Genomic DNA, 72,089 nt, shown 5'->3' with positions numbered 1-72,089 from the left:
ACTTGTATGGACTGATGCTGAGTGAAGTGAGCAGAACCAGGAGAACGTTGTACACAGTAACAGCCACATTGTACAATGACTAACTTTGATAGACTTAGCCCTTCTCAGCAATGCAAGGATCTAAGACATCTCCAAAAGCCTCATGATGGAAAATGCTATCCACACCCAAAGAAAGAACTATGGAGTTTGAATGCAGATCAAAGCATACTATCTGCTCTTTTTTTTTTCTTCTGTTTTGTTTCTTGTTTCTTGTGGTTCCTCCTATTGGTTGTAATTCTTCTTTACAACATGACTAATGTGAAAATGGGAATGTATATGCAGAGCCTATATCAGATTGCACGCCATCTTGGGGAGGGAGGTGAGGATGGAGGAGGAGAAAATTTAAAACTTAAAAGCTTATGGAAGTGATTGTTGAAAACTAAAAATAGATTAATTAATTTTAAAAAAAGAAGAAGAGATCCTGGATCCAGCAGAGAAGAGCCTAAATTTGTAAAGGGCACGTGAACAGGTGCCAATTGGCACCTCTGTCACTACTTAGCTCTGAATTGTACATCCAGAACAAACTGAGGAGGGGAACTGTGCCTAAGCATGGTGTTCCAGGGAGAAGAGTGGGTAAGGGTCTTCAGGTGTGTTCTGATCAAGGTGCCAGTTCAGAAGCAAGTAGCACCTGTGTGGCTTGGACCCCAGGAATGAGTGGGGTCTCAGCTTCAGCTTCTAGCCCAGTATAAAGCCTGTGATAGAATAACAAGGGTGGGAATCCTAGACCAAAGGGAAGACTATAGCTCCATCACTGTACTAACAGAGCTTTCCAAATGGCTGATAGTGGCTGAGTTTAGAAGTAATCTACTGAAATTCCAAAAATTGCAGGTCCACCAGCCTATTGTTCAGACCCAAACTCAAGTCAGGAACTTGCAGAGCTCATATCAGGGAGACAATAATCAGACTCTGCCCTGGATCACACCACTTTGGGGACACCAAAAGTATGCAGGTTTCCAGTCTGACTTGGATCTTGGAATAACACAACATTGAGTACCCCAAGAAAGCACCAACAGGACCAGCCCAGAAATTCCCTCCAAAAGTGTGCATACCCCTAATGTAAAACCTAAAGTCAGGAAACAAGCTGGGAAAATGAGTAAACAAAAAAATAACCTCACCATAAAAAGCTACTTCATTGTGGTTACAGGGATGCTCAGAATATAGACCCTGAAAGAGAAAATGACTGAAAAATCTCAAAGAAAAAACACAATTTAAGTACAAAGTTAACTAGAATTCCTGGAAGAGACAAAGCAAGAGTTTTAAAAAAGAGTTTAGCAATGGTTTTTAATAAATGAAATGAGATTTAGAGGAAAAAATTAAGAAATGAGGGTTATGAATGAAAGAAGTAGAAAGAGAATTAACAGGTTAGCACAAGAGGTATAAACCCTTACCCAAGAAATAAACTCCTTGAAAATCAGAATGGACCAAATAGAAGCTAATGATTCCATGGGACAATAAGAAAGAAAACAAAGTCAAAAGAGTGGAAAAAAAATAGAAGGAAATCTAAGGTATATCATAACAAAAACTGTCCTGGAAAACAGACCAGGGAGAGGTAATTTAAGAACCACTAGACTACCTGAAAGTCTTGACCAAAAAAAAAACAAAAGAAAAGGAAGAAAAAAGAGCTCTGAAATCAGATTTCAATAAATCATGAAAGAAAATTATCTAGATAGATCATCATCATCTCTTTCTCTTCCTCTTCTTCTTCATCACCATCACTAGGTTTTATATAGCACTTTAAGGTTTGCAAATCTTATCTTATTTGGTCCTCATAATAATCCTGGGAGGTAGATGCTATTATTATTCCCATTTTACAGATGGGTAAACTAAGGCAGACGGCTGTCAAGTAAGTTGCCCAGCGTCATACAGCTAGAAAGCATCTGAAGCTTCATTTGAACTTAGGTGTTTCTGAGTCCAGGTCAGGCTCTCTATCCACTGTACTACATGGCTGCCTCTAGACCCAGAGAACTAAGTGGAAATAGAAAGAATCTACTGGTCACCTCCTGAAAGGAACTCCAAAATGAAAGGAAGATCACAGCCCAACTCCATAGATTCCAGGTCAAAAGAAAAAATACTGCAAGAAGCCAGAAAGAAAGATTTCAAATACTAAAGAGCTATAGTTAGGATCATATAGGATTTAGCAACTACTACTATACAGAAGCCAGAGCTTGGAATACAATATTCCAGAAGGCAAAGGCTACAAAGGCTTAGGGCCATAAATATCTTTCTCAGCAAAACTGAATATAATTCCATAGGGAAAAAATAGACCTTTAATAAAATAGAGGACTTCCAAGCATTCCCAATGAAAAGACCAGAGCTGAATAGAAAATATGAAGTAGAAACACAGAGGTCAAGAGAAATACAAAAAAGTAAACGTGAACAATCATAAGGGACCAAAAAAGACAAAATGTTTACATTCTAATATGAGATGATATGTATGTCTCATCAGAATCCCATCATCATCAGAGGGCATAGAGGGAATCTAAGATAGAAGGCCTGGGAGTGTTTCTACTATATGATTTTAAAGAATAGAAAGGGAGAGGAAGAGGAATACAGTAGAGAGGAAAAAAGAGAGGAAAGTTAGGGGAACTTATGTCACATAACTGGGGTGTGGATGGTAGGATTCTATAAAAACAAAGAAGAAGGGGTGGAGGGAACAGCTAACACATAATCTCATTCTCAACTGAACTGGTCAAAGAAAGAAAAAACAAACACACAATTGGGTACAGAAATACATCTCAATAGGAAAACAAGAGAAAAAGAGGAGAAAGCAGAATGAGAGGGAAGGTAGATTAAGGGAGGGATTAGTCCTGAGAAAAACCAACTTCTGTGGAGGCAAAGAATTGGAAGCTTGGGTGGGAGGATGCTCACGAATTGGGAAATGGCTGAATAAGATATATAGACATAGCTACACACATATATTTATGACAGTATGCATATGTATATGTGTGTGTATACATGTGTGTATATAGGTATGTGTACATATATGTATGCTGTGTGTATGTGTACACATACAGGTATGCTGTGTTTATATGCGCACATAGGTATGAACACTTGTACATGTACATTGTATTGTATATATCATATAATCACATATATCATGTACATATATGATATGATAGAATACTATTGTGCTGTAAGAAACAAAGAAGGGGATAGTTTCAGAAAAACCTGGGAATATTTGTATGAATTAATACCAAGTGGAATGAGCAGCAACAGGAGAACAATTTATATAATGGCAATAATATTATAAAGGCAAACAACTTTTAAAGACTTGGGAATTCTGATCAGTATAATGACCAACCACACAATTCCAGAGGACTAATGATGAAATTTGCTATCCACCTCCTGATAGAAAGGTAAAGGATTCAAGAGTATAGAATGAATGTTTTTACAGGGAGAGACATGGCCAATGCAGATATTTGTTTTGCTTAACTAGACATGTTTGTGAGAGGGGGTTATTTTCTTTCTTTTTCAATGGTGGTTGAGGGGAGGAGGAAGTGGAAGGGAGAGAAGGCAGATTTTTGCTGAATGCATTTTTTTTTTTTTAAGAAACAAAAGCATCCTCCATTACAGGGGTGAATGCCTTTGATAAGCCTATGTCTTCCTCTTTTAAAACCCAGTTGGCAATAACCAAAGGGTCAAAAACAGAATTATCTTAGTTGTATTTATCTTCTGATGATAAAATTCTCTGTACTTAGTTGGGCTGATCTTTGGAAAGCAAGCTCATTCTGTCACTGGACCTTTACCTAAATAAGTCTTTCTATCACAGCAGAACCTGCCATAGCTCAGACTTTAACCCAGCTGTGAGAATTTTCAGTCACCTTCATTCCATGCTGAAGCTTCAGAGTAAGACTTTATGGAGGCAATAATAATTAGTAACCAGATGGATAGTTGTTGTCCTTCATTCTCAAAGAGGACCATAATGATATCACTATATTGGAGTCAAGGTACAGTGTGTCTGACTGTGGCTGATCAGAGACCAATATGAGTTTGGAATGCTCTACCACAAGTCAGGCACAAATAGTCCATATGAACATTTGGGGTGGAGATGTCTCTAAATCTGTGCATCTAGTCTTTCTTTTGAGCTATTGCAATTCTGCTTCACTCATAGAACACAGTGCCTTCTTTAATGTATGTTTGCTTCAAAGACTATTTTACAGAGAACTCATGCAAGGAAGGTGCTCACATGGCGGTCACAAGGACACTCTCAAGGTCTTTCTGAAGAACTTTGTAATCAATCACATGATGCGGGAAATGCTGGCAAAAGTCCACCCAGCATGGCGTGCCCACATCAAAGTACCAACCAGATAATTCATAGTCAGCTAATCAAGAGATGCCAAAACTTCAAATGATCCTTCCAACAGAAGATGATGCTTTCGGGACTTTGTCACTCTTCCCTATGTGTGGTCACTCAATAGCAGAAAGAACAGCTATTAAATAGGAGCTCTTTACCCAAGAATGGAGAAGAGGAAGAAAGGCCCAAGGCAGGTTCAGCATCCATCCAACACTATCTTAGTGCTTAATATGACTGTTCCTATACCTGTGGTGGCGATGACTCCTCTTCATGGTCACTCCCAGGATGGCAAGCAGTATGATGGCAAAGCAAACAATCCCTACGATGATCACATGCTGATAGTTACTCAGCACATCAGTTCTGAAGGCACCTGTGAGCTTCAGTGCTTGAGGACAGACACAAACAATACAGAGAGCTGGTGTTAGACGCTTCTTAAGACTCTCTTCCTCAAGAATCATACTCTTTGCTTGCTGTGAGTTCAGACACTGGTATTTCCAAGGCAGTTCAGCAAATATTTAATGAGTAGCTAGGAACAGGGAGGTAGGCCAACTTCCACCCCAGATTACATTATTAGGACAGTAGTTCTTGACCAGTTTCGGACCTAAAGTCTAATCCTACTTACTCATCCCCAAAGTATGGGTTAGAAGTAGAAAGGAAGGGGGGGAGGGGCTTAATTTTCTACTACCACCAGCAACATCATCTTTTCTTAATGGCTTGCCAGGCTATTTATTCAAGCCTTCCCACAGACTTAGAATCTTGTGCTCTCCAACACTGGCCACTCTGTTCCTAACAGGACTGTGTCTAAATATTCTTAAATCTATGGCATTAAGATTTAAATCTGAAGACTGTGTTTCTTATCATGCTCATCCCTAACTTCTCCTTTCTTTAGTCACAATTTAATATTACTGGGTCTACAGACAGTGCTATTAACCAGCAAGAAGAAAGCTCTTGCTATATTCATAAGTGGTCATTTAGCCTCTGTTTGAAGACCTCTACAGAAAGGCAATCAGTGTCTCCCAAGGTAACTCATTCTACCTTAATAGCTCTAATTGTCAAAAGGTCAGTATAACAACCTAAATCTATTCATTTGCAATTTCTATCCATTCATCCCAACTCTGGCCTATAGGACCACACAAAAGGATTCTATAATCCCTCTTCCATGTGATTACCCTTTTCAAATACTTGCAAGACAGCTATCAAATTCCCCCCTAAATCTTCTCTTCTCCAGGCAAAATATTCCCATTTCTTGCAACAGATCCTCAAATGACACGATTTCAAGGTCTTTCACTATCCTAGTTGTGTGCCTCTAGGCACTCCCCAGCTTATCAATGTCCTTCCTAAAACGTGGTACCCAGAATGGAACCTAATATTTGAAATGTGGACTCACCAGGAAGAAGCAGGACTATTACCATTGCCTAGTCCTAGGTCCTAGACTGTAGGCTTCTCTCAATGCAGCCTGAAATCGCATTTGCTTTTTTGACTGCCATGTCACACTGTTGTCTCATATTGAGTTTGGCGTCCTCTAAAATCCCCCAAACTTCTTCAAACTGCTATCTAGTCATGTGTCTCTGCCATCTTATGCTTATGAAGTTGATCTTTCTTGGATAATACCTACAGTGCCCACCTCACAGGTTGGTTGTCAAGATTAAATGAGGTAACATATATAAGGTACTTTGCCAATTTTCAAATGCTACATAAATGTCAACCATTATTGTTAATGATAGTAAACACTCTCCAAGAGAGATCCTGCATTGTCCATCTTCCCCATATTTCCCCTGCCACCACCATCCATTGGGAAGACTCAATTTTCCCAACACAGTGGGCAAGGCATCAGTATGGCTGACTGACCAAATTTTGCCCCTTATCCCCAGGCCTCCTGCCCCTTAGGTTAAGCTCTCCCCATGACCAAACATTCACATACTTGTGAGCTTAGCTGGGACTACTCGCAGCATGGTTGTCTTCTTAAAAACAGCTGTCTCTTTGTGGACCTGGATCTCACAGGTGTAGACTCCTTGATCAGCCTCTCTCACATTCTGCAGCAAAATGGAGCCATCGTTTTCTGAGAGTTTCCCCACCAAGTGCACACGATCCTTGAAGTGCCCCACAGGCACACTGAGGTTGGCAAAGTAACATAGCACTAGGAGGTGATGCAGAGTCAGAGAAAGTCAAAAGATGAGCTGTGCCAAGTCTGGGGTTTTACGGGCACAGATGCCTGTTGCTGTCTGTGGATAATCAATCATTATCATCAGAAAACTTTTATTATACACCTAATGCATGGCTCTGTCCAGAATCTAGCACTGAAATAAACCTTTGCCCCTGCCCATCAGCTGCCTACAGTCTAAAACAGGGGTAGGGAACCTGCAGCCTTGAGGCCACATGTGGCCTTCTAGGTCCTCGGGTGCAGCCTTTGACTGAGTCCAAGTTTTACAGAACAAATTCTTTTATTAAGGGGATTTGTTCTGTGAAGTTTGGATTCAGTCAGAAGACTGTACTTGAGGACCTAGAGGGCCACATGTGACCTCAAGGCTGCAGATTCCCCACCCTGATCTAAGACAACATATGATATTTTCTGGTGAGGCAGGTACATAACCACTGCAGTGATAGCTTCTGCTCTAGAAGTCTAAAATGCCATTCTCTTTGCTAGAGGGTTTCCCCAAAATATCCCCACCCCACCTGGTGTCCTGTAATCCTACAGTCCTCTAGCAGTCAAGTTAGATCACTCTTCCTATTGGATGAGAAAGTAAGGCACAGAAAGAACATAAGGAATGAAACTCAGGACCCCTGAGTATCATGGAGCCAACCTAAACCCCATCCCTCTCCTGCTGAACTGTTTCCACAGAACCCTGGGTCCTCTGCACAAAGTGACCGTAGTGGTTATGTGAGAAAATGCCCATGCTATCACTCCAGAGGACTGATTGGGAATCAAACGTGACTCCCAGCTCTGGACGCAGAGCTGATGGTCTAGAGGGGCAAAACGACAAATGTGTTTTTGGACAAAGCCAATGTATGAATGTGTGTTACTTAACTGTGCTTATTTGTTATAAGGGAAGATTTTAAAATGTTTGTGGTTGAGGTGTACTGGGGGGAAGAGTGATAGTGATGCCAAAACAAAGAAAAGTGTCTCAATGAAGTATTTTTAAAAATAACCAGAAGAGAACAGAAAGTAGTCAGAGGAAGACACAGACAAGCAAAATCGCTCTGAAACTAGTACAATGAATTTATTATATATTTTTAAAAAAACAAGCCATACATAATAGAGATCAAAGGTTTCCTATACAATCTTAGAACCTCAGGATCATATATTTAGAGCTAGAAAGGAGCTATAAGGCCACTGAGTTCAACCCCTTCATTTTAGGGATGAGGAAACTGAGGTACAAAAAAGATTAAGTGACTTGCCCAGGCTCACACAGCAAATAAGTATCTGAGACAGGATTTGAATCCAGGTCTTCCAGACTCCAAATCTACTGCCCTATACCTATACCACAGAGTCTCTATTCTTTATATATTGAAATGTACATGTTTATTGATGTTTCTCAAATTAAGAATAACAAAAAAAGAAAATGCTTATGTTAATGAGCCATCTGGGAGGGGCCATTTTTCCTCCTAACCCAGCAGAAGGGTCTTCTAACAGAAGGAAGGCTGCATACACCAAGCCATAGGCCAGCCTTTCTCACCTTTACCCCTCACCCCAGGTCTGCAGGAGCCTGCGCACACATACACCACCCCAATGTCTGCCCTGACTAAGATCTACAAACTCACCCTTATATACCTCCCAACACACACACACACACACACACACACACACACACACACACACACACTCTCTCTCTCCTCTCTCTCTCTGTCTCACCACCCCCCGCCCGCCCTTCAAATGATCTCCATTCTTCTAAAAAGAAAATTCAAGGGAGAAGATGAAGACAAGACATCCTGCAGCCATGACCTCTACTTTGTGGTTTTCTTTCAAAATTTTGCATATGTCATAAGAATCCTGTGTCACAAATCTGGGCCCTAATGTAACTATCCCCAGAGTGGTCACTGACTTAACCAGGAACTTCTGCATTTGTGGGTTCTGTCAATAAATTTAAATCTCTAAAGTATCCCACAGGAGAAGGGAAGGGAAAAAAGATTTATTAAGTACCTCCTCGGAGCCAGGCACTATGCAAAGTGCTTTTCAAATATTATCTCACTTGATCTTCATGACTACCCTGGGAGGTAGGGGGTACCATTATACCCATTTTAGAGTTGAGGAAACTGAGATTAAATGACTTCCCAGGGTCATACCCTGAGGCCAAATTTAAACTCAGGCCGTCCTGACCCCAGGCCCTGTGCTCTAGCCACTGTACCACCTAGAAAGGCTATTCTATTTGTCAGACTACAATGACTTTCCCTTTCCACGCCATTCTAGAAATGTGGTGCACTGGTTTTATTTTCCACAAAGTTGTAAAATTGGAAGCCACTTTCCTAAGCAACTGAACTCTCTCCCTGTCCCCACTGCTGCATAACCCTCAGCTGGAGGAATCCCTATCAGGCACCACTTCTCCCTTCTCATTACCTCGGCTCCTTCGAGGAGAACATCCAGTCCACTTTAGTCACCTGTTTCTTCACATTGCTTGGTAAAACATAGCCCAGCAGGGCTGAGTCACCCACACGTGCCATCAGTTCAGGGGAAGAAACAACCATGTCATTTAGACCGCACATACAACCTAAAAAATTCAAGGGCAAGGAGAAAAAGTTTAAATGGACAACTTAATCAGGAGAAATAAAGGTTTGCCACCAAGTACAATATACCTCCCTCCTAAGAAGAGCTCTCTCATTCGAAACAAAAATGGAGCCAACAAGGTTAAGTGAAATACTTTCCAGTCAGTCAATAAACATTTGTTAAGCACCTACTATGTGCTAGATAGCATGATATGCACTGAGGATACAAAGAAAAGTAAACAGAGTGCTGGGCCTAGAGTCAGGAATCCTTTAATTCAAATCCAGCCTCAGACACTTACTAGCTGTGTAATGTGAGCAAATCACTTGTCTCTGTCCATTTCCTCAACTACAAAATAGGGATAGTAATAACACCTACCTTGCAGGGCTGTTGTGAGGATCAACTGAGGTAATTTTGGTAAAATGCTTAACCACAGTGAATGGCACATAGTAGGTACTATATAAATGCTAATTCCCTTTTCCTACCCCCCTTCTCTCAAGGAATTGATCTAATGGGAGAACATCAAAACCATCTGGTGTTGGTTAAAGAATAGAGAGATCAATGAAACAGCCTAGGCAAGGGAGATTCCAAAACAACAGAAATCATTAACCCTGCATTTGATAAAGGGGAAAACATAAAAAAACTCCCTATTTGATAATAAATGCTAGGAAAACTGGAAAGCAGTCTGGTAGAAATTAGGCTTAGACCAACATCTGCTTCTGCACAGACAAATTAATGCATCTACGATAAGAAGGAAAGTGGTCAAATGGGAAAAGATCTTTGTATCAAATTTCTCTGATAAAAGTTCGGTATCCAAGATACATAAACAATAAATATATGTAAGACTAACAGCCATTCCCCAATAGACAGTCAAAGGATATGAACAAACAGTTCTCAAAAGAAAAATTATATAACCACATGAAAAAAATGGTCCAAATCACTAATAATAAGAGAAATGCAAATCAAAACAATCCTAAAGTTTTACCTCACACCCCACATATTGGCAAAAATTTCCAAAAATGGTAACAGTCAATGCTGGAGGGGTTATGCAAAGAAAGACATACTCATACATCGTTGGTGGAGCTGAGTTTGAAATTATGCAAATAAAGTGACCAAAATATTTACACCCTTTGAACCAGAGACTCTATTACAGGGATTATTCTCCAAGGAAGCCAACAATAAAGGGGAAAAAAGTCCCCATATGCTCCAAAATATTTATAGCAGCATTTTTTGTGATAGCTAAGAATTACAAACAAAGTAGATGCCCATTGCCCATCAACTGGGAAACTGGGGAATAACCACCAAAAAACTGTGGTACATGAAGGTAATGGAATATTACTGTGCTGTGAGAAATGATGTGTGTGATGAATATAGAGAACCATTGAAAGATCTATATGAACTGATGCAGAGTGAAGGAAGCAGAGCCAAGAAAACAATATAGTAACTACAAAGTAAAAACAGTGGCTACATACAGCAGTGGATAGAACAAGTGCATACTAAAAAATCAAAAGTAAATTTAAAAAATTATAAAGATCAAATGGTACTCAAATGAAGAGATATGAGAGGACACACCAAAACTACCCTTTTGTGGTAGTGGGAGGTCTACAGATATCACACATTGCACACTTCAGGTTTTTTTTTTTTCAATTTTTCAGTCAATTATACTGACTTTTTTTTCCTCTCCAAAAAAATGCTATTTGACATATGAGATGGCTCTCTGGGATACATGGGATACTATGGTGATGTCAGAAACAAAAGATATCAATAAAAACATTTTTTTTGAATTATAAGGTCAAATAAGGAAAAAAATCTAATCGGGGAGAAAACAAGCAAATAACCAAGTACAAACAAGCTATGTACAGTATAAATAGAAAATGATCATCAGAATAAAGGCACTAGAATTAAATGGGATTAACAATTACTTCCTATAGAAAGTAGTCACCCAACCTGGGTTAAGTGAAAAGAAATGTGCCATAATATTTATGCAAGGACTGTGCTTGTGCTTCTCATACGCACTTATGTAATAATGGTATTAGATTTTACATGTTATTTATGTTAGTTATTTGTATTAGTTGTACAAATTTCATATTAGTTATGTATTTATATGTGTATGCTGTGGACTTACAAGCCTCATGAAAGCAGGTTACAGCTTCCAGCTACACATGATACATCCCCCAGCGCCTAGCACAATGCTCTACACACAGCAGGCATTTAAAAGAGACGTGATGGACTTGAATAAATCATAAAATGCCAACTGCCAGACTTACATAATAAATACCCCGTGCGTGTACTAAAAGAAAACAGGGGAAACCCAACTTTCTGATCACCTACTTGTGTGGCCACATCTAATAAACAGAAGTGGAAAATTACAATTCTTGCTCTTGGTCAAAAAACCACTGGTTCCTTAATCTAAAAAAGCCAAATCACGGGTTGTTGTTTTTTTTTTTTAACCTCTATTCTTTTAAAAAGTTATAAGACTTGCTGGCTGATTCTAGCTTCAGGACAGATCATAGGATTCCTTGCTATTTGGCCAAGCATACATGCTCTTCCCTGACTGGGCCTTTTGTTTACCCTCTTCTGCCCCGCCCCCCCCAGCCACTGACTTCCCAGTTGGTGGGCCCTTCCAACTGCCTGTTGTCTTCCCCCAGGTGCATCATAAGCTGCACAGAGTATTTCGAGGCCAATAACAGAGAACGCCATTAGACAAGTTGGTATTTCACATTTCACAGCCCAGCATCTCTACAAATGAATAAGGTCAGGGAAAAAATGCAAGGGAGGGAAAGGAGAGTAACACAGGCACAAAGCCATAGACTAGGTTATAACTAGATATAGATCCTGCTCAATTCAGCTTGAAGAAAAGCCAAACAAAGCCACATGAAAATAAACAAAATCAATATGCCAATCTTTTCATCCAGGATCTTCTCCCTGAGAAGAGATATTTAACTTCCTCCCCAGCAGTAGGGACCCCAACATCTAAACATGATAGAATGAATTCTTTTGAAAGGAATCAAATATCTCCAAAGAATACCAGCAGGGAAGGCTTTAAGCTAACCAGTTGATTAACATTTGGAATGAGTTTGAGAAGAAGAAGTACAAGAGTGGCTGCTTCTAAAACAAATATCTAAGAAGCTAATTTTTAATACTGCTTTACAATCGGTAGTCATAGTATCAAATTCAAATAGAAATAGAAGCCACTGAACTATGCGTAGGGATCCCTGTAGGCTACATAGTGGCTTAGTTTCAAAGTACTATTATCCATGTTTTATTGTACTTTTGCTTATTTTGCTAAACGTACTCCAATTACATTTTAATCTGGTTCAGTCCAAACTCAGGAGTGTTGTGGGTCACATGTGGTCCACAGACTGTATGACTGACACCTCTGATCAATAGCATTTTTTTTTCCTCCTATATTATGCTGTCTGTTCTGTAGAGCTCTCATTTCAGTTCTGGTATCATTTTTTAATTCTTTGCTTCATTTTTTCTAGGAATTCCAGCATAGCTTGTGGCACATATCTAAATTTCTTTCAGGCTATATTTGTAGATAATGTAGTTATTTTCTTCTTCTGGATTTATTTCCTGAGTGTCTCTCCCTCCATAACATCTCTTAATTTTTATTTTCTTCTGTTTACTCATTTCTGCAGCCTTTCTTCATGAACTGGGACTTTGAGCTGGCGTCAGGTTCTGTGTACCTCTTGATGGAATGGTGAGGCCTTCTTTGGTACTGTCTTGTATTATCTTGGTGTCTGGGTGATGGGCACTGTGGTAAAGGTGCCTAAGTGCCAGGGCAATCTACATGAAATGGTTTGATCCAAAGCATGCCCTGATAGCTGCCTTCCCCATCAGAGTCCAGCAAGCTTCTGAGCCCTGGTTTGGGGTCAAAGTAACATAGCTGCAGGCTCCATGTTTCTTGGGTTAGGCCCTGATCCAGGTCCCTAGCACAAAGTGCATCAGATTCCAAGTTTTCCAGGCTCACCTTTTGTCAGAAACTGCAAAATCTTCAGGCAACTTTATGGCTAGGCTGGGCTTTTCTGTCTGGATTGCTTCCTTAGATCCCAAAGGTTTCTGCCTGTCTCTTTGTACAGACCTGGGCTGGCAAAATGCACTAACTGTAGTTCTCCCTGCATTTCTTGATCAATCCTTGCTGTAGGAGTTGTGCAAGAGCTGGGCTTTGCTGCTCCCTCCCCTTTGGTCATCTTAAAGAGTGGCCTATCTAAAGCATTTAAGTGAAGATCTACCAAAGGTTAACAGCAGCAGGAGAAAAGCCAGAGATAAAACCTGAGACTGAAGGATGAACTTTTACAGAAAAATATTAGTAAGCAGCTGCAGAGAAAAAGATACTTCTCACCTTGGATGGGGGCTACTTCCCCAAAAGTAGGCTACGCAAGCCAGAATACTAGGCAGAATTTCTTAGAGTTGAGGCCACTGCTCCTCCATGCCCAGCCAAAATAGTTCAAAAGCCTCAGGTTTTCCCACAGGTCACACACAAGATCCCCCCTAGATCCATTTCCCTGACACACACATTCTCTAAGGCACAGCCTTTGTGTTTGAATATGGTTGTGCCTCACATCCACAGGTGAAGGCCTCTGCTGTGGGTGACATACTAAGTCAGATAATGGCCCAGTTTTCATAACTTCAGAAAGCAAGAGGCATTCATACACCTACGAAAACACATATATACACTTAAGACCCGGGCATCAAGGAGGGAGTATATGGAGCAAAAGCATTCTCTCTCCCTGCAAAGCCATGAAGCAAATAGAAAAAAAAGAATGAAAAAAGAAGAAAAGACTAAGACTAGTGGAACCCAAGGTCCCTCACCCACACCATCTCTAAAACCATTTTTAGAGATCAGATTTAAGAATCTAAACCTAGATTATTATTACTTTTTCCATCAACTTCAGTACCTTCTCTGACCTACACTTCTGAAAAAAAATTAGACTGCCACAGCTTAAAAACAATCCTTTAAAAACAATAATAATAATGCTGATATATGTATATATAGCGATTTAAGTTTACAAATCACTTTCTTCCAATAACCTTGAAGAATAAGTAACTTAAGAATTATTATTTCCATTTACAGATAAGAAAATTGAAGCTCAAAAAGGTTAAATAATTTATCCAAAGTCACATCAATAATAAGTATTAAGACAAGTATTCAAACTTAGGTCTGCTGACAGCAAGATCAGCAACTTTCCATGTATATATATCATGCCATCTCCCTGAATACTATAATGAAAATGTCATATAATGGGCTCCCAGAATATCCAATAGGAAGTAGGTTACTCTACTCTTCATGGAATAGAGACTGAAACATCATTCCAAAAAAGAATTGGTCCAATGTATTTTAGGACAAATTTCTCAACAAAATTGCAAAGAGCAAAATTGTTGGTTCCTTTTAAAACACAAAGAGAACTGAAAACAAAACTGGTTTTAGAAGAAATTGAATAAGATTTATAAGAAATGAAGCCTCACATTTATACCCTCTGTCTTTACTTACCCAGCAACATAGCTATCAATTTGAGTTCCAATGGATAAAACATTTTTCTGCCTTTTTTCAACCTTCAAAATAAAAACAAAGAAAAGTTTAAAGTCTACTTCAAGAGAATGGACAGCAATCAACTGTATATTGACATTGGGGTGACAATACTAAATGCAATCCAATGAAGCCTAACAATTTCACATTCAAAAGCACTGACTATATAGCCTTGAAATTCTCATCTGTCTTCTCAAATGAATTGGAAACTTTATTTAAGCATCATGAAAAAGTGAATGATAGAGTGCCAACTTTGGAGTCAAGAAGAATTGGGTTCAAGTTCCCCTTGGACACATGATTGTGTGCCCATGAACAAGCCATTTGGTCAAAGAAGAGTTGCCAATCTACAGGGACAGAAGAGTCGCCATTTTAGAAGCTCCCCACATTTATGATATTACAAGTCTAGGTCTTCCTCTACTCCCATCCCCACCTTACCAAAACCAAAGAAGAAGGGGTAGGGCATGCAAACAGAGCAGGAGATGGATATAGAAGGACAAAAGTCCTAATTCACTTAATTCCATCCATGTAACAGTGCAGCCACATGAGGTGGCTGGGACAATCTGTTACAAGAGACTGGTAATGGAAGAGAGGAAATTAGTCAGGGAACAGACAGAAGGTTGTCCAAATCAACAATGCAGTCCAAACTTCACCCTACCTACCAGCTCCTCTGGAAGGGCTCAGGTCCCAAGAGGATGATTCCTCTACACCATTCAACTTCACATGAGGCTATTGGTCTCAGTCAGATCTATTTTCTATTTCTCACAATGGAAGGGGAGGTCATCCTCTGCCAGCAGGAGAACACACCACATAAATAGGGTAAGATGAAAGGACATATGAAGATAGAGGAACTGTTGGTCATCTTTGCTCTGATAAGTCTGGCTCTCATATCATGTCTGGCTTTATTCATAACCCACATCTGAGCAAGAAAGGATCACCTGGAAGTTTGCAATTTCATTTTCTAATTCTTAACTCTACTGTCATCAGAAAAAAACCAGCAAACTATACCAGAAGGCCATACAAAAAGGGGTATCACGAAGTAGCAAAAAGAACTCTGGTCTCAAAGTCAGAAGACAAAAGGTTCTGGTCCTGGCTCTGCTACTTACTCCTTGGGGGACACTGTCTCTGACCTTCAGTTTCATCATGTAAAATAGGGAGGGGGGAGTAGTGGGAAGGAGACAAGTGCAGAATAATACCTGTCCTACCTTCCTTGTAGAGTTATTCTCCCAATTGAGATGATATAAGTTACAGCATCATTTACTACCACGTTGTAAACTACTACAAAGTACACTAGAATAGCAAAATAATAGAAGCAATGTGCCCAACAACTGGGGAGTGGTTGAATAAATAGTATAAGGATATAAGGCAACTAGGTAGTACATTGAATGGAGTGCCAGGCCTGGAGTCAGGAAGACCTGAGTTCAAATATGACCTCAGACACTTACTAGCTGTGTGACCCTAGGCAAATCACTTAACCCTGTTTGCCTCATTTTCCTCATCTGTAAAAATGAACTGGAGAAGGCAATGGCAGTATCTCTGCCAAGAAAATCCCAAATGGGATCAGAAAGAGTCAGACATGACTGAAACAACTGAACAACAACATGAGGATATAATGGAATAGTTCTGCACTTTAAAAATGATAAATATAAAGAATTCAAAGAAATCTATAAAGTCATAAAAAGTAATACAGAGTGAAGAAAGCAGAACCAAAAGAACAATTTATACAGAAACTTCTTTTGCTTTTGATCTGCACTTGTGAATTCAACTGTAGAGAATTCCCTAAACAGAAATTCCCATCAATAATGCAGAAGGGCAACTTGTCTGCCACTTTTTATTCTTAGAAAATTGTTTGGGATAATGAGAGGTTAAGTGATTTGTCAACAGTCACAGAGCTAACATGTATCAGAGGCACGACTTGAACCCAAGTCTGAGGCCAGCCCCTCTCTCCACTGCACCCAGTCTGCCTCAAATTGATTACAACTGTGGCAATAAAGACATTGCACACCAACAGAATCCATTTTAAATTCATCAGACAACTGTGTTACTACCTTGTGAAAGTTAACATGAACAGTTTTTGTTTAATAATCAATCAGTAACAGAAGTGTACAGCTATATGCACAATCATTTGTGCCCTCTTTTCTGTTTTCTGTAATTGTTTTCATTTGGTTTGCTTTTTTGTTCTTTTGTTACTATTTCTGTATTTCAATAATGCCGTCAAGGGAAGTTAAAAGAAAATTTATTAATAAAAATATTTCTAAAACAAATTACAAAATATTAAAAAATTATAATAATAGAGGTTCATTATGATAATGGCACAGAAGACAAGAGGAAGGTAGTTTATTTGCATGGGTGTCTTTAGATCAGATTCACAGGGATATCACCAACAGCATACAGCTGTTGATCATAAGCCAAAGTGGTCAGACTTGAGCTTGTAAATTTTAGGAAGAGGATGGCAGGGGTGGGGAAGTATGAATTACAGTGAACATCAGAATTTAAAAATGAAAGCAGTAGACATCTTATGACATAACTAGTGTTTGCACTGATTCAGATACACTAAGAGTCATGTTAAATTCCCCAAAATTCTAAGTATATACAGCAATAGCCTGACATAAGGGTGATCAATAATGTGGATGTCAGTTCAGCAATCAACTCTTGTACCATTCATCAGATATAATCTTAAACATCATATCTGTGGTATTTGAGCTAATGATGACTCATCTAGATACTAAAACTAAAATGAAACCATCGACATGGACACTTCTTACAACTCTAGCACTGTTTCAAAAGGAAACCAATAACAGAGATGGCCCTGAATCTAGCTGCCAATCCTACGTATTACTTATTCACACCCAAAACAAAAGAGGAAGCAGCCCTTTATCAGAATCCAATACACCTATTTTCAGAAAACTATGTCCTACTTTCTCTAAGGACTATAAGATAGTGTTGCTGATCTTCATCGATGGAGTAAGTTTTTACACCCAGAGTTTCCCTATGAAATCTGATTTTTTTTTTAAAGTGATTAACTTAAAAAGACAAAAACGCAGATTCAAAGGATCACATTGTTGAAAAGAACCTCACAGGCCATCTCATCCAACTCATACCTGAACAAGAGGCCTCCTACAATATACTCAAATGGTTATTGAGTCTTTGCTTAAGATCTCCAGTAAATGTGAATCTACTACTTCCCAAAGTGGCCCATTCTACCACCAGTACAAAGTTTCTCCTTACATTGACCCTAAATCAGTATCCTTCACTTCCACCCACTGGTTTCAGTGCTGCCCTCAGGGACCACACAGAACAACTCCAATTCATTGCTCTTCCATTCAATAGCCCTTGAAGAGAGCAATCTTGTCCCCCCAAGCCATCCTTTTTAACCAAGCTAAAATCTCCAGTTTTTGCAATTGATCTTCACACTGCCACTCCTCACCATTCTAATGACCCCCTTCCCTTCTTGACACACTTTGGATTGCTTATGCATTTCCTAAAATGTGTTGCTTAGAACTGAACGAAATATCCAAGATGTGACCTGGCCAGGGCAGAGAAAACACTCCTCTGGAACATTCTCTGTCTCTCTTCAAGTAGTCTAAAACCACATTGGTTTTCCTGACCACTTGATTAAACTGCCGACTCTTGCTGAGATTTTCAGATTTTTTTCAGATGAATGTCCTCTATTCAAGCTTCCCCCATCATGTACCTGTGAGGTTGATTTTTTTTTTTAATTTCAAGTATAAGATTTTATCATTAAATTTCATCTTATTAAGATTTGGCTCAATGTTGTAGCTTATCAAGATCTTTTCGATTCTTGACTTTGTTATCTAATTCTAGCTATCCAGCTATCCCTTCCAGATATGTCATTTACAAATATGATAAGCACGCCATCTGTGCTTTACTCAAGTCATTGATAAAAATATTATAAACAGCAAAGGTCTCCTGGTTGGGGCCACTCCACTGAAAATTCCCAAGTTGACATCAGGGCATTACTGCCTGCTTGTTAGATCTAGCATTTGGGCAGCTTCACAATTACCTAAACTGCCTGACCCACACCTCTCTATACCTTCCAGAAGGATAATATGAGATTTTATCAATTGCTTTGCAAGAAATCTAGGTAAACGCTACAGCATTCCTCTGATTACAGTGGTCAGATCATTTTTAACTACTGGCTCTTTCTCTGCTATCTATGAACATAGCCAGATCTCCCCCCACCCAAAATTCCTTCACCTAACCCTATAATCCCCTCAAGGCATTATCTTCTAAATCTGTCTCCTCATTTTCACAACTCAACTTCTAGAAAGAAGCTGTCTCACCTTAATATTGTCCACTTTCTCAGTTCTCAACCCTTTGCCACATGACTTTTGACCCCATCTCTCAATTCAAAGTGCTCTCTCCAAGGTTAGCCACAATTCAATTGCTAAATCCCACAGCCTTTTCTCAGTTCTCTCTCTTTGACTTCTCAGAAATTTCTAACACTTTCAACTTGCCCCTCATCCTGGATACTCTCTCTCACCCTTTGGCCTCTACGACACTGCTCTCCTCCACCCCCCCTTGGTTCTCCCTTCTACCTGTCTAAGCACTCCTCAATCTCTATGTTCCAGCTCCTATGTGGTGTGCATGTTTACACGATGCTGCCCTGGGCCCTCTTCTCCCTGAACTCTTACTTGGCAATCTCACCAGCTCCCAAGATTCAATTATCAGCTCTGTAGAACTAACTCACAAATCCACATATCCAGCCTTCCCCTCTCATGAGCTCCAGACCCATATCACCAACTACCCACTCCACATACAGCATCCCATAAGCACCTCAAACTCAAAGCATCCAACAAATGTCTTACTTACTCCCACTAAACCCACCCCTCTTCTAACTTTCCTCCTTCATCCCTATCCTTTTAGTCTCCCTGGTTTACACCCTACGCACCATCCTTAATTCTTCCCTCTTACTCACTCTCCCCTCTCCAATCTAACCTCCACCCAGCTGCCAGGTTGACATTCCTAACACACAGATCTGACCATGTCACAACCACCACCCCTAACTCCCCCATCCCCCTATCCTCAGCTCAAAAAGTTTCAGGGGCTCCTTACTGGTTCCAGGATTAAATACAAATTCCTCTTGTACAGCACTTAAAGCTGTTCCTAACTCATCTTTCTCAACTTACTTCTACTCAACTCCTCAGGTGCTCTATAATCTAGCTAGACTGGCTTTTTTGCTTTCTCTTAACTGATATAAAATGTGAGTCTCTCAGTATTAATTATCCTCCCAACACCATTTAATAAGTCTTCCTTCCAACCTTAAGATTCTATAGTTCAGTGATTCCATGACTATACAAAAAGAGTGTCAGCTCATGTAACCTCAGACACAAAAGTGCCTTATTAGCACAACCTAAGCTATATCAAGAGATAGCTAGATGACTCAGTCAATAGAGTGCTGGGCCTGGCAGTCAGGAAGATCTGAATTCAAATCTGGCCTCAGATACTCACTAGCTATATGACCCTGGGAAAGTCACTTAACCCTGGTTGCCTCAGTTTCTCATCTATAAAATGAGCTGGAGAAGGAAATGGCAAACTACTCCAGTATCTTTGCCAAGAAAACCCCAAATAGGGTCTCAAAAAGTTACACACTACTGAACAACAAGAAGCTATATCAGAGACAACCTTCCTCCCTCCCCCTAAGCTGGAAAGGAATATGAATGGTAACATAATTCATAACTTTCCTTCCTAATCTATCCCTTTGCAGTCTAGTCATGACTCCTCACTAGGATCACAGCTGTTCAAAGGGTGTGATAAGCACGGATTCAGTCAAACCCCAAATGCTCTGGGAGGCAAGGTGTTAGTGGCTTCTTGGTGTAAGATCCTGGCTGGTGTGGGGAGTAGCAGCAATAAAGGCATACAGTCTTCCCATAGCTTCAAGCATACCTGGGCAAAGCCCTACCTAAGGTAACAGACTCTTTTCACTGATTCATTTTTGGCCTCTTATTAAAAATTACTCTTTATTTCCCTTGTGTTACAAAGCAACTTATCATAAAACCTGGTTCAGATGGGCAAAATGAAACACAGAAAATCTAACTAACTTGGCCATGACTATCTGGTTCAGTCAGGTCATAACTAGCTAAGACACCTCACTCCCAATTCTCCAGCTAAAGCTAACACCATCTCATAGACACAGAGCCTTAAGACCCAACAGTGCAGTTAGTTTAAAAAAAAAAACACTTTAGAAACATCCTTCCTCTGAACCAGAAAAAGCTCAAATGAGATAACTATTTAGAAAATTAAAGGAAAATGCTTACCTAAGGTGATGAGCTACCAGGAGAGACACTATAGCTGTAAATCCTCAGATGCTATTGCACTGCCCCCAGCCTGACTCAAGTGTCCTAGAGGCACCAGAGCAAACCAGATGTGTTCATTTTGAGGCAGCTGAGGAGAAATACAGGAACCACTAGCATTAAGTTCTTGTTTTCGTCTTTGAGCCTACAGCATGAACCCAAAGTTCTTATTTTAAAAAAAAAAAGGTTTAGGGGTTGACTTACTGAGAGAGCCATGATCACATCTGTCTTGTGTTTATGTATGTCATCTCCCACACTAGATTGTGAGTTCTTTGAGGATAGTTAACATCTAATCTAATCTCAGAGCATTTACCATAGTGGCTTGAGCAAGGTAACCACTCAGTAAATATTTGTTGAATAAATGAATGAGGCCTACATAACAATCTTCCCGCTTAAAACAGAAGAAATCGTTTGTTCTATGATTTGAATCACAGTGGTCTGCTATATTTCCTTTCTTAAAATATTGTACAAATCCACAGGGCAGTCATTCAGCATGTGCTACCTTCCCCCTAAGAAACAGGCACCTCCCAAGGCTTACTACCCAGATCTGCAGACTTTCACGATGAAGTTCCTATGGGAACGTGTTGCTGTTGTTGTTCAGTCATTCTTAAGTCGTTTCAACTCTCCACAACCCCATTCGGGGTTTTCTAGGCAAAGACACTAGCGTAGTTTGCCATTTCCTTCTCTGCTCATTTTACAGATGAAGAAACTGAAGCAAACAGGGTTAAGTGACTTGCCCAGGCAACGTAAGATCATCATTTACAGAATACAGGCCCCAAAAGAGCTCCATCATTATATACCTTGAATGAACATCCTGGGTAAGTAAAAATTAATGCTAGCAGAAAAAGTCATGAGCCCAACCTCTTTTTTCCTCAAAGCGATGCATCAACTCAAAGTAAAATAGTCTGCTTCATCTACCTCTGCCAGGCAATTTGCGCATACTCTTTTGATGTAAGGCATGCTGCAGATGAAACCTTTGCCCTTCTCAAAATCCAGGCATTAAGTCCTTGCTGGGGTATAATTAACAGAAGACCTTAACTTTGAAAACCACCAGCCCCCAACTCTTTCGTGAATAATTCTGATCCTAAATACACAAAAGCAAACAAAGCACAGCCTGGAAAAGTGAAAAGGAGTTTATTGACCACATCACTGCACACATCTACAGTGTTTACAGACAGAGGGCCATAAGTGACATTTCCACATGCAAAACCACAGGGAGACTCAGCAAGAACGGCAGGACTTTGTGAACAGAACTTCCCCTTTCCAAGGAAAAGACAAACAATGAAATGACTCCTCTTTAATGTCGATGTGAAGGGAAAACGTTAGCCCACTGAGTGCTGTACTTGGAGTCAGGAAGACTTTGGTTCAAACCCCACCTCAGACACTTACAAGCTGTGTGACCCAGGGTAAATCATTTAACCTCTCTGTGCCTCAGTTTTTTCATCTGTAAAGAAAAGGGCTGGACTACACAACCTCCAAGGTCCCTTCCATCTCTAAATCTATCACATAAACATCCCTCTGGTCCTCTTGAAGCTCACCATTTGCAAATGATTAGATGATACATGAGGATGTTCAGGACAAGGGTTTCCACACCAATATTCAGGGAGTGGTTTTTGGTTTTGTTTTGTTTTTTGTTGTTGTTTAAAAAAACAGAAAATAAGACACAAGTAACTCACTCTCTTGAAGCCCTGGCGCTTATTCCCAGGGCTGGTAAAGAAAGAGCTGTTTCCCAAGTTACCTGATGCAATCAGATATACAGGAAACCTCAGGCCCTTTCCTCTAAAGCACATATTTAGTCACAAACTCAATGACTCTTGGTAATAGAAATTAAGAAAACAAAGATGGTAATATACCATGAAGCAGAGGCTATTTTAGAAAGATAACCCCTGCATAAAGCTTGCCAGTGGTAAATTCCCATTCTAGAAAAAGTTTCTCTCTGACTGCTCTGATAGGAATCCATGCAGCAGCATAAAGGAGACTAAAAATAGAACTTTAGGAGGTATAAAAACAGTATAGGATAACGATATCTTCTATTCATCCCTAAAGGAGGCAAGTATATACTTCTCAACAACTCTTAGAAGAGAGGGGCTATAGGACAGACTTCACAGGAGTAATGAAGAAATTGATAGCAGCTTTATACCCTGTGATATGCCCACAACCAGACAGAAAAGCCTCAATGATCAACTTACTCCTTACCATGAAGGCCTCTACTGTTCAGTCATTCTAAAAAGAGGGGCCTTGGTCCAAATCGTGATTAAGATTGTAAAATAATACCATTGAGCATTCACACAGGACTGTTCATCCAAGAATCACAAACATACCTCACTGAATTCATCCTCAGCCCTGCAAGGAGGGTATAAGATGACCCAATCAAAATGGGCTTTCATTTAAAAGGATATGGCTTTAACTGGGTCATCCTGAAGCATTATCCACCTTCTCAGGAAGCTGAGGTCTCACAAAATGCTTACATTACAGCTAGGAACACCTAAAAGTTCAGTATTTAAGAGTCAGAAAGAGTTTCATTGGATCGACCCTAAAATCAATTATCACATAGTCCAAGAAACTGTGAAGCTACAGGAACAGGCACAGTCACAGACAAAAAAGCAAACTGCTAGTCCAAACAGATAGTTTGGCTGGAAGGTTTGTGTGACCTTATTGGTAAGTGGCAACCTCAGTTAAGTTACCAGATTTTCTTATTTGTAAAACAATTTAACCAAGATGGGTTGGATAAACCAATGGGGCAGACCACAATGCTTCTGATCTCATTTTCTGCCAAAAAAAAAATACCCAAAAAAACAAAAAACCAACAACAACAAAAATTGATCTGGGCTAAAAATCTAAGAAGAGGATGAAAACAGTGGGCTTTAATGTCACATATTTTGTAGAGTGCCAGAACTTGGAAAACACCAGAAGTAACAAATCAATTATAGAAGAAAGGGCAAAAATGGAAACAGCTTTTTTGAATCAAAAAGAAGAGAAAACAACCTACCTCTGGATTGCTAAAATATACTACCAATTTTTCTTCATATGGCACACATATTTCTTAAAGTCTTATGGCAGATCTAAAATGTATTTTTCTATATGTGGAAAAAAATATAAAACCTACAGCATATAAAATATGTGCATTTCATTTGGCTTAATTGTCATGCACTAGAGAATTAAGACAGGACACAGAGCACAAAGAAGGAGGATGACAGAATGGGAAAGTCTGGGTTCTGTGCAGCTCTAGTCTGTACTCACTCCTAATTCACAAAATCTTCTGCAATGACATCTGAAACAATTAATAGTGTGCATATTTTGTGCATTTTGAAAATCATCAATTCTGAGAGGTTAGAAGACATTACCATTTAAAACAGAAGCTATAATAACCTACAATTTCACACTGGAAAACTTCCAAAGAGTTTTTTCAGCCTCCAGCCCTAAAAGTAAAGAGGTAAAACAGAGACTAGCTGAGCGTACAAGGAAATGTGACAATAAGATTTTACCCATAACAACCCCAGCCCAATTCTGGTCTAGCAAGCCAGAAGAAATTAATTCCATTGCCCCATTACTCTTTTCCTTGAACATAAATTGATAACATTTAACATGAAAAAATATAGTATTGAAACAAAGCAGAATTTGCCCAATCTTACATGATTACAGCATATACAATCCAAATGATCTTGAGATTATAATACACAATGGAATTTTACAGCTTCAGTAAAAGGAGAGAAATAAACAGTGATTACTGTTCAATTAGTAGTTCCAAAAACTGACCAAGCAAAACACTATCACAAATATTTTCACCTGACAGAAATAAAAAGATGCTACAGATGACATTCCTTTGAAAGAAACAATCCTCTGTAGTCAGTAAATAACAAATATTTATGATTCTCCCTCAAAGAATTGGAAGAACACATAGAGTACAACATAGATAGACAATATGTATCTTCCTATTCAGGAAAATAATTCCTCAGTTCAATCATAACTTACTAAACTAGAGTAACTAGGAGCTCTACTTTTTATGCATCTCTTCTATTAAGGTCTTAAAACATTTTATAAATATAAAAAGAACATTTCTTCAATAAATAAAAAGTTACTGGACAGTCTTGACTACTGAACTTCAGGTTCCTCCAACATGGCTTTCCATCACAGCAGTCCAAGTCAACTACAATCACACACAAAACTTCAACAAATAAAGGAACAGGACTTTTGTGCAGATCAAACAGATGATTCTTGAGTTCTGAAGCCAGGCAGTCTTTAAATTGTCATCAATATGCTTCTTCAAAGTCCGAATCCTAAATGGAGAAAAACCATGGATGTGGTATGTACTGAGGTACAACACAGAAGCCAAAAACCATGTAGCAAAGACAGTACTTCAACAAATTAAGGCAAAAACTCAAAAGTTTTTCCCAGAATATGACTTAGTCACTACCTCGCACAACTTCCATGTACGGAAATTACCATTAGGTAAATGGGAGCCAAATCTCTAAGCAACAGACACCTGCCATCTCTATTTCTGCCTCAACGGCTTTCCAGCCTAGAATGATGCTTTTGTATTTACAAAGGTTGTCCCAAAAGTCTTAGTGAAGTTTTATGTTTTAACAGCATAAAAAATTCTGGCAAGAGGAAAAGAACAGTGGGATTTAATGTCACATATACTGGGGAATGCCAGAACTTGTAAAACCCCAGAGGCAACAAATCAGGAACAACAGAAGGGGCAAAAAATGGAAAGAGTTTTTCTGAGTACCAAAACTGTGCTACAAAGAGCTACTGAAATATACTGAAACCTTTCTTCATATGGCACACATATTTCTTTATGTCTTCTGGCAGATCTAAAATGTATTTTTAGGTTTTAAGAGCTTAAAACTTAGTAAGACTTTTGGGACATCCTATACATTCAAACTCAAATTTATACTGCACATAATCAAGATTGTAGACAGATATTCATTTCATATTATCAAAATATTTTCATTCAAATGTGTCACCATCATAACCCTTCAACTGCAATGTCTTTGACCTTCATTTTATTTTTTTAATTTATTTTTTAATTAATTTATTTATTTTTAGTTTTTAACAATCACTTCCATAAGCTTTTGAGTTTTAAATTTTCTCCCCTTCCCTCCCCAAAATGGCGTGCAATCTGATATAGGCTCTACATATACATCCTATTAAACGTATTTTCACATTAATCATGTTGTAAAGAAGAATTAGAACCAATAGGAGGAACCACAAGAAAGAAGAAACAAAACAAAACGAAGAAAAAAAAGAGCAAATAGTATGCTTCGATATGCATTCAAACTCCACAGTTCTTTCTCCGGATGTGGATAGCATTTTCCATCATGAGGCTTTTGGAGATGTCTTAGATCCTTGCATTGCTGAGAAAGGGTTAAGTCTATCAATATTAGTCATCATAAAGCATGGCTGTTACTGTGTACAACGTTCTCCTGGTTCTGCTCACTTCACTCAGCATTAGTCCATACAAATCTTTCCAGGTTTTTCTGAAGTTTGCTTGTTCATCATTTCTAATAGTACAATAGCCATTACATTCATATACTACAACTTGTTCAGCCACTCCCCAACTGATGGGCATCCCCTCGATTTCCAATTCTTCGCCATCAAAGAAAGAGCTGCTATAAATATTTCTGTATATGTGGGTTGACATTCATTTCAGATATTATGCTTAGTTTAACAGGGAAAAGGAAGAGAAGAGTTAACTGAAAATTTTAAAGCATAGAGCACTACAGTGGGTACAGAGGTGGGGCAATAGAGTCAAATTCTGCTAAGTGCTGATCTGGTCATAAATTTGAGAAGGAAAAACTTCAAACCCTACACTAATAGGTACATGCCTTACTTAGAGCACAAATTTGGTTTCCTAATATCTCCATGTCAGAGAGCCAGATATCACTGCATAAAAAATACTGGAACAACCAAGCAAACCCATCATGAGTCACAAGTGCTAGGATGATAGAGACAGCAGCCTTTCCCTTGGGAGTTAAAAGACAAAGCACCAGCTTTCAAACCCCTGATGGGGAGCTCACGTGGTGAAAGTCTATCCATGCTACACAAGGTGCAGAGATAGAGCTTTCTGGACACAGACCCTGTAGATTTGTTCGTTTTGCTTGACCATGGGGGTTTTTTAATTTGTTTGTTTGTTTTTGTTTTTTTAATTTTCTTTCTCTTAGTTGGGTGGCAATAGTAATGCAAAAATAAATAAATAAATAGCCATTGAAACATTTTAAAAACTCTATCCAAGCTACCTAAATGATCACAAGATATCAAGTAACTGTGGGAGAAAAAGAGAAATCAAATGCAGCACCAAAGCCAGTAGAGAACCACATACCCTCCCTCAACATCCATCACCCTAAGCACGGCAAGTCAAAAGGACTAGGCAGCTATAGAGAATGGGGTTTAAACCAAGGTGTGCCGACACAGATGGGCCATCGGGGGGGAGAAATGTTCTCCTCTCCACATTTCCTCTGGCTATTAAGGCAGAAGAGAGAAAAGGCATGGTGATATAGATAGTCAATTGCATTTGGAGTCAGATTTTTTGGATTCCAAGGCCTAAATCATCTACCTAGTTAACTAGCCTTTTGATCCAGAACAAATCACTTAACCTTAATAAGAAGTCCCCTCATCTGTGAAACAGGAATACTGCTTGGACCATCCACTTCAACAGGCTGTTAAGAGGATTAAATAAAATGCTGGATAGAAAGCCATAGAAAGAATAAAGAGTTATCTAAATGTGAGTTACTCGTTTACAGAGAATGCTCCACAGAAGCACTACCAGCACCATTTTATGTCCACAGAACAGGGGTACAAGTTGAGGTGGGTAGGGTTGATATGGATTTCCTGAGGCCACAATTCTTTCAAAGACCCCTCTTGCATATCTCAGCTAATATCACAGCACAATGTTTCCTCAAAGAGCAGAAAAGTTAAATAGACAGTTAAGTGGAAGAAATTGCTTACCAGGCATTCAGCACAACGGGTACAAAGTCTTCTCATGCACCCTTCATCTTCTCCCTGGTCAGTGCTGTAAAACAAAGAAGTGAGCAGAATTAGTCAAAATGCCCATTACCAACCTTTGTAAACTCCCCAAAATAACAACAATAACTAATGTTGCTGTTCAGCTGTGTCCAACTCTGTGTAACCCTATTTGAGGTTTTCTTGGCAAAATTACTGGAGTGGTTTGCCATTTCCTTCTCCAGCTCATTTTACAGATGAGAAAACTGAGACAACCAGGGTTAAGTGACTTGCCAGGGTGACATAGCTAGTAAGTATCAGAGCCGGATTTGAACTCAGGTCTTCCTGACTCTAGGCTTGGCACTCTATCCATTGTACCACCCAGCTGCCCCAAATAACAATAATAGCTACCATTTATACAGCACTTTAAGGTTTGCAAAGTGCTTTGAAAACATTTTCATTTTATCTTCGCAACAACCCTGGGAGGTAGGTGCTATTATTATCCCCATTTTAAAGATGAGGAAACTAAGACAGAAAAAGGAAAGTTAACTTGCTCAGGGTCTCATAGCTGGTAAATTCCTGGAGTCACATTTGAACTCAGGTCTTCCTGACTCTGTGTCCAGGACTCTCTCCACCGTGCCACCTATGTGACTCAAGTAAAGGGCCATATCTGTTTACTTGGGTCTTCTACACTGTTCAGTAAAGCACAACACTTGTGTAAGAATATATTAAATGCCATCTGATTGTGATGATATAAATTCATTCTAATTACATTCTTATTGACCAAAAGCAGGACTTCTTCACCAGATCTAATGGTCTTTTCTCAATCTTCACCCTTCTTGACCTCTCTGTCGATCACCTTCTCCTCAATACTCTCTTCTCTCTCCACTGTTTGGTGATACTGCTCTCTCCTGGTTCTTCCCTCACCTATGTGACTGCTCCTTTTCCGAGTTCTCTGCTGAATCCTCATCGAGATCACACCCACTAACATAGGTGTCCTGCAAGGTTCTAGCCTAGGCCTTCTTTTCTTCTCTTTACATACTATTTGCCAATGATCTCATCAGTTCCCATGAACTCAGTTATCATCTCTATGCTGATGATTCTCAAATCTATCTATCCAGCCCTAGCCTCTCTCCTAACCTCTAGTCTAGAGTTTCCAGCTGCCTAGTGGACACCTCTAAGTAGATGTCTTAGACATCTTAAACTCAACATGTCCAACACTGTACTCATTATCTTGACCCCTATGCCCTCCCCTTTTCCAAACTGTCCTATCACTGTTGAGAAGACCACTATCCTCCCAGTCACCTAGCTTCACAACTGAGATGTCAGCCTCAACTCTTCAGTCTCTCCCACCCCCAAAAATCCAATCTGTTATCAAGCCTTGTTGATTTTACCTTTGTAGCATCCCTCATCATTACTTCTGACACTGCTACCACCCTGATACAGGCCCTTATCACCTCAAGCCTAGACTTTTGCAGCAGCCTTTTGGTTAGTTTTGTGCCTCAGGTCTCTCCCCATTTCAGTTCATTCTCCATTCATCTGTCAAAGTGACCTGCCTAAAGTGATGGTCTAGCCATGTCACCCCTCCCTAATCAATTGATTCCAGTGACTCCCTATCACCTCCAGGATCAAATTTTAAAAAATCCTCTGGTGTTCAAAGTCCTTTATAACCTGATCTCACCTTAAATTATAGTCTTCTTATACCTTACTCCACACCCCCCCCATCCTACCCCACACCACCACATAATCTTGGGTCTAGTGGAACTGGCCTCCTGGCTCTTCCTCCAACATGACACTCCATCTCTACACTCTGGTCACTGTTACTGGCTGTTTCCCATGTCTGTAATTCACTCCTTCCCCATCTGTGTTTCCTGGACTCCCCAGGTCTCTTACAGGATCCTGATCCTTTGCTGATCCCCCTTAATGCTAGAGCCTTCCCTCTACTGATTATCTCCAATTTAACCTGTATTTACCTTGTTTGTACACAGTTGTTTGCATGTTGTCTCGCCTTTCAGACTGTGAGCTCCTTGAGAGCAGAGACTATTGTTTGCCTTTCTTTGTATTCTCAGTGTTTAGCACAATGCCTGGCACCTGGTAGGCACATCATAGTGCTCACCAACTTGACTGAAATCTAAATCAGCTCTTCTGAGGCAGCTAGGTGATGCAATGGAGAGAACACTAGGCCTGGAGTAAGGAAAAGCTGAGTTTAAATTGAGCCTCACACCCTTATTAGCTGTGTGACCTTGGGGAAGACATTTAACCTCTGTTTGCCTCAGTTTCCTCAACTGAAAAATGAAAATAATAATAGCACCAATATCACAAGAGTTGTTGTGAGGATCAAATGAATTAATATTTATAATAAGTGTTCACAGTGCTGGGCACTACTGGTTAATAAACTTATTAAAACATTTTTATGCCAACTAGGTAGCCCAGTGGATAAAGTGCTGGGCCCAGAGTCAGGAAGACCTGAGGACATACCTAGACTCAGTTACTTCTTTGCAATGTGCCCCCCCCAAGTCACTTAATCTCTCTCTGCCTCAGTTCCCTTATCACTAAAATGAGGATAATAGCACCTACCTCGAAGGGTTGTTGAGAAGAGCAAATGAGATAATATTTGTAATATTATTTGAAAATAATATTAGTATAGTGCCTGTCACTTAATCAGTGCTTACTCCATTCCACTCTTTCATCTTTAGTAGTGCTTATAAGTTCAATCAACCAACTCTTTAATTAAGCATCTATTGGGTACTCAACACTGCTAGACATTTGAGATACAAATATAAAAGTGAGCCGATCCTTGCCCTTAGGAAGCTTACATTGTAGTAAAGGCACACAAGATGATGGGGAAGCAGTAACAAGTAGGGGCATCAGACAAGGCTTTTAGAAGGAGATGAAGGCTGAGGTAATCCTCAAAGAGAAGCAAGAGTTACAAGGAGTGGAACTGGGGACAGATTATTCCTAGTAGAGAAGAAAACCTGGGCAAAGGCACAAAAGAGAGCAGTGAAATGCCATGTACAGGAAACAGCTAGTAGGCCAGGTTGGCTGGACTCCCGAGTGACTGAGGGGGCCTCATGAGGAGGCTGCCACAATAACAGTCTAGTTGGGAGGTGATGAGGGCCTCAACTAGAATGGTTAGAGCATTAGCACAGAGAAGATGACAGATGGGAGGTGAGGAGGTGAACTGACAAGACCTTACAACTTATGGAAGGGGGCAGGAGAAGGGTGCTCAAGGGAAGTAAATGGAAAAAAAAGGGAGATCTTGAAAAAAAAAAGATTTTCTCTTCTCACTTTCTTTCTGTAACTATACATCAAACATATCAAGGGTTCCAAAAGGAAAAAAGTTAAACCAGGTGATTTTCCTGTTACTAAATTAATCATTTTAATCTGTTTTTTAAGTAGTTTGGGCTTTCTAATTTAGACTTTATAATCAATAGCTTGTCTTTTGTGCAATTTGGTTACCAGAACAAGGAACTCAGGAAAAAATTATTTCTAGCCACACTTTGTAAAAGAGTTCCCAACTCGAATAAATCAATTGATCAACATTCATTAAGCACCTACTGTGTGCCGAACGCTGAGAATATAAAAAGAAGCAAAAGACAGTCCTTTCCCTCAAGGAGCTTACAATCTAGCGAGGGAGACAGCATGCAAATAGATAAATGCAAAGCAAGCTATATAAAGGATAAATAGGAAATAATTAACAAAAGGTAGGCACTAGAATTAAAAGGGATTGGGAAGCCTTTCTGCAAAAGATGGGATTTTAGTTGAGACTTAAAGGAAGCTAGTACGGAAGTCAGCAAGCAGAGTGGAGGAGGGAGAGCATTCCCAGTATGAGGAACAGCCAGAGACAATGCCCAGAACCAAGAGATGGAGTGTCTTGTTTGTGAGACAGTCAGACAGTCACTGACAGTGGAATGAAGAGTATGTGTTGGGGAGTAAGATGTAAGAAGACTGGATAAAGAGGAGGGAGCAAGGTTATGAAGGGCTTTGAATGCCAAACAAAGCATTTTATATTTGATCCTGCAGGTGATAGGGAGCAATTGAAGTTTAATGAGTAGGGAGGGGAGGGTGACATGGTAGGACCTTCACTTCAGGAAACACCCTAACCACCTCAAACTCTGTTTTCTAAAAAATAAAACAAAACCAAACCAGGATACATAAACTTCATTTGTAACCATCCCCATGAAAGTCCTTTTCACAACTATCCTCAGCACCAGAATAAAAAGAAACTTTAAAATGAAGCTTCACAAGCATAAGTGAACCAGGTCTGGGAGAAAGAAAGAGATACTTAAGGCTTGGGTTATTGAATATCCCCCACCAAGCAGGATTAATAAAAGGAAATGAGTCTCAGCTCCAGCCAAACTTACTCATCTGAAACTTCAATGGATGATTTTTTGTAGCCAGACTTGTTCTTCTTCTTTAGCCCAGCAGACTTCCTCCCCATTCTCACCAAGAGCAAGGTGACCACCACAGCTGAAGGAATGAAGACCAGGATGGACAGCAGTGCAGCAGAAGAGAGCTGAATGGCAAAACCTGGGCAAAGGGAAGAGGAACAAGGGGAAAGGACCACAAGCCATTAAGTCTTTAAGAAAAGCTACCTGAATGCTATTCCCATTGGCTTTACCTAATTTGGAAGATAATGAAAAATGCTAAATAATACATTTTAACAGGGGGAAAACCATGTACTTTTATGTATCTCTTATTAAAGTAACATAAATTTTGGTTAATTAACTCTCTCTGGGACTCCGCAAAAATTGGATACTCTAATACCTATGTTACAGGGTTGCTGTAAGGAGCAAATGAGATAATGTATGCAAAGTAAGTTATACATTTTACAATAAGGGTCAGCTATTTGTATTAGCTCACTTGTTTTCAGTTTCAGTTAGTAAAATAAAGCAGTTGAACTAGATCGGGGTGGGGAACCTGCCACCTAGAGGCCACATGTGGCCCTCTAGGTCCTCAACTGCAGCCCTTTGACTGAGTCCAAACTTCACAGACCAAATCCCCTTAATAAAAGGATTTGTTCTGTAAAATTTGGACTCAGTCAAAGGCCGCACCCAAGGACCTAGAAGGCCCCATGTGGCCTCGAGGCCACAGGTTCCCCACCCCGAACCAGATGATCCAGTTCCAACTCTGAGGCAGAGCTCATTATTTCTGGCTGGCCTCAGCCTCCTGATCATGACACCTTTCTCCTGTGAGTTTTCTCTCCCTTTTAAAATGTAAGATTCACCAGGGCAGGGATTATCTTTTGTATTTCTATCCCCAGCACCTACCAAAATGTCTGGCACACAGCAAGCACTACTCAATGGTTTTGACTCACTCATAGAATGTTAAGGGGACACACACTGAAACTCTGTACCTGGTTCAAATTCACTCCAGCTCTAGAGAAGCCAATCAACAACAGCCTTCAGATCACAATATGATATGAAAACAAGTGGGAAGGACGGTCATATCAACACTCTGACTCAGAGAGCACTTTGAGGATTACAGAGCACCTTCCTCACAAAAACACTAATGTCAATTCTTCAACTACTCAGGTTCAAAATACAGAACTCTTTTTTTTCCCCCATATTACATAAATCCTAGCTGGCCACTAAGAAAGAAATGACTTCCACCCCCAGAGGAGGCATCCCCAGACTCCACCTCCCTTCATAAGCAAAGAACACTATCTGGCCAGAGAAGAACGCAAGAGGGAAGCCTGACTATCACCAGTAAGAGCTGACATTTATATAATTACCTAGAAGAGGCAGCCTAGTAAAGATAAAGTGCTCAGCTTGGAGTCACAAAGACATAACTCCAAATCTTGCCTCTGACATTCGTTAGCTGTGTGATTCTGGGCAAGGCAATTGGCCTAAGCTAATCTCAACGAGGACCTCAGTTAAATCTCTAGGACTTACTAAGTCATAGCTGGTTGCCATAGACTTTATTCCAACACAGATCTTTCTGGCATTTACATATTCACATGTTGCTTTAAAGCTTAAAGGTACTTTTCTCATAACTCTAGTAGGAGGTTGATGCTGGCCTTTCTACCACACCACAAAGAACATCATGCCATGCAGAATACAGCCAGTCTGTTCCACAAGTCTTACTTTCATTTCAATGTAAAAGGAGGGTGAGGTAGGATGGTAATGAATAGAGAGTTGGCCTCAATGTCGGAAAGAACTGAATGCCAATTCTGACTCTGCAGTACACAGAGTAGCTGTGTGAACCTGAGCAAATCAATTAACCTCTTAGAAAGGGCTACAAGCCAATCTCTAAGACTATAACTTGCAGAGTAGCTATAGATCTGCATTAATAGGAGTTACTCCAGAGAGCTCCCTACACAGATGAAATTATTTTGTTGCTGTTGTTCAGTCATTTTTCAGTTGTGTCTTACTCTTTGTGAGTTTTCTTGGCAAAGATACTGGAGCAGTCTGCCATTTCCTTCTCCAGCTCATTTTACAGATGAGGAAACTGAGGCAAATAGGATTAAGTGACTTGCCCAGAGTCACACAGCTAATAAGTGTATGAGGGCAAATTTGAACTCAGAAAGAGTCTTCCTGACTCTAGACCCAGTACTCTATCCACAGTACCACCTAGCTGCCCAATGAAATCATAGGTTTAGTCAAATAAATAAATAAACAAATAAACAAATAAAGCTGTTAAAAGAACTGAAAAAGTGATTCGGCTTACAAATTAAAAATGAGTTTGAACCAAAATTACCCAATTACTCAATGGACTTACAAAAAAGGCTTCTAACCACCCTGATCTAGAAAAGCAGGTGTGACTTCAGTGGAAATGGGAATGGAAGCTTTTTTCGACCCTCTTACCCCTTTCAGTGACTACCAGCTCCGTCATGGGAATATTGTGGTGGACATCTGGAGGATTCTTCACAGTGCAGCTGAATGTTCCATTGTCCCTCATGGTTGGGTTGCTTATGCTAATGGATGCATCTCCTTGGTACACATCCCCAACCCAAAAAATTCGGTCACGGAATGTGCCTGCTACAGTTGGGTACTGGAAAGACTGATAATGAAATATCTAAGAAAGGAAAAAGATGGGGAGAAAAGTCAATTTAGAAATTGCTAAGCAAATTAAAAAGAAAAAACACAGCATAGTTGCAACCTTCCCCCACCCCCAGCCCCCTTCATATGGGGATTTCTAAATGCTTTAAATGTTAACATTATCTTATTAGAGATGGGTAAAGAGAACGAAGAAAACTGACCACATCAAGTCAATAAAAGAATCAGGGAAAACATCGAAGAATTCTAAATCACTATCCCCTCAACAACTTTCCCTGAAATCCTAAAATAGACAATTTTTAAAATTTCCATTTCTCTCCTGTCAGAATTAACTAAATTAGTTAGTAGGTATAATAATATGTAACACTCCTTCCCAGTTATCTGACTTAGGAATTAATGTAAATGCCCAGTCAGGCACACAGCTGATGTTTAATAAATGCTTCCATAACTAAACCCTTATTACTTCATACTTAACAAACGGGAATATCACTACAGTGCACCTACTTATGTTGGGCTGGGCAAATATTACTCATACAATGACTGCACTCTTGTACAAGGTGCATATTTATTCTTCATTTGTTTATCTGATGGCAATTTGCCTTCCCACTCAAAAATCCCAGTCATCTTCAATTATCAAACTACCAAGAAGAAAGCAACTTCCTGGTGAGAATGCTCGGTCAAACAATACCCACGGAAATCAGGGACTCTTGCTGTGGCCAGTCTCCATAAAATTTTCAGCACAGTCTACTCTATGTTTCATCAGAATACTGAGACTTTGAAGTTCATATAACCACTGAGAGAGGTGACAGACAGAACTTCATACTTTGCTCAATAATCAGTCTGACTTAACCCTGACTAATAAAACATTACTGCTTCAGTCTTACTCATGTGATGCAGCCACCTCTTCTTTTTCAAATTATAAAAGCCCATTAATTCCAGCTTTACCAAACTCTCTTTTAAGAGCAGCACTACATGAGGTCTGCTGTTATTGGTTAAGATTTTCTGACCCCTGTTACCCAAGGGGTCAGAATTTATGACCAAACAAGCAATACAGAACATTACAGGATGTAAAATGGACAATTTTGATTACATTACATTAAAAAGGTTTTGCACAAACAAAACCAATGCCGCCAAGATTAGAAGGAAAGCAGGAAACTGGGGCGGGGGAAGAGGGGGGATTTTATAGCAAATTTCTCTGATAAAGGCCTCATTTCTCAAATATTTAGAGAACTGTCAAATGTATAAGAATATAAGTCATTCCCCAATTGATAAATGGTCAAAGGATATGAACGAGCAGTTTCAGATAAAAAAATCAAAGCTATCTATAATAATATGAAAAAAATGCTCTAAATTAGATTAGAGAAGTGTAAATTAAAACAACTCTGAGGTACTACCTTATACCAAACAGAATGGTTAAAATGACAGAAAAGAAAAATGACAAATGTTGGAGGGAATGTGGGAAAATTGGAACACTAATGGACTGTTCGTGGAATTGTGAAGTAATCCAACTAGTCTGGAGAACAATTTGGAACTATGCCCAACGGGCTATAAAACCATGCACACCCTTTGCTCTAGCAATACTACTACTAGGTCTCTTCCCCAAAGAGATCCAAAAAAAAGGAATAGACCCCGGATGTACAAAGATATTTATAGCAGCAATTTTTGTTGTGGCAAAGAACTGGAAATTGAGGGTAAGCCCATCAGTTGGGGAACAGCTGAATAAGTTGTGGTATATGATTGTGATGGTATACTACTGTGCTATAAGAAATGATAAGAAATGACAAATGGGAGCAGCTAGGTGGCGCAGTGGATAGAGCACCGACCCTGAAGTCAAGGGGACCTGAGTTCAAATCTGGCCTCAGACCAAACACTTGATGCTTACTAGCTGTGTGACCCTGGGCAAGTCACTTAACCCCAATTGCCTTAAAAAAAAAAAAAAAAAGACAAATGGCAAGCAAGAAATAACAAACAAGAAGTGTGAACAAAAAAAGAGATGACAAATATTACCTAACTTCCTTCACTGAACCTCTATTTTCCTTCCTACCTCTACCCCATGCAGCAGGCAGGCATAAACTCTTAAAGCTTATGGCTTTAAACTGAAGTAAGAGCAAAAGCCCTGACAGTAAAGAAAGGAGGATGAGCAAATCTGGGACATTTTTAAAAAGAACACTTTTACATACAGCTGCAAAATTAATATTCGCGCCTCTCATAGGCTAAGGATATTGCTGAAAGCACAAAGAGAAAGTTTTATGGCATTTACTATCTTCAACTGGACATTTACAATGGGATTCAAACATATGTAAACTACATACATATAACTAGAGTTCATTAAACAGCCCAAATTACAAGACAATCTGCTACTAACAGCACCTACCAAATTGAGGTATACATATGCTGCCACCATTCTCTTCAAAGGAGAATGTGTAAACCAATGTGGATGCTGTACACACTGGGAGAAAGTGCCAAGATCAGCCCAGAGGGCAAGGACCAGAGAGCACATTTAACAGAGTCGTACAAACAGATCGGGCCACATGAGACAACTAAAGCTAACAGAAAGGGTATAGCTTTCACAGACAGAAAATGGAACATCATTAGCTGGAGCTACAGAATGAATTATCTTCACGTTAGTTTATGTTTATATCCAACAGCCCAGATAGCACCCTTTAAGTATATTAAATCTGAAAGTGAAGTTATGAAATCATGAAATAAAAAGCAAGAAAAGGGAATCAATTTCCTATGAGTCTCTCATAACTTATTTACAAGACTCCTAAAGTTCAAGAAGGAAAATAAGGGGATTGGCATATCAAAAGGTAGCTTATGCCCTGAAATACATTAGGTGGCTATATTCTTACCGATATGCTCATTCCAAAAGGAGAAAGTTCAAGGTTGGTCTGTCTTGTTTAAACTCAGTTGGAAAGCCCCAAAGCAACTTACTGTCTCTGTGCGACTGCTGGTAGGCGATCGGTAAGTCCAGTCTATTGTGAGCTTGTCAGAGACAGGAGAAGAAGACCTGAAGGTGCATTTCAGCTTGATGTTTTCTCCAATATAACCTCGAACATGAGCATCTGCTTTAATCTCCAATGAAAGGACTGTGTAAACACCTAAATAAAGGAAGCCAAAATATTTGTAAACATATATAAACAGATATAAGTAAAGGCTCCTATTATGAATTCAATAAACAGGAAAAAAAATGTAACCTCGTTCTGCCACCTTAGGACCTTGTAAGCCTGGGCCTGTCACTTGATCTCTCTGTGCCTCAGTCTCCTTATCTGTAAAATGAAAAAGTTTGACTAAAAGAACTCCAAGTCACCTTCCAGCTCAAAGTCTATATTCTGATTATTAAGGCTCTTGATAAAAACATGGAGCAATGTATTTGTCCTCTCGTGGAATGCAGTGCGGGGTGATACTGTAACCCATAAGCATACTTTATCACCACTACAAGTTTGAACTAAAAAGGCAAAGCCTGGCTACTGACTAAAATATAGACCTGTAGCTAAATTGAGCAGAAACAAATGGATCCACAAAGTTCTGACTCAAAAGAGAATATCAGAATGGTGAAAATGGAAAATGGAGAAAATTAGAATGGTGTCAACTTTTAATGAAGAAAGGATTTTCATCTGAATATAATACAATTACATTCTCATATGAAAACTCTAGCCACCAACCTTTGCCACTACTGCCTTGAGAAAGAATCCACAAACTAAGAACAGAAAAATCTTTTCAAAATCTCACACACAGGGGCAGCTAGATGGTGCAGTGGATAAAGTATCGACCCTGAAGTCAAGAGGACCTGAGTTCAAATCTGGACTCAGACCAAACATTTGACACTTACTAGCTGTGTGACCCTGGGCAAGTCACTGAACCCCAACTGCCTAAAAAAAAAAAATCTCACACATAGAATTTATTCTGACTGTTCTTTATCAGAGAGCTAATAAGTCACAGTCATAAAAACAGTAACTCCGAATGGCATCCTAAAATGAAATGGATTCTTTATATCTTTTTAAACCATCTACAGGCTCACTCCTTCCAAGCTTACCTAATATTAAAGCATTTTACTTCTCCTCTCTCAAAAAAAAAAATTGGCACTGCCTTGTGACCTCTGACTTCAGAAGCAGCTAGGAGAGATCCATCTTCCACTAAAGAGCCATCTATTTATAATAGCAGATAAATCGTTCTTTATTCTTTCTGATTCCCATAGCCTGCCCTAGGCTATTCCCCATCTCTGCCTCCCTATGTTTTTCTTCCCATTTCTTCCTCCCACTCTCCCTCTGTTAACTCCTCACATACTGTGAACACAGTAGTAAGTCACACAAACCTAACTCTTTTCATTTAAATTTTATTAAATACAAAATTACACACTTGTATGCTTTTCTCTAGACAAGCCCATTTGTTCACATTCCTTTCTAAAGAAAGATAGCAAGTCTAGACTCTTGACTAATACAAATATGGCCAATGCCAAATACAACATTGTTGCATTTAAAGCATCACCCTACTTTGTATAGTCCTACGGGGGGAGGAAAGCAAATAATTGGCATGGGAATCTCCAATTCATCCTGCAGAATGCTAGTTTAATCTTCCTATAATCAATCAATTAATAAGCATTTATTAAACACTATGCTAAGCCCTGGGGATATAAAGAAAAAAGCAAAAAACAATCCCTGGTCTAAAAAGGGGGGCGGGGGTAACCCTTAGAAGGGACAAGGCCAGAAGCTAGTGTGGCCAAGAAAGACCTCCTAAAGAAGATGGTATTTGAGTTGCATCTTAGAGGAAGGCAGGGATTAGAAGAAGCAAAACAAGGAGGGTGAGCATTCCAGGGATAGTCAGTTCAAAAACACAGAGATGGGAAACGGGAACAGAACTGCAAGCAGCCAGCACGACTGCACAGTACATTACCTGGAAGGGGGTATTATGTAACAACTCTAGAAAGCTAGGAAAAGTTTTAAATGGCAGAGAAGTTTATATTTTATCCTAGAGGTAATAGGGAGCCACTGAAGTTTCCTTTGTCAGGGGAAGAGGGGAGCAAGCATAATCAGACCTGGATTTTAGGAAAATCACTTTGGCAGCTGGGAGGGAATTGACTGGGGTGAAGAGAGATTTGAGGCAGGGAGATTAAGCAGAAGGATGTGGCAATAAATCAGCTGAGGGATGAAAAGGTTCTGAAATAGGGAGGTGTATAGATGAGTGAGGAGACATACAGGAGACATGTTACGGAAACAGAAATGATAAGATCTGCCAACTCATTGAACTATATGAGGTGAGGGAGAATGAAGAGCCAAGGATGAGCCAAGGTTGATGGGTGACTAGAAGGAGGTGGTGCCCTCAACAGTAATAGAAAAGTTCAGAACAGGAGTGGGCAGGAAGATAACGAGTTCTATTCCAGTCATATTGAGTTTGAGATGACTACAGGACATCCAATTTGAAATGTCCAAGAGGCAGTTCATAATATAGGATTGAAGTTCAGGAAAAAAATTCATTAGTTATATAGATCTAGGAGTCATCTATATGGAGTTGATAACTGAACACATGGGAGCAGATAAGATCACCAAGGGAAAGATTAAAAGAAGACAGCCCAGGATGGAGCCCCAAGAATATATCCACAATTAGTGGGCAAAACTAGAATGAAGATCTAGCAAATGAGACCAAGAAAGAGCAGTGTCATGAAAACCCAGAGAGGAAAGAATATCAAGAAGGAGAAAGGTATCAACAGGGTCAAATGCTACAGAGTGGTCAAGAAAGGTGACAACTGACAAAGGCCATTCTATTTGGCACTTAAGAGGTCACCCATAACTTTGGAGAAGGCAGTTTCAGTTGAATGATGAGGTTGGAAATGTGAGGATTTAAAAGAGAGTACAGGGGAGCAGCTAGGTGGCACAGTGGATAGAGCACCGGCCCTGAAGTCAGGAGGTCCTGAGTTCAAATGCGGCCTCAGACCAAACACTTGACGCTTACTAGCTGTGTGACCCTGGGTAAGTCACTTAAAGAACGTGAAGGCACCAATTATAGACAATTTATTCTGCCACTGTCACCTTAAAAGACAACAGACATGGTATACAATTGTAATGGAATACCATCATGCTACAAGAAATGATGAGCATGATGACTTCAGGAAAACCAGGAATGACTTAAACAAACTGATCCAGACTGAAGTGAGCAGAACCACTGTACACAGTAATACATTATTGTACAATGAACAACTGTGACTGACTTAGCTATTCTCAGCAAGACAATGATCCAAGACAATTCCAAAGAACTCATGACAAAAAATGTTATCCACATCCAGAGAAAGAACTAACGAAGTCTGAATAAAGATAGAAGCACGCTACTTTTCACTTTATATTTTTCTTTAGGTCTGTCTTCTTTCACAATATGACTAATATGGAAATGCTTTGCATGACTGCATATTTATAATCCATATCAAATTGAGTACCGTGACAGGGAGAGGAGAAGTGAGGGAGAGAGGGAGAAAATTTGGAATTAAAAAAAATGTTTTTAATGAATGTTAAAAATTGTCTTTACATGTAACTGGGAAAAAATACTATTTTTTTAAAAAATAAAAGACAACAGATTTTTAAAATAGCCCTTCACCTCACACCCAGCATTTTGGAAAAGATAACAATAGTCACTGGTGAAGCAGTAGTTGAAAGACAGGAACTTTAATGAATTCTTGGTGGGGTTATGAATGGGCATAATCCTTCTGGAAAGCAATCTGGAATTATGCAAAGACAAATACCAAAAGGGTCCCTGTGATTCTATTGCTAGGCTTATATCCAAAGGAGGACAATGACAAAAAGAAAGGTCCTATACATACCAAAATATTTATAGTAGTACTTTCTTCGACAGTAAAGAACTGGAAACTAAATAGATACTTATTAATTGGGAAGATGAGTTAACAAATTGTGGTGCATGAATACAGTGAATTACTGTGCTGTAAGAAATAACGAACATGGCAAATACAAAGCACCAAAAGACTTACATAAACTAATGCAAAGTAAGCAGAACCAAGAAAATATACAAAATGACTCCAACAATGTAAATAGAAAGAGTAACAACAAAACAATTTAAATTGAATGCTCTGGAACAATGAGCAAACTTGACCCCAAAGAATAGATATGAGAAACCATCTTTCTTCAATCTATTGTGGAAGCAGAGACTATAGATGTGGCCTACTGCATATAACATCAGATTTATTTGACATGTTGTTTACTGTTCCAAGCTTTTTTTTTCCTTCTTCGTTTTTCTTACTTTATTATAAGAGATGCTTCTCTGGCATGGAGAAAAGGGAAGAACACAGTGGGAAATATAAATGATATAAAAACAAAAGAAAAATTAAAATATTTTATTTTAAATAAAATTTTATTTTTTAAAAAATTGATAATAGTAGGACAATACTCTTAAGTTAGGGAAAAGTCAAATGGGCTAATAACTGAACCAATCCTGTTTTCAAAAGGTGAAAAGGAAAAGCAAAAAAAGAGCAGTACTGTACCAAAGTCTACGACTTAGGACATTTAAAACAAAAAGAAAGGAGAAAAGCTCTAGAAGCCAACTATCAATTTTTGTTTGAAACGGATCTGTTGCTCCCGTGGCTCACATTGGTCCAATATCAGCTCTCCCTAACAACCCATCTACTCATTCACACACACCCTCCCCATCCCTTGTATTTTCATAAATCCTCCTCGGGAGTCCAATAATCTAGATTTCTAGCCATCAGTCAGTCAATAAACATTTCTCAAGTGCCTGCTACATTCCAGGCACTAAGATACAAAGAAAGGTAAAGGATAGTCCCTGTCCTGGATAAGCTCACAGTTTTAATGGAGACAACCAAAAAACAAACAAGCTATGTACAGGATAAATAGGAAATAATCAACAAAGGAAAGGCCCTGTGATTAAGGTGGAATTGGGAAAGGCTTCTTGTTGGAGGTAGGATTTTAGCTGAGACTTGAAGGAAGCCAGGGAAGTTAGAAGAGAGTATCAAGGAGAAGAAGTGGTCAACGGTATAGAAGGCTACAGAGAAATTTAAAAAGATGAGGATTGAGGAAAAGGCTATTGGATTTGACAATTAAGAAATCACTAGAAACTATGAAGAGAGAAGTTTTCATGGAATAATGATATCAGAAGCCAGACTGCAGAGAGTTAAGAAGACAGCAAGAGGAAAGGAAGTAGAGCCATCTATTATAGATAGCCTCCTCAAGTTTAGCCACACAAGGAGGAAAGACTGGCAATGATAGTGGGATGGAAGAATCAAGTGAGGGTTTTTTGAGGATGAAGGAGACATAGGCATGTTTGTAGATAGTAGGAAAGCAGCAGTCTAAAAGGAGAGATAGTCAATTTAAGCACCCACTATGTGCCAGGCACTGTGCTGATGGGGATACAAATATGGGAAAGAAAGAAAAAAAAACAGTGTCTGTCCTCAAAGAGCTTACAATCTAATAGAGGAAGACAACACATAAAAGGAGGAAAAGAAGGAGGAAAGAGTTGTCACCAGGAAAGGTACTCAATACAGATGCATGATGGAAAAGTCAGATAAGTCCCACAGTGCAGCCAGCCAGGTAAGAACTAAGACAATCTGATCTGGGCTCCCTACTTAAATGGAGGTTTGAGGAGTTCATGGTTCCACCCTCCAATCCAAGAGACAGAGGGTGGTAATGAGGTGGAGTACCAGGAATCTTGCAGGATGATGTGGTTTTCCCAATGAGCTTTCTGGGGCATGGTGGAAAAGTCAGAGAAGATTCAAGATAGCAAGAGAATAGGGATGACAGGATCAGTCATACATTCAGGGTGGTTTGCCTTGGTAAGAAGGGCCACCTCATCATATGAGGCAGGAGTGTAAGATATAGGGTAAGGAGGCATCTGGGGAATGTGAGATGAGGAGGGAGAAGGATCTCTCAATTAATGGCCTCAATTTTTTCAATAAAATATGAGACAAGAAAAAGATAGCAGAGGGAACCAGGGGAAGTTTGAAGTACAAATGAAGCCCACAGGTTGTGAATTGTCACTAAACAACCAGGTTCTCCTTTTTTCCAGCCGTTTCATTCATTCTGATATTAGTATATCTCTTCTGATGCACAACTAGCCTACTTAAACCCATAGTATCTTTCCACAACCCCTTTTGGTGATCCACAATTCAGCATATGATTTGTAAATTTGGATACATCAGTTGAAGTTAAAGAAACCTTGAAGTACTTGACGTGATTTTAGAAATCAGTTTGAAATTAACTATAATTTATTTGGCAACCATCATTTCCTTTCTTTATATCCACATTTGAACATAACCAAACACTGAGAAGCCTACATATACTAGACAACTAATGAATATTTGCTAAATTTAAATCTGTTGAACACTTTATGCATGAAAACGGAGACAGCATTTTCTTGGGAATTCAGAATTAAGGTAGGCTACCCCAAACACAGTATTGCAAAAGAGTTTAGTTGAAAAACTGGACACTTGTGATGACACAGGTAACTACCTGGGAGGGGTCAGGGAGTATACAGGAAAAATGAATATTAGTCATCAGATTAAAAACTCCACCTTAAACTTCTGAGACCTGGGAAACCATGATTTTGGATTAAGGGCCTCCTTTCAGAAATTTCCTTGAGGAGAAAAAATTTCCCTGCTGTTTAACTTACAGGAAACTAGTATTCACCTATGATCATTATTTTAACAAAAAGTATTTACTACAATTTGGATTGTCAGAGAATTGACATCTATCCTTCCAGGGATTAAATGTAACAGAAGTGGGGGGAAGGGGGAGTTAAGGGAAGGGGGAGTAAGGGGAGGGCTAAGGAAGAATGACAGTTGGGTATTTCATTCATTCCCTGGGTTAAAACAAAATTTTATATACTTTTAAACTTAACTTAAACTTCTCTAAACTTAAGAATTTGGAACGGGCAATAGTAATATTTTCCTCAAAAACATATTCCATATTAACGTTCTTCAACACATAAAAATGAAAGTCAAATAATTTTGTTTTAGGATGGCATCGGTGCCATTCCCTTGGGGGGGAGGAGAGGGAAAAAAGGAAGAAGTAAGAAGGAAGGAAGGAGGGAGAGAGGAAGGAAGGAAGGAAGGAAGGAAGGAAGGAAGGAAGGAAGGAAGGAAGGAAGGAAGGAAGGAAAGAGAAGGGAAGGGAAGAAAGGAAGGAGGGAGGGAATTTGGAACAAAAGATGCATATTCTCAATCTCTTAAATATCAAGGCTAATGTGCCACAAAATGTTAAGAAAACTTTATTTCTATATGTTTTGTACCTACATATATCATTTATATATTTAGACATACATATTAATTTTAATTAATATTTTAATTAATTAACATAATATTTTGCTGCACTATTTCAAAGCTGAAGTCCCTAAAATTTTTTACAGACACCTTCATGAGGACATTCTTACTCTCTCACAAAGACTCAAGAAAAACAGAAACTGTAAGGATTTCCTTCCCTCAAATTCTTGGGGCTCTGAACCTAAACACGGTCCCCCCAAAAAAAGTGCTCGATTAGAAGGGAGGCATCTGGGTTCGAATGCTGTTTCTGCCACTTTGTAACACCTGCGTTACCTAGAGAGTTACCTAGATTACATCTGTAAAATGAGACTAAATCTGCAGCCCTCAATCTTTTTCGGTCTTAGGATTCCTCGACACTTAAAATACTGAGGACCTCGGAGAGCTTTCATATTGCTAACAGGAGTAACGCCTTGGAATGCGTACTAAGAGTTCTGACACCGTGAAGGCCCTTAAGGGGCCGCGGGGGCCACACTCCTCCTAGCCCCCGTTCGATGCTTCTCGGAGCCCGCGGCCATCCCACGATGATCACCCCTCGAAGGCGAGGTGGACTTGGGCCCCTGCAGGAGCCGCCCCGTCCCCCGACCCGCGCCATGCACGCCGCCGGATTTCCTCCCCACCCCCATGTCCGGGTCACGATCCGAGGGGGTGCTCACCTTTAAGCTTCCCAACTACCCAAGGCCGTGAGAGGACCTGCCCCCTCTGGGACCCCCCACCCGGAAGCGGAAGAGCGACCATCTTCCTCCCCCACACACACACTAAAAAAAAAAACACCCGGAAGTAGGGCGCAAGCAGCCCGCACACTCACCCTGGAAGAACAGCAGACCCAGCAGCCGGGAGAAAGCGCGGCAGGGGTCTCCAGCCGAACCGCTCGGCTGCATCCCGGCACCGCTGCCGATACCTGCGAAAACCTTGTTTACGGCTCCCTCGACCCACACAGGTAATACCGGAAATGACGAATCGGAAGGGCGGACGCCAAGGGAGACCAAGATGGCCGCCGGCGGTTGTCATGGGAACGCGTGGTGGCTCTAAGGCCTTGCTCACCTGAGCATTCTATGAGGCGCCTCTTCCCCAGCTAGGAGTGAGAAGCCTCTTTCCTCATCTACCTGAGAAAGAAGCAGCCCAGATTGCCTCTGGAAAGGGAGTTACGCGGCATTGGTCACAGCCTGGCGTGGAAAGGGCCTTTATTGGGCCGCAGGATGGCCTCAGGTGGATGTTAGAGAACCTGAGCTACCTGTTGGGTATATTCCCATTGTGGCTGTCAGAGTTAGAAGAGACCTGAAAGAGCTGCTGCCTTGGCCTTAGGACCAGCACCCTGCCTTGCCTTCGAGGGGAGTGTGCATCTGCTGTGCGTATGTACCTACCCGAGCGCGGGGCAAGAAAAGTTCGTGCTAGCAGGGGAATAGCATCTTAAAAAAGAAAAGAAAGTGGGATTTACCCGTCCCCTGCAGTTAAGAAGCCAGTCATGCAGTTTATCACTAGGCTTGAGGTAGTTAAAGAATGGTGATGACAGCCTTTTCAAGGGGAAAAAAATGTGCCTTATGTATGTCAAGCACTTCGGCTTTTTATTGACTCTGGTCCTTCTGTTCAATACTAGATCATGAGAGTATTTGTTGAAAATAAAATGAAACAAAAAGTATGCATCTAGAGAATAGAATGTTAGAGCCGAGGCTTCTGATATAATCTAGGCCAACTCTCACATTTTACAATTGAAGAAACTGAGGGTCAGAGAATTGATTTTCCACAGTCACATGGCTAGTAAGTGGCAGAACCGGTACCAAAACAAGGATTTCCTGACTATTAGCCCAGGACTCTTTCCAATATATCCCTTAAGTTTTGAGAAGCTTCCTATTTTTCAATTTATCCTGCTTCACTAGAGGACTAGGAGCTAGTAAGTAATTGCATATGCTTTTTGGTTAATTTAAAAGTGTTGATACAAAACAGACAACATAGTACTTCCTTAACCTCTAAACAGTCAAGAAGAAGCTAAGTGTCATCGTTCTTTGTAGATAGCAAAGATCATAGGTAGAAATCAAGTTAGTTTATTTATCCGGTAATATCCACCTCCAATGAATGATTTATCCTAAGGCAATTTTTACTTTTTCATTTCAATTAAAAGCTTCATTTACTCCCACCCCCATCTGATTTCTGAATTAAATGCTTTTTTAAGCTTTTTTATTTTTGTGTGTGCAAATAATAATGAAAAAATGCTTTATTACTAAAGGTAATATTTATTCACATGAGTTTTTATAGCTTAATAAAAAATAAATTACAATACAAAAGGGCCCATTAGGATAGATATCCAAATAGTAAGTAAAATTTTCTCCTATGTTTCAACCAAGGCACAAGGAAGCTACAAGTTTTGCTGGAATCAGGACTAAAGATAATTTATTTTTTAAAAACTTAATTTCATTTATAAAACACTATCCAGACCATCTATCTGAAGAAAATTATCTAGTAATGAAGACAAATTGTTGATTAACTGTCAAAATCAAGGCTCAGCTGTCTTTAAAGTTTGAAGTAGCACATTTGGAAGTCCTAGGACATGTAGTCTCCTTGGACCAATTTCATTTGTTAAAAGAAATATATTCACCAGTCTGCTTACTAAAGAAGACATGCCAACAGTCAGACTTCATAATTCACTCTTGTGCTTAAACTTCCATGTGATGTCTATACCTTAAATGTTGTGGCTTAGAGCTGAGAGAAAACAGAAAATTGGACATTTTTTAAGAAGATACTTTTCTTCCTGAATCCCACTTACAAAGTTTGTTTTAAACCAGTGATGTACTAGTTCATAAAAGAAATGCCTTTCATCATCACAACCATTATAAAACCTAGATTTAGAATTCCCTTTTACTCCACCCTAAGAAAAAATATCAAATGAAAAAATATTCTTTTACTCCAGCAATAATCCTACTTTTTCAGAGCTGAATATAATACTATATAAAGTTTTCATCACCACTTTTGGGTCCTTTTTTACAATTTTCTATCCTTAAACTCCCAGAAGTATAATGATCATCTTCCAAATCCCAGTGGTAACTTGCGTAATGATTCTAGCCTCGAGATGAGCCTTTGTTCGGTTTGCATATTAGAGTTGCAAAATCATATTAAACTGAGCAGTCAGCAATTGCTCAGCAAATCATTCTTCTCTTCAAGTCAACAATTTGATGTTTCAAATTACTTCTGGCAAAACGCAGAAACAGCTGTGAGACTTATCTGACCTTTTGATTGAAGACATCAGAAGACAGAGAACCTACATAGATTTAATATCAAAAATTGCTTCTCATCATCTTCAGAAGGAAATGTTATGGTGTTTTAAAGGACGAATTCATCTTCATTCTGCTAGATAGCATTGAATTTTGAATTTGAATAAAACCTTGATAAAGGGAAAATAAGAACATTCTGGCAGTGTTTGCTCAAAAAGGTCCAGCACTGGCTCATAAGAGACTATTACAGCAAGTCAGCATGGATGTGAATGAGCAGATTTGGTTCAAGTGGGTCAGTACTGGAATAGCCGAAGGAAATTTTCCATTAATCCCAGCATATCTTAGAGCTTCTTGTTCTGGAAACTCTCAATTACCTGAGATATGAAGCAAAAACTAAAGTGAAAAATATATTGCTTTTGCCTACTAACATAAACCAAAAACATATTAACACCATGCAGTGAGTAGTGACACAATACAACACAGTACAATGGGAGACATTTTACATTTGATTCATGTTGTCATTCTCATGTATTCTCCATTCTTGAAAGAAAGAAAATGTTACAAAACTGCTTTCTTCTCTCAGGTTTGGAGACATGCCTATACTGGATCAAGACTCTTATTACTATATTTTATTTTCCAGTTAGACAAAATAGTCATTTACTTTCTATTTTATGAACACTTACAGTTTTAATTTGAGGAATGCCCCCAACTCTGGTCATTTCAGCTTCCAAAATAAGCATAAACTTTGTTCTGTTTAAATAAAGATGATGTGTTTTTTCTAATGAATTTTCACTTAGGTTTCTTGACTAAAGTCAGGTACACTTATGTAAAAGCAATACTATGAGAGTCACTATGAGATGGTGTTAGAAGTTTTCCCACAAGTACCCAGTCTTACGATTCTGTTTCAACTGCCACATGACCTCTGTTGGTCCACCGTCTTTTCCGGGAGTGCTGGAAGAGGACCACCACAATTACTATTAAGACCATCAGTGCACAGGCAGAGCCAATGGCCAGAGCCAGGAAATAGATCTCAGAGAAACGTACTGCACAAAGGAAAAAGGACATATTAAGACCCTACAGACCATGGAAACTCCCCAATATATGGGAGGCTGTATTTTCAACATAATAAATCTCCCCCACTTTACATGCAAAATTTTCTTACTCCCTTGGATTAAACTTTCAGGAACAATAGAAAAAAGGCTCTGCTTAGATTACTATCCAGGGTTGCAAGGATATTACTAACTTCATCAGATAAATATGTAACACTCCTTTCCCTCAGTTCTTCTCTCTTCCCACATCTTACCTTGGTTTCCTATCATCTGATTGATTTTAGAAGGGAAAATTTTAAACTAGACTTGGTATGAAGGGAAGAAATAGCATCTCTTCACAGACCTCATTGCTGTCTATTCACCTTTATTATGCATGACTATCTTCTGGTCTGTCCCCCCCATGAAAGTGTAAATTTTATAGTTCTTTTCTCTCCCTATACTTCCCTTAACCTCAACATTTTTATAACAATTTCCCTGAATCCTTTTGCCTTATGTATTTTCTATTTCTTTTCCAATTTGAGCCAAAGTATTTATTTTTGCCTCAGAATTCATTTTACCTCTTATCACCCCTTCTATAGAATAAGCCCACCCCTCCCCTCAATCTTTCTAGCAGCCATCATGGAAGATGGATACTCTTTCTTCCAAAAGCTTTCCTCTCCCTCAGTACACTTTCCTCTAGGTGACCTACCTGTCTGTACAACACTGAGTTGAATCTCCCCTATCACTCCATCAACATCCGGTGGATTCTTCACCTGGCAGGTGAACGTTCCATTATCATTAAACTGTAGTTTCCAGATGATGATGGAGACATCATTCCGGTTTACATTTCCGTCCCAGGCCACCCGATTCTTAAAATGTCCAGCAGTTGGTGGATAGGGCTGCTCATGGAAGTAAAACACCTAGAAAGAGTGAATTGCAGAGGAGTATTTTCATTGTATACCTGGTCCTACCTGGCTAGATGGTAGGAGTTAAAAGAGAAGGCCACTGCTTCAGTAAGTGCTTCATCTTTTCTGCCAACGTACTGTTCTGTAAGAAGCTATTAAATTCTCATTTACCTGTCTTCTATTCTGCTCAGTCTGTCCTCCTGGGAATTTTCACTCTCTCTTCTTGTCTCCAAGAGTAATTTCAGAAAGAACAGAAGGAACTTGCCATAAATTATCCCACCCAGAACTCCCTGGAAAATTATTATAATCTACTTACAAACTCCTCAGGCCCCCCATCTCGGGGACGGAAGTTCCAGGTTACTGTTAGGGCATTACCCACAGGGGAGAAACTGGAGAAAGTACATTTTAGTCGAATATCTGTCCCATTAACAGCCTCTACTACTCCGGAGGTGTAAACTTCCACAGCTGCTATGTGCCAAACAACTACAAAGATAAGCAAAGGAGAAGAGAAGGATCAAGGAAGAGATGTGTTATAGAAAAAACTGCCTAACCGTGTTAAGCCACGCCAAATGTTCTGCTAACAGTAACAGTTTACATTGATATGGTGCTGTACAACGTGCTTTCCTCCCACCCCCATAAGTGGATGTTTGTGGAATTCTGAAGCTCCCAACAGAACAGTCCAGATAGGTCAAACAACCAAACTGAGATGTCCGTTTATCCAAACTTGCAGCTAGTCACATTCCCAGAATTCAGAACACTTCTATACCCCATGAGAAGTTTACCGACTTAAGAAAAAAAAAAAAACTAAAGTCACACATTGTTGTGAAGCAGCCTGACGTGCTGCATACTCACTTCTCATGTAGCAAAAATTTATCAAATTGTAATATTGGAGAATAAAAACAAGACAGAACATAACTATAAGAGGGTATAAGTTTTGTGGTATTTAGTTAATGACATCATATTTGTTTTGCAGTTCATTGAAAATGCCTTCACAAGAGAGCAACTTTGTCATATAGTTCCTAACATGCTACAGGAGTTCATTAAATAAACACTAAAGTATCCTAAAATGTATTTCCTCAAAGCTGCTAATCCTCTAGGTATTTTGCCTAGAGTTATTTTTGCCATCACAGGATCTAGAACAGGAAGGTATCTTAGATATCATCTAATCTACTGCCCTCATCTTTCAGATAAGGAAATTGAAACCCAGAAAGTTAAAGGAATTCGCCCAAAATCACATAGGAAGCAAACAGTGAAAAATTCAAATTCAAATTCGAATTCAAATCCATTTACTCTGACTTCAAATCCACTTCCTTGTTCCTATACTCTGCTGCTTCTCATGTGCCTTCCAGGAATGTGTATACCCAAATGATTGTGTGCATGTTCAAAACCAGTTAGTTTCAAAACCACACTGCTCCATGTGTGTGACTTTTGTAGTTTTGTATATTTAGTCCCAGACAAAACCAGGTACATATTTACTTGCAATATACTGAGCCAAATCCTGTCTGGAGTTGCAGCCTGATAGTAGTCAAGAAGAAAATAATGTGTAACTTGAGATCAGAAAGCGCTCACTGTGTCTGAATCACTGGCAACCTGAACACACCTAAACCTGTTTGTCCAAAAGCAGTTCCCAAAAAGCAGCACACTAATTTGAGTTTCAGTGGAGTCAAACCAAAAAAAAACCTAGTTCAGCCTCACTGACATTAATTCTCACGACTTCTTAAATTCACCAACTGACTTCAGCAGGAAGAAGGCAGAGGAGGAAGACAGAATAAAAGGCCGCGTTCCTTACCTGTGAGTTGTATGCAAAAGAGAAGCACAGCACACGTCGGGCTCTTGCCATACATCAGGGAAATCCAGCCCTCACACCAATACCAAAAAGGGCAGACTGAGGGAGTCCAGACCCTTCAGAGGTTTTGCCAAGAGTAAGAGAGCAGTAGTGTGTCCAAAAGAGTAGAATCTGACGGCAGAGGAAATTCTTTAAGATCCTCTTCACCTCTGGGAATCTAAGCTTTGGTGCCTGACTCACACTAGTTCTGGCCATCCACTCTGCTGGAATGAAAGGTGGAGCCTCCCAAACACTTCCCTCTTTTCCTCCCTCCCTCTCTAAACTCTGCTGCTTAAAGGACCCAAGCTGTGCTGATCCTCTCTTAGCTTTCTGCGTAATCTGGCCCCTGGATAGCCTCTGAAATAGAGGTGGAGTCAAGTAAAGGGAGATAGGTCCCAGCCTTTCTTGTGTTTAACCCACATCACACTATTTAAAACAGGTTTGGGGTGTGCCTGGGAAGCAAATGATGAAATAATTCCTGAACGCTATCTTGCAGTTATTCTGCTTCCTGAAGCTTAGACAGCATGCACTGCCCAGGGCTAAATAGAGATTGGGAACAGGTTCAGAAAAAAACCCAAACAGGACTATTATTTGAGCTAGTTTAGGGGTTCCTCAGACCCAAAAATGTTTCCTGCTTGGACATGAGTTCCAATCCAAATATTGACTGCATAGTTTAAAATGAGATTATCATGTGGCTTTATTTACCACCTAAATTTACCTAGCGTTGAATATGCATCCTTGGTTCCAAACACTCCCAACTTTTCCAGCAGATTGTCTCCACTGTCATCCTTACTCTCTCTAATTTTCAGATTTTCCCTACTAGCTCGTGTCTCCCTCATTCTCACTTGATCCAAGCATGTATCATGTTATATGTCTCCCCTTCTCAGCTAAACTCCTTGAGAAATCTGTCTATACTGTATGCCTCACTTCCTATCTTCTCCTTCTCTTCTAAATGCTCTGCAGTCTGGCTACCAGCCTCATTGTTCAACTGGAACTACTCTCTCCAAAGTTACAGATGATCTCTTAAGTGCCAGATCTAATGGCCTTTTCTTAGTCCCCACCCTCTTAACACTCTTTCATCAGCCTTTCACACTGTCGGTCACTCTCTCCTGTTGACTCTCTTTTAGATTTTCATAGCATTGCTTCTTCCAGTTCTCCTATCTGTCTGACTGCTCCACAGTTTCCTTTGGTAGATCTTCAGGTGACACCCACTAACTGTAGTTGTCCCCACGACTTGGCCCTCAGCCCTCTTCTCTTTTCCATCCATACTACTTCATTTGGTAACCTTATCAGCTCCCAAGAACTCAAATTAGCATCTCAATGCAGATGATTTCTAGATATGTATCTCCAGATTTATTCTTTTTCTTGATCTCTCGTCCTACATCATCAACTGCCTCTTGAATAAATTAGATTCACAAGAAAAGATCTCAATTTTCAATGGTTGTAGAATTACAGAATTAGAAAGAACCTAACATATCACTACTCAAAGTGTATCTGTTATATTCCCAACAAGTGACTACCTCCTCCTGATCACCAGGAAGCCCATTCCATTTTTGGACAACTCTAATGGATAGGAAGTCCTTCAACAGTTTTCTACTTTGATTCTTAAAATATTTAACAAGTCAAGTATTTGGAGACAGCTATCATGTACCCCTAAGTCTTCTTTTCTCTGGACTAACATCCTCGTTTCCTTCAATGATCTTCCTACATATAGTTTCTCATCCTTTTCCATAAGGTCATAAGATATAATCAACCAATAAAGAAGCATTTATTAAATACCTATTGTCAGCCAAGGAATAGCAAACATTTGGTATACAAAAAATAAAAGTGAAACAGTGCCTGCCCTCAGGCAGCCTACATTCTAATGAGGGATACACCAAGTTCCTATGTAAGTATACAAAATGAATGAAGGTAGCTGTGGGAGGGAGGGGATACTGGCAGCCAGTGGAGATCAAGAAAGAGTACACATGAAAGGCTGCTTCATCTGAGTTAGAAGGGATATTGGAAGTTCCTTAGTCCAACCCATTCATTTTACAGATGAGGAAACTGAGACCCAGAGAGGGTAAGTGACTTGCCTACTGTCATACAGCAAGTGCCAAACCCACATCTGATTCCAGATGTAGCACTTTTTCCATTATATAGCCTAAGGCCACATTAGCTTTAACTGCCTTATTTTGAGCTTGCAGTCTACTAAATTCTTCATTTGAACTGGTTTCCAGCCAAGTTTTCCTCACCTCTATATGAAGCATAAAAACAGGATGTTTCCAATCATTTAGTTTTACACTCTCAAATAGATATCACAATCTTAAGGAACAGGGTAATAATAAATAACGTTTTAGCCACCTGGGTATCATCTTGCCTCTTCTAGGACTCTAGGATGGTTATAGACTCCAACTAGGAATTCTAAGAGGATTCTAACTAGGAATACTGGCATTTGGGGGAATTCAACTGGGATTGGGAATGGGGGTGAAGGTAAGAAGAAAGAATAGTATAGTACCACCATGGGTATAATTGCACTAGAAAAGAAGGTGACCTGAAACCCACAGATTCCAAACAGTATTCCCTTGGGAGCTTGGATGGGAAAGTGGACGTGTGAGTGGGGCATGAGTGAGCAGATGTGTAATATGGTGCAAATCAAGGAGAAACCCAGTATCATTGTGGGGAGTCCTTTTACCCTACACCCATGTTGGCCCTCTGGTATAAAGCCTCCCATTGTTCCATGCCAAATTATAACCATAGTTGAAAAAGCTTCACAAAAGGAATTTTAAGGGAAGATGGGAATCAGAAAAGGTGCATATGTATTTAGAAGAGAATGAGTCAACCTCCAGGTCACCAGAGCAACAAGATGCAATTGGACATTTTCTTCAATCCCCATGATTTCTCAAAACTCTTCAAAATAGGAACCATGCACCAACAATAAAACAACTTTAGTGGTTTCCATACTCTAGGACAAAAATCCAAAAGAAGATTAAAAAAAAACCCAGATACTGATACTTAATGACCCTGAACTCACTCAGCACTCCTCCTCAGCCTCCTACACTACCCGCAGTAAGGCCACACTAGCAGACCTAGTGACATGACACTGGCCACAGCCCTTCAGGAACAAAAAGCCTGCCAGGATCTGTAACCCAGAAGCACCAATGCTACAAAGCTCTAAACTGCCCATACCTTAGAGTTGCTGGTGTCAAGGAAAGTAGGCTGTGAACACCTGTGCCATGCCAAAGAACTAAGGAAGAGAGGAAGTGACACAGGTCACTGGGATAAGACACTGTGTGAGTGGAGCTGTGCAGCACTCCACCAAACCTGAAGGAAGAACACAGCATCCAGCTGGGGTCAGTTGTGACCACCTAAAAGTCAGCTGGGCAGAGACCTAGACTGGTGAACTGTGTGTGAATTGCTTTCTCTTCATCTATAAAATGGAGTTACTAATGCTTGGATTGTGGGCAACTCGGTGGTACAGTGGAGAGTGCCGGGCGTGGAATCAGGAAGACTCTTCTTCCTGAGTTCAAATGTTGCCTCAGATATTTCCTAGCTATGTGATCCTGGAAAAGTCACTTAACCCTGTTTGCCTCAGTTTCCTTATATGTAAAATAAGCTAGAGAAGAAAATAATAAACCATTCCAGTATCTTTGCCAAGAAAACTTCAAATGGAATCATGAAGTCAGACACAACTGAAACCACTCAACAACAACAACAAAGAATATACATCTTTTCTCTGTACCACATGGAACTTTTACAAAAATTGACTATATAATAGGGTACAGAGATATTACAAAAAAATATAAAAGAGCAGAAATAACCGACACATCCTTCATAGACCATAATGCAATAAGAATAGAAATTGGGTCAGGAATCACAACCAAAAGATACAGACCCAAATGGAGACTTAACAATGAAATCTTAAGTAATAAGTGGGCTAAAAAACAAATCATAGAAACAATAACTGTGTAAAAGAAAATTATAATGATGAAACAATTTCTGAGGTGCAATTAAAGAAGTTCTCAGGGAAAAGTCACGTCCTTACAATCATACAATTTAAAAAGGAAGAGTAATAAACTGTGCATTTTTAAAAATTAGAGAATCAACAAATAAATGTAAAATAAGCACAGCAAAGAAGATATTGAAAATTAGAGGAGAAATAGATAAATTGGAAATAAAAGAAGCAAGGAAATGATAAGTAAAACTAAAAACTTTTTTTTAAAAGACTAAGAAAACTGATAAATTCTTAGCTAATCTGATTTAAAAGAAGAGAGTAGAAAATCAAATCAAGAAAACAGCAAATGAGCAAGGTGGAATCACAGCAAAACAAAGAAATAAAAATAATATTCTGAGCATATTATGTACAATTATATGCTAACAAAACTAAGAATACAAAAGAAATAGAATACCTTCAAAAATATAAAATACCCAAAGTATCAGAAGACCAGAAAGAGATCTTGAATAACTCAGTCTCAGAAAAAGAAATAGATCTAGCTGTGAAGGAATTATCAAAGAAAAAGAAAAAAAAACCCTGGGATCAGACAAAATTTTAAAGAAGTTAGTACCCAGATTTGGCAAATTTTTTCAAAATTTGAGAATAAAAGAACCCTACCAGAATCCGTTTATGAGACACATATAGTCCTAATACCTAAACCAGGGAAAGTTAAAACATAGAAAGAAAACTGTAGGCCAATATCATTAATGAACGTTGATACAAAAATTTTAAACAAAATCCTATCAACAGATTACAGCGATTTATCAAGTGAGATTTATACCAGGGATGCAAGAGTAGTTCAACATTAGGAATACAATCAACATAATTATATTAAAAACCAAAATATCCCAAACCACATGAGCATTTCAATAAATGCAGAAAAAGACTTTGACAAAGTACAACATTCTTATGTTTAAAATCCCACAAAAATATAAGCAAAGAGAAACCTTTTTTTTTTAATATCATAAAAAGCACCTATCTAAAACCCAAAGCAAGTGTCATATGCAATGGGATACACTAGAACCTTTTCCAGTAAACACAGGAGTAAAGGAAGGGTGCTCATTCTCCCCACAATTATTTGATATGATACAAGAAATGTTAGCAGTAGCAGTAAGACAAGAGAAAGGAATTAAAGGAATAGGTGAAGGGGAAATTAAATTATCCCTGTTTGCTGATGATATGACAGGTTACTTGGAAACCCCCAGCGAATCAGCAAGAATACTAATTGAGACAAAACTTTAGCAAAATTTCAGGCTACAAAATATACACTCAAAAATCAATAGTATCTCTATATAATAATAGTAATAAATCCCAAGAAGCAATAATAAAAAGGAAAATCCAAATAATTGCAAAACACATAAAATATCTGGGGATTAGCACATAAAAGACTTAAATAGATTCAATTAAAAAGCACTCTTAAAGAGTTATTTTAAAAGCCACCTAAATAGTTGGAGGAATATTTGGTGCTCATGACAAAGCCAATATAGTTTACTATGTACTACCAATACTACCAAATCACAATACTGCCAAAATTAATTTAGGTGTTTAATGATATTTCAATCAAATTACTAAGAGGATACTATAAAGTTTGATAAAATAATAACAAAATTAATTTAGAGAAACAAAAAATCTAGCATATCAAGGGAAATGATGAAAAGAAATAAGGACAAAGGGGGATTAGCCTTCCAGACCCCAAAGTATATTATAAAGCAGCAGTCATCAAAACCATATGGTATTAGTTAAAAAATAGATTAATGGAATAGGTTCTAGAGATTCAAGAGAGATTCAGAAACAATAGAACTCAATAACCCAGTGTTTGACCAAGTGGAAAACATAAATTACCTGGGAAAACAGGAAAGCAGTCTGGCAGAAATTAGGCTTAGACCAACACCTTACACCACACTCCACAATACATTCTAAATGGATGTATGACCATATATATTATACTATAAAAAAAGATAGATCATATACCTGTCACAGATATGGGTAAGAGCTATATTGTTAACCAAGTAAGAGATAGAAACAATTACAAAAAATATAATAACTTTGATCACTTGAAACTGAAAAGCTTCTGCACAGACAACATTAATGCATCTTTTATAAGAAGGGAAGTAGTTAAATGGGGAAAAAAATTTGTATCAAATTTCTCTGATAAGGGTTTAGTATCCAAGTTATATAAACTATATATGTGTGTACATATATATGTGTGTGTGTGTGTGTGGATACACACACATATGACTAATAGCTATTCCCCAATAGATAACGGACAAAGTATATGGACAGTTCTCAAAAGGACTGCAAAATATTCACAACCACATAAAAAAAAATTGCTCCAAATCACTCAAAACAACCCTGAAGTTTCACCTCATACACTGCAAATTGACAAAACTGACAAAAAATGGCAACAGTCAGTGTGGGAAAATGGGCACATTAATAGATTGTTGGTGGAGCTGTAAAATGGTACAACTATTTTTGAAAGCAATTTGGAATTATGCAAATAAAGTTACTAAAATGTCCATACCCTTTGAACCAAAGACTCTGTTACTGGACTTACACCCCAAGGAAGACACTGAAGAGGAAAAGTATATACTCCAAAATATTTATATCAGCACTTTTTATGATAGCTAAGGATTGGAAACAAAATAGACACCCATTGATTGGGGAATGACTAAATAAATTGTGGTACATAAATGTAATAAATACTACTGAACTGTAAAAAATGATGCATGTAAGGAATATAGAAAATCATGGAAAGATCTACATAATCTGATATAGAATGAAGTTAGCAGAGCCAAGGAAATAATATATACAGTGACTACAGCAACGTAAATGGAAAGAATGACAACCAACAAATCAAAAGTAGATGTTAACAAAATTACAAAGATCAAAGGGAACTCAAATGAAGAGATGTGAGAAGATACTCCCCCAACCCATCCTTTGATGGAGTTAGGAGATCCACAAGTGTTATTGATTATACATGTTTTTGAACTTTCTCAATGTAGCAATGTTATGCTGATTTTTTTTTCCTCTTCAAAAAACACCCTTCAAAAAACAACATATGGGATAGCCTTCATTGAGGAAGAGAGAGAATACATGGGATACTATGGTGATATAAAAAACAAAAAACATCAATACTTTTTTTTTTAAGAAGGCAATGAGTCTGAATCATTGTAATAAGTAAATGAGTCAGCATAATAAAAAAAAAAATAATGCGAGGGAGACTAAAGAGATCACTGGGCTGCTAAGAGGTGAGTTTGACTAGAGATCCACCTCTTATCAAAATCACAGTCTCCAGATCCTGGGATTGTCAACTCTCCTGGTAACTAATAAACTAGAAACTCTGTAGTGATTCATAATGTCTCCTATCTGAACAGTGAAACAGACAATAATTCCAAGGGACTGAGAAAGGAGCAAGTCAATAAGAATTTGAAATAGATGAAAGAAAAAAAATAGGAAATGATCCAGGAAGAGACAAAGAGAAACTACAGGGGAGAAGGAAAGAAAGAAAGGATAGAAGAGGAACTAAAGAAGGAATGGTAGGGAAAGGAAGAATGAAAACATGGAACAGACATTTCAAAAAAAGGAACAGAAATATTTTTAAAGCTCTTTTTTTTTTAACCCACAAGAAAATTCTTGCTTTCCCAAGTATAACATTTTTTTTTGCCTGAGTGTGGATATTTCTGGAGAAGGTTGATTTCCCCCTTTCCCCAAAGTTTGTTTTTAAATCCTAAGTCCAAAACCATCCTTTGGGGGATAATCTTGATAAAGGTGATTTGAAGATAAGTTAGCCTTTTTAGTATGTAGGTCAGAACAATTTAGTACCAGAGGCTTAGGAAGAGAGGGACTTAGGAAATTGTCTCTTCTTGGCTTTCTAAACCTCACTAAAATGTGGTTTTAGAGAAAGGAGCAGTAGAGCCAGGAGTTTTGATTTCTTTTGTGAGTTGAAAAGTTTGATGACAGAGGTAGAGTTATCAAAGAGCTCAGGGAAGCTGGAATGAAAGCCAGCAGGGGGGAAATTAGGCAGGAAAAAGAGAACAGACTGCCTGTTGTCAGAAAACTGAGTCCAGGATCCTCTCCCCAGGTAGCCTAATGTCCTATGGGCCTCCTGCCAGCCGTTTTCCATTCCTCAGCAGAGTTCATGGTCCTGGAACCACACCCAACAACATCCAGTTTCTCCCAGTTCATAAGAATGGCCCTGGCAGAATCCCAGTCCTCCTCTCTGAGGCCTGGCAGGAAGCTGCCAACCTGCAGAGCTTAGTGAAAGAGATGAAATCTGAAGTCCAGTGGCCCAGTGGGGATCCAAAACTTATTGACAATGATTCAATTCGATTTAGCAGTTATTTATTAAGAATCTGCTTTGTGCAAGAGACTGTGCAGGGACTGGGAACGCAAGAATAGTGAGACACAGATTCTGCTCCAATGGAATTTATAATCTAAAGCTGGGACGACACATACAAATAGTTGTGATTCAAAGGAGATAGCAATAAGTATAAATGAAAGGTCAAAGCAGTGTGCTGTGAGGCATTTGAGAAGAGATAGTCAGTTTAAAAGCATTTATTAAGCACCTATTATGTGCCAGATACTATGCCCAGCACCAAGAATACAAAGAAAAAAATTCCCTGTTGTCAAGCTCACAGTCTAATGAACTATATACAAGATATACAATTATACAGAAACAAGATATATAGAGAATATATTGGAGATAATCAAAAGAAGGAAGCTACTAGCATTAAAGAGGGTCTGGAAAAGCTTCATGGAGAAGGTGAACCTTTAACTGGGCCTTGTAGGAAACCAGGGAGTCTAGGAGACAGAGATGAGGAGGGAAAGAATTCCAGGCATGAGCAACAGTCAGTGAAGATACCCAGAGTAGGAAGATGGAAATGTCTTATTTGAGGAACAGTAAGAAGACCAATGTCACTGAATTGAAGAGTATTCGGTGGAAGAGGAAGTAAGGTGTAAGAAGACTGCAATTTAGGAGGGGGCCAAGTTATGAAGGATTCTGATCACCAAAAAGAGGATTTGTATCTGATCCTGGAGTTTAGAGGGAGCCATTGTAGTTGATTTAGTACAGGGGTAGCTGGTCAGACCTGTACTTTAGAAGATCACTTTGGCACCCAAGTAGAGGATATACAGGTACAGGGAGAGTTTGTGGCAGGAAGACCAACCAGCAGGCTATTGCAACAGTCCAGGCATGAGGTAATGAGGGCCTGCACCAGGGAGTAGGAGTGTCAGAGGAAAGAAGGAGCTGTATACAAAAGATGTTATGAAAGTACAATCAATGGGAGTTGACATTTGAGAAAAAGTGAGAGTCAAGGATCACACCTCAAGTGTAAGCCTGGGATACTGGGGAGGGTGGTGGTCCCCTCAACAGCAATAGGAAAGTTAGGAAGAGGGGAAAGTTTAGGGGAAAAGAGAATGAATTCAGCTTTGGACATGTTGAGTTTAAGATGTCTATGGGACATAGGCAATTGGAGATGGGAGTCTGGGAGGTTAGGAGATAGGATAAGGTGAAATAATATTTGAGAATCACCAACATAGAGTTGATAAACTCTATGTTGGTGATATCACCAAGATCTCCCAAGAGGGAGAAGACAAGAGGGCTCAGGACAGAGCCCTGGAGGACAGACCTGGATGAACCGCAAGGGAAACTGAGGAGTGGATAAATAAGTAGGAGGAAAATCAGTTTAAAGTACTGTTAAAAAAAAAAAACCTAGAGAGAAGAAATTATCAAAGGGAAGATGGTGATCAACAGTGTCAAAACCTGTAGAAAGGTTGAGAAGGAGAAGGACTGAGAAAAAGGCCATTAGATTTGACAGTTAAGAGATCATTAATTATTTTGGAAAGAGCAGTTTCATTTGAATGATGAGTTTGGAAGTTAGAATGTAGTTAGAGTTAAGAACAGAGTGAGAAGAAAGAAAGACTAGGTATTAGTTCTAGACTTGGCCTTCTCATGGAGTTTAGCCACGAAAGGGAATGATAGCTAACCAGGATGGATGGATCAAATAAGAGATTTTTTGAGGATGGAGGAGACATGGGCATGTTTGTAGGCAGCCGGGAAGCAGCCAGTAGACAGAGAGTAGTTGAAGATAAGGGAGGGAGTTGGATGATAGTGAGAAAAATCTGCTAAAGAAAATGGTATGAGATCATTTGTGCATGTAGACAGGTTTGCATTGGCAAGGAAAAGAGCCAGCTATCCATATAAGAGAGGGGAAAGGACCATAATCACAGAAAGCATCTGAGTGATGTGAGATGAGGAGGAGGGGAGAAGAAGGAGCTCTCAGCCAATACCCTTAGTGAAATATGACGCAAGGTTCTCAGCCGAAAGGGTGAGAGGAAGGGAAGCTATAGAAAATTTGAAGAGGAATGAAAAAGTTTGGAAAAGCCACTGTCGTGAGTGGAACAGCGAGTCAATCAGGGAGATATCAAAGGATGGCCTTGACACAATGAGGACCTAGTTAAGATTATGTAACATAAATTTGTAGTGGACCTAGTCAGCATGGTTTCATGATTTTCTCTAGTTTCATTCAGTACCATGTGAGTAGGAATGAAGGCAGAGTTACTGGGAGTAATCCGAGGCTGAGGTTCAGCAGAGCAAGATTATTGATCAGGTCGGAAGACTTGAGTTCAAATCTAGTTTCAGACACTTACTAGCTATATAACCCTGGGCAAGTCACTTAACGCTGTTTGTCTCAGTTCCTTATCTGTAAAATGAGCTAGAGAAGGAAATGACAAACCACTGCAATATCTTTGTAAGAAAACCCCAAGTGAAGTCATAAAGAGTTGGACACACATAAAAAATGACTAAACAGCAATAACTTATGAAGTAATGCCATTCCCCTGCTCAGAACTCTTCAGTGGTTGCCTTTTGCCTACCAGGTAAAGTTTAAAGTTGTTAGCTAGACATTCAAGACCCCCCACAATCTGGCACTTTCTTACCTTTCTGCCTTATACTGTTTCTTTTTTCATACTCTACATTGGACCATTTACCATTCCTTTTATTCTTCCCAGATTGATTCCCTATCTCCCCACAAAAGCTTTTCCAAACCTAACTCTTTTCTGGTCAAGCCTCCCACACCTCCTCCGACCTTCTTTCTCTCAGCTGAGGATTCCTCTTCTTTACTGCAAAATTAAGGCCATTTGACATAACCTGCCTCTTCTCACCTTTTCTTCATCTCACTTAACATCATCCCCAATTCTCTCCTCCCTTCCCAGCCCTCTGACCATAAGGTGGTTCTTCTCCTTCCAAGGCCAACCTTGCTACATGTATACTTGATCTCATCTCCTTCCTTTTTCTCCTGCACATGGCAACTTCATTAAATCCCTTCTCTTGAATCTTCGATCTCTCCCTGTCTCCCTATCTACTTCAATCTCTCCCTATCGATCTCCCCCACTGCCTTCAAAAAAAATTTTAATATAGCTTTGTTATTCTTTTTTCATAAATTTATTTATTTTTGGTTTCCAACATTCACTTCAATAAGATTTTGAGTTCCAAATTTTCTCCTGGTTCTGCTCACTTCACTCAACTTCAGTTCATATGTCTTTCCAGGTTTTTCTGAAGTCCACCTACTCATCATTTCATATAGCACAATAGTATTCCATTACATTCATTCTCCAACTGATGGTCATCCCCTCAATTTCCAATTCTTTGCCACCACAAAAAGAGCTGCTATAAATATTTTTGTACATGTGGGTCCTTTTCCCATATGTATGATCTCTTTGGGATATAGACCTAGAAGTGCTATTGCTGGATTAAAGGGTATGCAGACTTTTATAGCCCTTTGGGCATAGTTCCAAATTGCTCTCCAGAATGGTTGGATCAGTTCATAACTCCACTAACAATACATTAGTGTTACAATTTTCCCACATCTTTTCTACCATTTATCATTTCCCTGTTTTGTCATGTTAGCCAATCTTATGTTTTGATTTGCATTTCTCTAATCAATAGTAATTAGAGCATTTTTAATATGACTATAGATTAGCTTTGTTATTCTTAAAATACCTAGAGGATTCTGTATGAAAACATGAATCTCCATTCACATGCTTTCTTTTAAAAAAAAAGTATATAATAAATTCCACATTACTTTCAAAATTGTCATGCTTATATGTGTTTCCTTTTGAATTCCCTTCTGCTCTCTTCTGTGAATTTTTTGGGGGGTAAGGTAATTAGGGTTAAGTGACTTGCCCAGGGTCACACAGCTAGTAAGTGTTAAGTGTCTGAGGTCCGATTTGAACTCAGGTCCTACTGACTCCAAGGCTAGAGCTCTATCCACTGTGCCACCTAGATGCCCCGCTTCTGTGAATTTTTAAAAGACGTTTGAATTGCCCTCTTTTTTTTTTTGTATCACTATTGCTAATCCCCCTTTGCTGACAACTCCCATAATCCCAAACCCCATCAGAAACTGATAGAAAGGGGGAAAAATAACCTTAAACAAATAATCATAGGCAAGCAAAACAATTCCACATTGTGGCAATGTCCAAAAATATGCATCTTTCTGCAGCATGTGTCTATCACCTCTCTATCAGGAGGTAAGTAACATCAAAGGTTTACCCCAGGTCCTCAGGACATTACATTGCTCTTAAGTCTTTGAAAATTGTTTTTGTTTACAATCTTGTCCATTTATAAATTTTTCTCTGGTTAGGTTCTGCTAACTTCACTCTTCATCAGAACACACTATCCAGATTTCTCTAAAATAGTCTTTCTCTTTTATCATTCTTACAGCCCAATAATATTCCATTACGTTTATATGCCATAATTTGTTCATTCATTCTTCAGTCATCTAAGAGGCAACCTTAGATTCTACTTTTTGCTTTTCTTTTTCTTTTTTCACCATTTATTCTCCCACTTTAGGATTAGGAAATTTGGATTGCTTACAGTTACTCCTTGCCTAGTATTCTTTCCTATTCCAGGGGTGTGCTGGAGCCAACTGAAACTGGTTCATGAGAGGCAATTATTAAATTGTCAGTGTGAGCATTTATAGCTTGGAAATCAGCAAATGCAACAAATCTGGACTTGATTTATTGTTTTGTTGATTGTCTAGACTCAAGAAAGTGACTACAAAAATGTTAATAATGCAGATTAAACTTTAAAAGTGTATCCTGTACATTTTTTTCTCTTGAAAAGTGAGTTGTTAAACATTTACCAACACACTGCTATTAACCCACCCACTCCCCTTATCTGCACTTGTTTCCTTATTAAGTTTAATGTATTTCTACACCAAACTGCTTGTGTATATGTTCAACTCTCCTTTGTCCACTTCACATAAGTGTATGGTTCATCTGGTTCCCACTCCCTTTACCCCTTCCTCTATGTTTGTATATGTTTCTTCTCATGTACTTCAGTTATGAGACGTAAATTAGCAATTTCATTCTCCCTCCTTTATAATCTAGCCACTGTATTCCTTTTATCCTTCACTCCCTAGGAACTCTCTTTTTCTTATTGAACTCTCTCAATACCCCTTAAATTCCCTGGCTTCCTTTAAGTCCCAACTAAAATCTTCTGTTTTGGCCAGAAATTCTGAGGGTCTTCCCTTCCCAGATTGATTTTTTTTTTGACTAGGTAAAAAGGCCATTCTCTGCCTCATTTCTTACCTAGCCTTAATCAGTGCGTGAGCATTGCCTCAGTCAAACTGAGACCTGTTAAAGACCTTAGCTTAAAAAGGTGAAGGTCTCCTACTGCATCCAGGGCCATCTCCAGTCATCCTGATCTATATCTGGCCACTGGACCTAGATGGCTCCACAGGAAAAAGCAGGCAGTGACTTTGCACAGCCCTCCCTCACTTAAATCCAATTCATTTGCATATCATGGTATCATCTTCCTAGCACTTAGTCCTAAGGACAAACAACAACAACAACAAAATCCCACCTTCTACAGGAAACCTTTCTCAACCCCTCTTAATTGCCATGTTTTCTCCCTTTAAATTATTTCCTGTTTATCCTGTATATATAGCTTGCTTTGTATATATTTGTTTGAATGTTGTCTCCCCTATTAGAATACAAGTTCCCTAAGGGCAGGGACTGTCTTTTGCCTCTTTTTTGTAGGCCCAACACTTAGCACGTGATTGGTGGGTTGGTTGTTGTCCTTCATTCTCAAAGAGGACCAGAATGACATCACTACGTTAGAGTCAAGTTACAGTATGTCTGACTATGGCTGATCAGACCAGTACGAGCTCAGAACGCTCTACCACAGGTCAGGCACAGAGAGTCCATGTGAACATTTGGGGTGGAATGTCTAAATTTGTGCGTCTCAAGTTTCTTTTTGAACTACTTCAATTCTACTTTACTCATAGAGCACAATGCCTTCTCTGATGATGCTGGACAGTCCTGCGTCAGTGTCTCCTATGTCACACAATCAATTCCAAAGTTCTTAAGAGAGACCTTGAGAGTGTCCTAATGTTGCTTTTTCTGACCACCGTGTAAGCACTTGGTCTGTGTGAGCTCTCCATAAAATAGTCTTTTTGGTGAAAGTACATTTGGCATTCAAACCACGTGGCCAGCCCATCGGAGTTGCACTCTGCACTCAACTGCAAACTATTTGGCAGTTTAGTTTGAGAAAGGACCTCATTGTCTGGTATTTTATCCTGCCAGGTGATCTTCAGAATCTTCCTAAGACAATTCAAATAGAAACAAGTCAGTGTCTTGGCATGGCCCTGGTATACTGTCCAGGTTTCACAATGGGGTCAGCACAACGGCTCTGTAGACCTTCAGTTTGGTAGTCAGGGTAATACCTCTTCTCTCCCACACTTTCCTTCAGAGTCTCCCAAACACTGAGCTAGCTCGGGCAATGCATATGTCAACCTCATTATCAATGTGTACATCCCTGTGAAGTATACTGCCAACATAAGGGAACTTATCCACAGTATTCGGAACTTTTCCATTTGCTGTAACCAATGGTTCCACATGTGGGATGGGATGGTGCTGATTAGACTCCCCTTGTGATTATACAGGACAATGTGTTTCCTTTATCTTTATAGAGCTGGACCATGGAGGCATCTTTGAACTCATGGGGCATAGCCTCCTCTTGCCATATAACCCAGAAAATTTCATTTAGCTTTTGTATGAGCAATGGACCCCCCACCTTGTAAATCTCAGCTGGAATAGAATCAGCACCAGGTGCTTTGCCACAGGAGAGGAGCCTAATGGCATTCAAAACTTCTTCAGTTGGAAATTTGTCTAGAGAGGTAACCTGAGGTAAATGATCATTGGCTTTAGTGTTGATTGATGATGGTCTATTAAAAACATTATGGAAGTGTTCAGCCCATCTCTGCAGGATCATGTTCTTATCACTAATTAATATGGCTCCATCAGCACTGAGTAGTTAAGATGTATATGTATATATATTTGTTTTCATATTGTCTCCTCCATTAGATTGTCAGCTCCTTGAGGGCAGAAACTGTCTTCTGCCTCTTTTTGTATTCCCAACACTTAGCCTGGAACATAGTAGGTACTTAATAATTGTTTATTGATTAATTTATGATTTCTTGAAATATAATATCCAGGCTTTTAAAAAAATCTTGATTTTCAGGGAGTCCAATTATTTTTTAAAATTATTATAAAATTATTTTTCCTTTAAGTCTCTGCTTATAGATATGATAGTTATTTTCTCCTTCTTTGGAGGAACTCTAGATAATTTTTTTTTTATACTGGTGATTATCTTCTTTGGTTTTCTCATCTCTCCAGCTTTAGTTCCTAAACCAAGCCTTTATGCCAAAGCCATGCTCTGGCCCTTGTTCATTTTAGTGGAGTAGTCCGCCTTCTTTGGTCTTGCCCTAGGACAGAGGCTTTCTCAGGGGAATACTCCATCTTGCTACCTCCAGATACAGAGCCTTATAAGTAAGCTACCTGTATTTCTGGCCTATCTCTTATAATGCTAGTAGGCTACTATATTGTTTCCCTGAACTATGTTAAATGTTTTGTTTTGTTTTGTTTTTAAAATTAAGGTCAATACAATACTCTGCATTTAAGCACCAGTCTGCCAGAGCAGTTTTATTTAATATAACATTAATCTAAATCCAAGCCATTTCTAGCTTGGAGAAAAAGATGTCCAAACTTGACATAGTCCCTGATGCCTTCCAACATGACTCTAACCGAAGATTTCAGGTAACATTTATAGATATCTTAAACAAGGAGAAAATATTTTTAAATATAGCCTAGGTTAACATTACAGAATTGAGAAACCATATCTCTATCTTCTTCCTGGACCATTCTTCTCAAAGAATAAAAGGGATTTCTCCCACAGATCTACAGATAGAATCTAAATTGAATAGGAGGCAGTTGAGTACCTCTCATTGAATGAAAGAGGGTACTTCCAATGGGGTTGTCCCTAGTCTAATTTCTTCAGTGGGCAGCTGGGTGGCATAATGGATAGAGTGCAAGACCTGGAGTCAGGAAGACTCATCTTCCTTAGTTCAGTCTGGCCTCAGACACTTACTGTGTGACCCTGAGCAAGTTTCTTAACCCTGTTTGCCTCAGTTCCTTATACATAAAACGGCAAACCACTCCAGTGTCTTTGCCAAGAAAACTCAAATGAGGTCATAAAGAGTCAGACAGGACTGAAAAAAAAAATGACTAAACAACAATTTCTTCTGCAAGTAGGAGTAAGGGATTGCCCTTAGATGGGTCACTGTCTTGGTCACTTATTAGGTGGGGTGGGAAGGTTCATTCTTATCTAGACAAGTAGTACTTTGTTAAATTTCAAGTTCTTGCCCTTAATCCATTCACCTTTAATGAAAGGCCCTTGTTCTTTTTGTTCTGACCTATCCCACCCACCTTTGCCAGGAGCTTTTCCCAAGAGTCTAGAAGGGGCTCTAGTGAAAAATATTTTTTCTCAATATTTCTAGGGAAACTTTAATATGCTTCCACAACTGGTACTGGCTTTGCTGGTGGCCCCTTTCCTATTGCCCATGGGCTTCTGCAAGCTTATTGTGCAACTGTGGGTTGAAGTCATTTATGATAGTTTCTCATTGTATTTCCTGATCCCTTCAATTGCTTGTACCTGCTCTTTCAAACTTCCTTGTGATTCTTTGTACTTATTCCCTTTATATATACTCTATACATATTTTATATGTGTCCTAGTCATCTTGGTGTTAGAATGTAAAGCCCTTGTGAATAGGGATCGTTTCTTTTACCGTATTTGTGCTCTTATTTCCTAGCCCAGTGCCAGGTACGTAACAGAGGTGCTTGTTGACCAGATAAATGTTTGTTGATTGATTCCCCATATTCATTCCCACTTTCCAGTGTTTTTGATGTTTGTTCTGTATGCTTGGGGTGCCTTCACCAGCCCCTTGCCACCTGTTGAATTTCTGCTCATCCTTTAAAACCCAACTCAGATGATGTTTGGAGGCATCATAGTGTGGTGGAAGTGTAGTGGATTTGGAATCAGGGCCCTAGGTTCAAATCTCGGCCCTGCCATTTACCACCTGTGTGACCTTGTCCAAGTCACTTCCCTTCTCTTGGCTTCAGTTTCCTTAGATGTAAAGGGAGAGCTTGAAAGAGATGGCCTCATTCCTTCTGGCTCTAAACTTATCATCCTGTGTTCCCTTAGTTGGTAATTAATTTTCTCTACTTAGACCTCAGAGATAGCACTTTCCTTGCATTTAAATGCATTTATCGTGTATCATTTTGTATTATGTTCGTGTTTTTCTGTCTTGTCTCCTTTTATTTAACTATAATGTCTATGTATGAATGTATGTCTTTCTCCCCCTACTACTAGAATATAGACTACAGACAGTTCTCACTTTATATAAATTTAGCATTCCAAAGACCTCTGTGTAAAGCAGTTTTTAAGTGATATGAATTTACCTACCAATGTGAGGAAGGGAGGGAGGGAGGCAGGAAAGGGCCTAGATTTTTTTAAATTGTTAGATTTTGTGCGTGTGTGTGTGTGTGTGTGTGTGTGTGTGTGTGTGGTTGGGGTGGAGGATAGGAAGCCACACAGTTCTGAGCAGAGGAAGAAAGCACAGTACTGTACAGTGACGTTAACATAGGTGTTTTTTTGGAATGTGGATTTCTTTCAGAATTCTTATGTGAAGTCAAACTTCCATCATGCAAAGTTATATAAAGCAAAAGATGTGTGTGTGAACTTCCTTAGGGTAGGAACCATGTCTAATCTAAATGCTGTGTCTTCTCCAGTTACCTATCTTAGTTCTCTTTACATAGCAGATGCTTCATAAATGTTTGCTAAATTGAATTGAATTATTTAAAGGGAAGATGCCTTTCCTTTACCATCCTAATCCAACTTTGGTTTCACTGAAAAATGAGTAAATGAGCACTTCTTTTTCAGACATTTGCCAGTGAAACAATTAAAATGAGCACTTGATGTATTAGGGTGGTTCAGACAAAGTGCTAGTGTTCTCAAACAAAAGTTTTGTGTGGAAAACTTATGATTTTCAGGGATATTTCTGTAATCCAGAATTTAGAAATTATACTTTTATTCAATGAGGTAAAAAGTGGTAGACTAGAAAGAACACTGCTATCAGAGTAGAAATACATGTGTTAAATCATAGATCATAAATGCCAGAAGGGCTGTGCACTGTTGGTCAAGCTGTAGTAGATGAACTATTCTGGAAAGCAATTTGGAACTATGACCCAAAAGCTATTAAATTGCTCATATCTTTTGACCCAGTAATACTAGATATATTCCCCAAAGAGATCAAATAAAGAGGAAAAGGGTGAAAAAAAAAAAAGAAAAGAAAAAGAGGAAAAGGATGATATGTACAAAAAAAATTTATAGCAGCTCTTTTTATGGTGGAAAAGAATTGGAAAATTGGAGGATATCCAACAATGGGGAAATGACTGAACAAGTTATGGTATATGAATATGATGGAGTATTATTGTGCTGTAGGAAATGATGAAGGGATTGGTTCTAGAAAAACCTGAGAAGACTTGTATGAACTGATACAGAGTGAAGTGAGCAGAACTAGGAGAACAATTCACACAGTAAAAGCAATATTGTAAAGGTAATCTAAAAGATAAATCAAAAAGGAAAAGGGAAATAAAAAAAATTGAAAGACTTAGAAAGACTGACTTAGTTTGATCAACACAATGACCCACCACAATTCCAAAGGACTCATGACAAAACATGCTACCCACCTCTAGACAGAGAAGTAATGGACTCAGTGCAGATTGAAGCATATTTTATTTTATCCTTCCTTCCTTTCTTCTTCTTTTTTTTTTTTTTTTTGGACATGGCTAATGCAGGAATTTTTTTTTTGCATGACTACACATTTGTAATAGGTTTTATTTTTCTTGCCTTTTTAATGGGGAGGGGAGGAAGAAAAGAGAGGAAGACAATTCAGAACTGAAAAAAAAATTATCTTCATTGATTAAGTGCTTTACAACGGAAAATAAAATAAAAGTGTAGGTCATTTACTGATTAATTGTATGACCATAAGCAAAAATTATTTTCGATGAACTTCAATTTCCTGAACTATGGGGATAACAGTAACTTCACACTTGTAAACTCTAAAGTACAACACAAATGTAAAATGTTATTATTAACAAACCTCATTCAGTAAATAAGTATTTGTGAAACACCCTACTATGTATAAGGCCCATTGTTAAACACTTCAGGGGATACAAATATAACAAAGCTCTAGACTTTTTCTTCTAGAGAAAGACTAGTTACATTTCTCCCTCAGGATTCTAGGAATACTCCTAAAGGGTCAAGAATGTCTTTCTCTACTGCCATTGCCTTGAGTCCCCATTCTGGGTTGTGCCCCTGGCACCCTCTCCCCATTACCTACCAGTGATTAATGCTACAATTCCATTTAGCCAGTTAACATCAATTTTTTACAGAGGTATATTTGCTGCAAAGATGTAGCTGAGACAGAAACACAAACATTTCCCTCCTCCTCCATTACAATCCCTGAGAGCACATTTTTCTCTCTACCACCTCACTTCCTGGGAAGAGAAGGCTCATACATAGTGCCATTTCCACATAGTATTTGTCCCACCAAATTCACTTCTAAATATGTTGTGGCTAATGGATGGATGAGTCTGCCTCTCTCCTACTGCTGGACAGGGTCGGGCAGATTGCTCAGGACTTTACTTCTCACCATCTGGTTTCTGGCAAATC

General features: G+C 39.2%; 3 protein-coding genes across 4 annotated transcripts in view; all 3 read right to left on the bottom strand.

Annotated features, from left to right (window-relative positions):
* Positions 1–15,973, bottom strand: part of JAML (junction adhesion molecule like) — a 28,616-nt gene extending 12,643 nt beyond the window's left edge. Inside the window, 5 exon segments of the mRNA XM_027835677.1 lie at positions 4,569–4,718; positions 6,255–6,470; positions 8,866–9,036; positions 14,524–14,585; positions 15,219–15,973. Of these exon segments, the coding sequence (XP_027691478.1) occupies positions 4,569–4,718; positions 6,255–6,470; positions 8,866–9,036; positions 14,524–14,566 (580 nt within the window). The 5' untranslated portion in view covers positions 14,567–14,585; positions 15,219–15,973.
* A 6,324-nt stretch (positions 15,974–22,297) lies between these two features.
* MPZL3 (myelin protein zero like 3) lies at positions 22,298–46,061 on the bottom strand. The gene is made up of 6 exons (XM_027835690.1): positions 45,889–46,061; positions 37,745–37,911; positions 34,619–34,829; positions 32,177–32,342; positions 27,819–27,882; positions 22,298–25,147 (listed from the first exon to the last, which is right to left on the bottom strand). Exons 1-6 carry the CDS (start codon positions 45,959–45,961, stop codon positions 25,121–25,123), a joined length of 708 nt encoding a protein of 235 aa, XP_027691491.1. The 5' UTR covers positions 45,962–46,061; the 3' UTR covers positions 22,298–25,120.
* Positions 46,062–47,291: 1,230 nt separating this feature from the next.
* Positions 47,292–52,417, bottom strand: MPZL2 (myelin protein zero like 2). Of its 2 annotated transcripts, none has more exons than XM_027835468.1 (5): positions 52,009–52,417; positions 50,536–50,702; positions 50,024–50,234; positions 49,172–49,329; positions 47,292–48,660 (listed from the first exon to the last, which is right to left on the bottom strand). In XM_027835468.1, exons 1-4 carry the CDS (start codon positions 52,061–52,063, stop codon positions 49,178–49,180), a joined length of 585 nt encoding a protein of 194 aa, XP_027691269.1. In that variant the 5' UTR covers positions 52,064–52,417; the 3' UTR covers positions 47,292–48,660; positions 49,172–49,177. The 2 variants fall into 2 exon arrangements, with proteins under 2 accessions (XP_027691269.1, XP_027691268.1); XM_027835467.1 differs by having other exon boundaries at positions 49,182–49,329; positions 52,009–52,414.
* Positions 52,418–72,089: the final 19,672 nt, after the last annotated feature.

The sequence above is a fragment of the Vombatus ursinus genome, unplaced genomic scaffold (assembly GCF_900497805.2).
Source record: "Vombatus ursinus unplaced genomic scaffold, bare-nosed wombat genome assembly UNPS02014816.1, whole genome shotgun sequence".
In the NCBI taxonomy this organism is placed as follows: domain Eukaryota; kingdom Metazoa; phylum Chordata; class Mammalia; order Diprotodontia; family Vombatidae; genus Vombatus; species Vombatus ursinus.
The sequence above is the reverse complement of the archived record's forward strand: the minus strand, read 5'-3'. Positions and strand labels throughout refer to the sequence as shown.

Excerpts from the sequence above, each read along its gene's own strand:
- MPZL3 (XM_027835690.1), bottom strand. The coding sequence starts at position 45,961 with ATGCAGCCGAGCGGTTCGGCTGGAGACCCCTGCCGCGCTTTCTCCCGG. Across the intron at positions 32,343-34,618 it reads GCTGGTAGTCACTGAAAGGG|GTTTTGCCATTCAGCTCTCT; the intron begins GTAAGAGGGTCG and ends CCCTTTGCCCAG. Across the intron at positions 25,148-27,818 it reads CCCGTTGTGCTGAATGCCTG|GATTCGGACTTTGAAGAAGC; the intron begins GTAAGCAATTTC and ends TTCTCCATTTAG.
- MPZL2 (XM_027835468.1), bottom strand. The coding sequence starts at position 52,063 with ATGTATGGCAAGAGCCCGACGTGTGCTGTGCTTCTCTTTTGCATACAA. Across the intron at positions 50,703-52,008 it reads CTTTTGCATACAACTCACAG|TTGTTTGGCACATAGCAGCT; the intron begins GTAAGGAACGCG and ends TTATCTTTGTAG. Across the intron at positions 50,235-50,535 it reads ATGGGGGGCCTGAGGAGTTT|GTGTTTTACTTCCATGAGCA; the intron begins GTAAGTAGATTA and ends CACTCTTTCTAG.